The 60,229-nt window shown below is 36.0% G+C and overlaps 2 protein-coding genes across 2 annotated transcripts; one reads left to right on the top strand and one right to left on the bottom strand.

The window, feature by feature from the left end:
* Nucleotides 1–12,079: 12,079 nt before the first annotated feature.
* On the bottom strand, nucleotides 12,080–20,613 carry Prosalpha3 (proteasome alpha3 subunit). Its single transcript, XM_089638683.1, has 6 exons — nucleotides 20,488–20,613; nucleotides 20,362–20,404; nucleotides 19,615–19,944; nucleotides 18,285–18,415; nucleotides 16,191–16,314; nucleotides 12,080–12,309 (listed from the first exon to the last, which is right to left on the bottom strand). Exons 1-6 carry the CDS (start codon nucleotides 20,488–20,490, stop codon nucleotides 12,161–12,163), a joined length of 780 nt encoding a protein of 259 aa, XP_089494809.1. The 5' UTR covers nucleotides 20,491–20,613; the 3' UTR covers nucleotides 12,080–12,160.
* A 1,138-nt stretch (nucleotides 20,614–21,751) lies between these two features.
* LOC149418832 (endoplasmic reticulum metallopeptidase 1-like) lies at nucleotides 21,752–56,169 on the top strand. The gene is made up of 15 exons (XM_089638682.1): nucleotides 21,752–21,866; nucleotides 24,021–24,564; nucleotides 27,827–27,983; nucleotides 30,432–30,534; nucleotides 33,035–33,155; nucleotides 38,684–38,803; nucleotides 40,528–40,710; nucleotides 43,040–43,269; nucleotides 43,549–43,732; nucleotides 44,141–44,271; nucleotides 44,531–44,623; nucleotides 51,417–51,642; nucleotides 52,700–52,915; nucleotides 54,195–54,376; nucleotides 55,262–56,169. The coding sequence occupies exons 1-15, from the start codon at nucleotides 21,849–21,851 to the stop codon at nucleotides 55,427–55,429; spliced, it is 2,676 nt and encodes an 891-aa protein (XP_089494808.1). The 5' UTR covers nucleotides 21,752–21,848; the 3' UTR covers nucleotides 55,430–56,169.
* Nucleotides 56,170–60,229: the final 4,060 nt, after the last annotated feature.

Raw genomic sequence — 60,229 nt, 5'->3', positions numbered from 1 at the left:
CTTTTAGTAATAATTTAATAATATAACTAAATTCAAGTATTAATTCAAAGTAATCATTCCATATTTACCGTGAAGCGGAATTCGTAACCTTTACCAAAAAACCTTTCCATAATACGTTAATTTTAATAAATATTTTTTTATTTACAATATTTTTTTGTATAAATAAATTAACACATCATTTAAAAAAAATGTTTTTCATTGTCTATGATATAAAAAACCATTTTGCCATATAAATTTTAAAAACTATCCGATTGTGTTTTTTAATTGTTATGTTGGCAGTGCCCTACACTACGTATAACAAACGCGAAGTATGCGAGAACTAGGTATGTCAAAATAGTGTCTCGTACGGAATATTTTCTCAAACGGTAGTCGTAGGTAAATATTTACCAAAAACACAATTACTTACGTTTATTTGTTGAATTAATTGATTAATCCGGTTTTAAGCTAATGCCCACTCAAAAACCGACCGTTAAACACAAGCTGGTGAGAAATCAGAGAAATGAGAAAATGACGCCGGCTTGTCATAGATAAATTAATATTTAAACGAACAGAGTAGCTAGAATCGTGAACTAAAAAGCAAATGCTAGTCCGTAATTGGCGCAAGCGATTCTGACCTTTTATTTTACACAAATTCTATATACATAAGTGTTAAAATCGCATTTTTAAAAAAAAACCGCCGGTTTTCAAAAAAGCCTGCCGGCTGTCGCAACCGACATTTTGTACTTGACTTCATTTCACTGTAGGAATAATTTTAAGAACATAACCACTAACATTAAATTACAGTTTTTAAGTTTGTTAGGCCCTGTCCGCACAGCGTTTTAAATTCGCGCGTTTTAAATTCGCGCGAATTATATTCCGCGATCGGAATTACAACTAGTACGCACTGCGAATAAAATTTCGTGCAGTGTTGCCAATTCAGCTCCTTTAGAGCTAGATCTGGCTCTAAATCGACGTCGTCAGCTCCAAAAAAAGTCATTTAGCTTCTTAGCTCGTTTTTCAGATTTTTCAGCTCTTATTCACGTGAAATAATATTTTAAAAAAATTATATTTGCAATAATATTCCAAAATAACGAGGACTTCCCAAAAAAAGAGTTTCCCCGAACTCCTGCACAAGTAAACAGTTACTAAAAATAGCGCCGTTTACACGCACACTTCGGAGCGAACGAGTCCCGCGACACTTCAGGCCGCCGCGCAAGTCTCACAGTGAACTGCGCTGTAAACCTATCGATCAAATCAGCTCTTTCGCAGTTTCGGTACTTGCTCTGCCGTGGTCAAACGGAGAAGTTGAACGAGTTTTTAGTTTTTTATAGTCAAAAATAAAACTTGAAATAGACTTGGCAATGACATTGTTAATTCGATTTTAAAAATTCTATCGGGGCTCAGGCGACACAACAAATGTTGCGAGGATTATGAACTTCCCCCAGACGTTAAAAAAAATTGGAACAATGGCTGTATATGAAAAAAATCCTGATGAAGCCGGTCCTAGCAGTGCGATGGTACAGGAACTGGAACCGGATGACTGCTTAGATTTTTAGATTTTTTAGAGGACTAGTCGCTGCCTAACAAAAAAAATAAATAACAAAAAAACAATAAAAATATCCTGAAGACTTCGATATTATCAAAAATAATTGTGTTTTGAAAGTCCGCCCCCGAATTTTTCTTCTCTGAAATTCTCTAACAACCCCCCCCCCCCATGCTTTATGTCACTTTCAAAATTTTAGCTCCTTTTTGGGTTTCGCCTAGCTCTACTTTAAAATTCGTGTTGGCAACACTGATTTCGTGCGATTTTTGACAGTATAATATAGTTCTCGGCTAAGACGCACGTGTAAATGGATAACAGAACTAAAATTTTAATGTATCTAATTCTACGGCGGCGGCGTAACAGAAAAAGATGTCACGAACATTGGATTCACCCATTTACAGCATTGAGACCTATGAAAGGATTTTTCTTTATAAAACATCAAGAGCTGCGAAAATACAATAAAAAGTTTTTTGGGTATTACAGAATAACAAAAAAATCATTTGATAATTTACTACTACTAGTTGGTCCGGCTATTACCCATCAAGATTCGAATTGGAGAAAAGCAATTTCAGCTGAAGAGAGACTCTCGATAACTCTAAGGTAAGATATTCATATTACGTACAGTCAACAGCACATCAGGCTACCAAAAAATGACAATTTTTCTCAATCGACTATGTGCCTTACTACAAACAAGTTAATACAATCGATTGAAGACATTCGGTTGAAGACGTTTTGACAGTTTTGGGTAGTCTGAAGTGCCGTTGACCGTACCTATATTTCTGTAACATTCCAATGAATATTTAATAACCGACAGAGGTTAATAAAACAATAATGAGTCATATAGCATCATTTTTTTTATTTTATTTATTTTTTTTAACCAATACATTTTAACCAATATGATATTAACCAATATCTAAGAACCCATTTTCCACACTACTTGGGAGCGGTGCACAGTGTGTCGAATCCCAATCTAGCTCCCCTTTATTCATTCCCATACTCTAAAATCATTTGTTTACAAGATACCAAACTTACAGAATTACAAAATACGTCATTTTAAAGGTAATTAAATAAGTAACAGTTTACAAAAATCACATAATTTAAAAAATATATTTACGTAGAAAGGCTTCAATTTTAATACTGAACAAATTAATACGTATTGGAGTGCGTTGATGTCTCTTTCACAACTTCTAAAGAATTATGATTTTTAAATAAGATATCATTAATACTACTTTGCATTTTAGATCATTTTGAAGATTATTAAATACAAAAGTATTTAAAAAATAAAACGTATATAAACATTAATTTTCAAGCTTTTCGCATGAATAAGAAGAGATTAAATTTTTCTTGTCTTTTCAATAAAAAATCTTCCCAATACTCCAATTTCAATTGAACAACATAAGATACTTATAGCCTTAAAACCTCTGTCATTTTGAAGGTAATTAAATATGAAAGTGTTTAAGAAAAAAAATTACTTAAAATATTATATAGGTAGGCAGTGTAGGCACCGCTTTAAGTACTTTACTAATATTAATACACGTTAGAATATTTTTGTCCTTTCAATAATTTACCCTTCTACTCCATTGTCGTTTTTGTGAACAAGTTAGCATGTTTCGAGTCTTACGTCATTTTAAAGGTAGTTTAAAAAGAAAGAGTTTTGTGTAATAATATATTTCTAATTATTTTTTACACTGGCAGGCATCAATTTAAATATTGTTTGTACCTTCAAAAACTTAATTGTTTTAGTATAATATTTATACGATCAAAGGCAGAACTTGATTTGCCGTCAATGTTGCTTGTGTGGAATAAGGTATATTATTTTTTTTAATTTTTGTGGCATATCGCGGCGATGATGAAAATAATTTGCCCACCATTGAAGCAGCATCTTTTTTACCAGAAACCCGTAGAGATGCTTGAGCCACCATGGATATTTGTGTTTTGTTGGAGAACTGAAGGATTTTTTTCACTTCTTTTGCTTTGGTTTTTTCGCAGCAATCCGCCAAAAGTTTTTTTGGGCGACCGCGTCTGGAAGCACTTGTAACGTTTAACGTCGTATTGTAACTATAAGAAGGTATTGCACCATAAAAAATATCACTAAAATTAATGTCTTTGTTGAGTCAAACGGAATAATTATTCACAAATTTATGAGCACGTCTTTCACTTTTCTTCCAACGCATGTGAATTCCAATGGTCACTACACTAATCGAATGTTTAAGTGATTTCAAAATATCGTCAGTAGGATCTACAAAACCAAAATGTCGAATAAAATGACGTAATATCTTGTTTGCTCGGTCTTCCTTCGGGTTTCGTAACCAAATATCGAATATCGTTCGGTTAGAAATTGATGGCTGTATCACTGGAATATGAAGAAATGGCATGAAAACGCAAACAGATGCAGAAAAATTTCAGCCAAATGACATAAAGATGAGTCAACCTTACGACTAATTTTTCAATGGAATCATAGAAATGCATAGAAATAAACTTTCAGACCATGTAAACTTTTGAAACCAGATAAATGAATAAATATTGCTTTATGTTATTTTTGATTAAATATTACATGCAATCTGGAAAATATAAATGGTCTAACACGATGAAAAAAATTAATGCATACCTTGATTTGTTGCCTCCATTTCACAGAAAAATAATAAAATTTCACACAAATAAACCACAACCATTCAGCGCAGACGTTCAAAACAGACTGTTTATTGGGGTACAGCGCCGCGGCTCAAGTACAATGGACTTTAAATGTGATCAAACCTACCCCAAAGGCAATAAAAATAAAAATATTTTGCAGTTTTATCTACCTGGGATATTTAACAACTCAATGCTGAATATTTAAAAAATATTTGAAATACACCAATTTTGTATTAAAGGGGAGCTAGATTGGGATTTGGCACACCGTGCGGTGGATGGAAAGCATATAAGGTGCGAAAAGCCTAACGGCGCGGGTTCTGAATTTTATAATTACAAAAAATATCATTCCTTAGTTTTGATGGCGGTTGCTGATGCAAATTATAGTTTTATCAGTGTTGACATAGGTGCTTACGGCAGCGGTAGTGACTCTACGATTTTTAAAAATTCTGCATTTGGGAAGAAGCTTGAAGGTGATAGTTATTACTTCCATCACCAAATTGCCTGCCAAATGATGAAAATGGGAAAAAATGCCTTATGTCTTTGTTGGAGACGAAGCGTTCGCTCTCTCAGAACACATATTGAGACCATACCCTAGAAGAAACCTGTCTGTAAATCAAAGAGTTTTTATCCCTTTCAATACCAGACTTTTTCCAGCCAACGAAAAAAATGTTTGTCTACATTATTGAGTTCTGTGATTTTTTTCAATATTTTTACAAAAATTTTTCATACGGTTTTTGAAATATTTCATGTTCCTGAGGAAGAACATTGGGGCTTAGGGGGTGTAAGTCAAAGAACGGGTAGTACAAGGAGCATACATAATTTTAAAGTGTTTTTAATTGTTTAAATAGAAAATAAATACACAAAAATCAATTCTTATAATCTTTAAGGGCAAGCATATTAAATTGCAATTTAATATTATGCTTAAATAATTTTAGTAAAAAAGAAAAAATTAAAATATATATATTTTTTTAAAAACGGACCATTACCCTAAATTAACGTAAGAAAAACAAATAGAACATAAAATATTAGTGGTGAAATAAAACAAAACAATTTCTTTCTCTTTGAAGACACACACCGACATTCGTGCTTTTGCACGTGTAAATTTCAAAATCATAGACGAGCTCACTGGCTCCCGCTCGGGAGAAGACTTTGAGAAGACCCAACTTGTGTGGCTTGTTTTTAATATATTGTTTCAAATTACATCTCCTTTCGAACGATATCATGAGCTCGTCTACAGAATTGAATTCCTCAGGTTCGATCTTGGCCATATTTCCAAGGAGGGCATTTACCATCGGCCTTATTTTAAATAATTTACCATAACCCTCTTGTCCTCTTGGAATCAACGAGCTATTTTCATTTAAATGAAGACACTAGCGTAACTCAGTGAAACGATTTCTAGGCATGACATCAACAATGAGAGAGAGCCTCGTATCATTGGCCCAGTAAAGGTGGAATGCCGGATACTTAAGGATACCCATCATGATGTGGTATTGACGCTGGTGCTATTTTCTTGAACTGAATACAAATTTGTCTGCTCAACAATATTTTTTATAATATTTTCATCTATGAAACATAAAAAATATTGTAGAGCAGACATAACCAGTGGTGATTTTGAGAAAGTAACATCACAGTAGGAGTCTACATGATCGACATCTTTCTTGATCCACCGTAGATCGGTTCTCCGTCCATGGGAAGCTGAGGCTTCACTGGGCTGTCCTTGCGGCACGGTGCAGGACTCTGGCTCGTCTTCCACTGGCTGCTGCCTCTCTTCCAAAGTCTATAATTAAAAATATATACTTGGTTTCATTTAAAACCCAAATTTGTTCATACTTAAATCAACATCAAATGCAATAATTGCTGTAACATAACAATAAGAAATAATGACAAAAGTACTTACATGGACTTCCACATCCATTCCAAAAACTTGACTCAATGCCTCCACATTGGTTTCTTCTGCAGCATCCTGGAAATATTCAACTGACCAGCCCTCTACAACTTCATCTTCCAACTCCAACTCCACGTCGGAAATATCTCCTTCCAGCATCACGGTGATCTCCTCATGTGTCAAACCACGATGCTCCATCAATTAAAATGAATAAAATAAGTTAAAGTCTACCGGAAAATAATAAAATAAATTAATATGTCTTGAAAGAATCAAATAAAAACAAGTAAAATAATATTAAAGGCCAAAGAAAGATTTCTATGAAAAACATCCACGAACGACCAAAGTGCCAGCTCAGGAACATGAATGTTATTACCGAAAACCAAATGAAAAACCAATGTTTTTTAATGGAAATCATATTTACATATCAGATTAGACATGTATAGACAATATAATAATTATTTTCAACAGAAATATGCGATATCTTACCTTTAAAATAATGTTGAAATCCGAGAAATGTCAAACCGTTAAAAGCTGCAAAACACGCGTTTTTAATTCAAAATAACATTAATATTATGTGTTTCCAGTACGACATTTGTTCTATTCCTTATAAGCAATATCTTCCACAAGCGATATGCAAAATACGAGGCTATTTGGTTCGTAAAATCAAGCGAAATAATTTTTTTTCCTTCGTGTTCCTCCAGAAGAACTCTGGTAAGGAAAGGGTTAATTACCGACTCACGCTAGCAAGAAGATTTGTAGAATGCACATTTGGCATACTTACTAATAAATGGAGAATTTTACATCGAGCTTTAGATGTAAAACTTACAACTTGTGACCAAATAATTAAAGCGTGTTGCATTTTACATAATTACGTTCGCAAACATGATGGAATTCGGTTTAGCGACAGATTGTATGGGACAGAGTTACAAAGTTTGCGCCCTAGTCCTGTGAGATCTAGAATATCCAGCATTGAAAACAGACAATATTTTGCAGAATATTTTGATTCATCGAAAGGGTCAATTTCATGGCAATATGAAAGAATATAAATATCTAAACATCTACCCTATACCTACACAAAGACCGAGAAAAATTAACGATACTTATTTTCAAAAAATATGGATGACGCCGTATCCCCGCATATCGCACTTCGATTGAAGCCGGCCATTTTAATTCTACTTACATGCCGCATACGTACTATATACTTTACCTAAAGATGTGTAAATAAATAAATAAAGTATTTCGACTACCATAACACGGGCATGTGCCTAGCATGGTGGTCGAAAAATCCCACAATGCATGTAACAAAAATCCAATGAATAAAGAAAACTTAAAAAAAAAAAAAAAAAAAAAAAAAAAATTTACTTACCTTTTTGTTTTCTTTCGGCATTGCTGCAGTGTTCCCAATTAAAATATAAGTTTTGATATATTTCCTCCCACAATCTCGCCTTTAATATTCTGTCGTGGTACTTTTGATCAAACTTGTCCCACAGGGGAGGCCTCCTGTGCATCAGCGAGATTAATTGCTCCACATCAATTTCGTCATTTTCTGGTAATTCCTCTGCGCTCGCCGATCGGGTGGGAGAAGAAGCGCGAGACATCCTGTCAGTAGCAGCGACGTAGCACAACTGATGTGAAACGCGCGAATTTTATTCCGCAGTGCGGCCATGGCACCGCACCGCACCGCATCGCGTTCAATTTGCAGCAAACCACAGAATTTTTATCCGCGCGTTTTTTTTACCGCCAGTGCGGATAGCCCTATAAGATCCCATGTGTCACAGAATTTGAAAAAAAAAACGCGCGGTGAAAAACCGCTGTGCGGACAGGCCCTTACAGTAAAGCGCACTTGAAATGATATGACACTAAACTGCGCTATATAAATGCTATGTTATTATTATTTCATGTTGCTAATAGTCACGCAAACCATAAATCAACTATCTATAGATTGATAACACCGCCCTCTTTCCATACGTTTGCTTTGGTCAAGTTTTAACCATAGATCTGGCAAATTTGAATACACCACGCATCGCCGACGTCACACCACATCATCGACAAAGGATAGAGGAAATTAAAAAAAAAAGGCGCAACTATAGACAATTTAATTCTGCTTCGGAACCTACCTAAAACCCAATTCATTAGCCTAAAACATAAGTAAAATGTCACCCAAGATCACAAGGTCCCATCTGACAAAGCCCTGTCCTAAGAAAGAAACGACCTTTAAAGTATCTTCCTTTACAGCTCATTTTCTCAGGACAGCGTTTTATCAGAAGGAAGCTGAAAAACAAACTCAATTACATGTACAATAATTTTATTTCTTAAATATAAACATGTAATACAATAATATAAGCACAAAACACATTTAGAAGGTGAAATTACTGTATCAATATAAAACTAGCTGTTGGAAATGATAGTTATTTTCTTTCAACATCCAACGGCTATTGAAAAAAATATTGTCAATAAGGCAGTCAACGATTCAACCTACTGTTTTAGCTGTATTAGCGTCTAATTACATTATTATTATTTTTGTTTCCCTCGTACTTATCTTATTACTTAAATATTTATACCTTTCATATATAAATAGTAAGTATATAATACTTTTTAGTTTTAAAAACTTTATATGCCTTTTAGATATTTTTAACTTAGGAATAGTACACAACATAAAGAATGTAACAGTGTAAACAGAAAAGTAAATTTAACAATAGGTTATTGTTTTAACAATACATATTGGCACCTGATAAATAAATAGGGTATAATAATAACAAATAAAAACACCAAATACAAGAGTAAAATTTAAAGAAGGTGTTGAGAGAATATTCATTATGATGTCAAGTATGTAATAAAAAAGTAGAACTATACATAAACTAGACATATAAAATAAACTAATTCGACTATTTTTTTTATTAACACTAGTCGGTGACTGAAAATGGGCTGCAGACTAATACAGCCAAACTGAATAATGTAAACTCCGCATCAGAGAATATTTGGCTTAACATTACAAACGATAACAATATTTGAATTGTATATTTATTTTTTCGTTATTATTCTACTACTCATATAGAGATGTCAATAGAAAATGAATTGGCAAGGATACACCACAACCATACAATGGACCTGATTTAATGAGGAGCATGGCAGTACTACGATATTTAAAAGACGCTTACAGGAACAAATTGTGGTCCTAATTGGTTTTAACTTATTAAAATAAATTAGTTATGACAACCATTTCTTCCTATATTTAGCATATTTTAAATGTCGCAGTACTGCCATTTTCTTCATGGAGTCAGGTCCATTGTATGGTAGTGTATCCTTGCCAATTAATTTTCTATTGACATTGGTACACCATGCATTGATTATAAATGGTACAGTAATTTTGATAATGAATTGAATTTTTTTTTTTATGTTCGTTACAATTAAGCCAATCAAAACATATATATTTGGCAATGGTTTCTTCAATAACGGGCACAAGATATAAATTTTCGCAATTATAATTCAGTACATACTCGACGACATAATGAATTTCAAGAGCGTTGATAGCAAATTTCTTAGTGGGATAATTTAAGCAAAACCTCTCTGTGGGACGGTACTCGCTTGCTAGGATTGATGAATTTATGGGATCATATGGGCTATGCAAGATATTTTACATCTATGTTCTGCCATCCTCTGTGCAGCAAGAGCAACGCTGCTGGTTGCAGAGAAGACATGACTGGGTCCTGCACTCATTTCTGGAAAAAAAATATATCATAGTTCTTGAAGAAATTGAAGTAAAGATTGACATATTAGAGGAACAAAACTAACAATACTATTCCCTTTTAAGTAATATAAAACAGATATGTACCTCCATGTTCTACTGCCATCCCCTGTGCAGCAAGAGCAACACTTCTGGTTGCAAAGAAGACATGACTGGGTCCTGCACTTATTTATGGAAAAAAATATATCATAGTTCTTGAGAAATTGAAGTAAAGATTGATATATTACGCGAACAAAACTATTCCCTTTTAAGTAATATAAAACAGATATGTACCTTCATTTTCTACTAGCATCCCCTGTGCAGCAACTGGTACGCTGCTGGTTGAGATGTTACGTTCTGAAATAAATATAATTATTACATTAACCGAATTAACAAAACATATTATTATTATTATAGGCTGATGCAGTATAGAATACCTTTTAGGATGTAGTCATGATACGTGCTGAACACCATTCTCGAAATGGACTCTCAGAGGTTATGGTTGGAAACTTGTGTCGAATAGTCTCTCTCCGTACATCCTTTCACACAACACGTTTTAAGGACTTTATCGGTAGGCATTTTCCACAGACATAGGAATTAATAGAAGAGAAGATAATGGCGAGGGGTAAAATCAACTGTTGAAGAACGAAGGGAGTGAAGCTGACTGTGATTCGTCAATAAATCAATCTGACAGTAAATAGGCATCTCGCATTATAATATCACCATTTACTTCTTAAAAGTAAAATCTGCTTTTGAATGAATAGACATTTTTACACGGGAGCGCAAATTACTCGCCACGTTATGAACAAATTTGCGAAGTCCAAATTCGGCAAAAAAATTCGGTTCTATTTTCAGAGTCGAATATTTCGTTTAAGTATTTAGTTAAGACACTTTTATAAATGTTCATAATTTACTTCCCAGCAACCAACCAGCTTTGTGTTTCGCGTCCAGACGTTTCTCGATGTGATAGTAACAACTGATTCATATTATACGATGTAAATATGCTTAAAATAAAGTAAAATAATGCTTATATATGGAATGTAATACGACAATTGGGTTTATTCTCTTTTTCACATCTATTTTTACAAGTTTTCATAGTACAAGTCAACATTTTGCCGTGTTATTTCGTAAAATGAACCGATGATGCCTCGACCATAGTTCGCACAAGAATGATGATGTCACGTTTTCAAATTTCACTTGAGGCCATACGCGAGCACAGCCGGCTCCAATGGAACCGGTATGGGGAGTGGGGATAATAAGCTTTTAATCACTTAGGGCAGGTCTACTAATATTCATATGTCTATGGCATTTTCACACATAAATCAACTGTTTCACACCACCAGATATTTAAAAATGTTTGACAATGTTATGATGACAAACAACGGCGTCTGTCAAACTTTTCTTACAGTTTTTTAGAGGAAGTGAAATGGCGGGAAGCATGAGTCGGCCACCTAGCGGCGAGAACACGCATTACACCGTTTGCGAACCCTCTCTTTCAGGCGCACGAGTCTTATGGTAAAGTGAGCGAAAAACAAAAAAAATAAGCATTGCCTACGTCACAAACATAGATTTTCAAAATGGCTACAGTTTGTGTTGACGTTTTGAAGCGGAGTTATACCCCCCTGACGCAAACTAAAACTATCTTTCAATGCAACAATAACATAAATAAACCACTCACTAGATTGATATCTTCGGGCTTTTTGTATGAAACAAATTGTTCCTAAAAAACCATAGATATGCCAATATATAGACAGTAAAATTCTCGGAGCCTACTTATTATAATATACACCAATGAAAAACTCTGAAAGTTTATTCCATAGAATTTCATTTGTGGATATAGTTAGGCAACAATATGACATCACAATATTCACGTTTTCAATTTTCGATCAGTTATATCCCCCTGAACAATAATGTCAATACCAATTTGCTTATAAACTCCCTTGTACCACCCATACCCAGCTTAGGTAACCATTATGCAGAAGTAGCAGATATTTTTAATAGCACCGAAATAACTTACAAAAATCATTTCTCATATTTTTTGAAAATAGTTATTGGTTAACATTTTCTTTCCTACAACCTGATTGTAAATTTTAGTTATCATATTATTACATTGTATAATTGTAATTTTCTTTTTGTAAAAAATGCTTTATTCTGTATAAAGTTACTTGTACTGTAAATAAATAAATTCTATTTAGTTCTGCATTCTGAATTTTGGACCTTATCAGAAGATTTTTTTTGGGGCATCACGTCACTGCTCTCATTCACTCAAGGGACGTTACTATGGAAAAAGTGGCAACACCAAAATAAAAAGAAAAAATATTTAAAAAAAATTTAATACCAGATTATGAACAATGCTTTTTATTTTTATAAAAATTCTTAATGATAAATGAGGACATCATTACTGCTGCTTCTGTTGTTGCTGCTTCTTGGCTGCCTCGGCCAGCGCCTCCCCCTTCTCAAACTCCGTGATGAGCGCACTCACCTCCGCGTTGGACAAGATCCGGATCCTGGTCTTGCCGTCTTCCCGGGTCAGTGTGGCCATTTCAACTGTGGACAGATTAAATCAACTTATTATTGTGTGTATTCGGGAACTACAAAAACTAACTAACAGGGATGGACAGAGAGGACGGACCGCCAAACAATTCGGTCTTGGCACACACTCCTTGCCTCTTTCACATTCATACATACTCTTCTGTTATTCTGACTCAGCCCGACTAAAGTATCTGATTCATTTGATCGTTCCATGTCTTCCTCAGGCGTCCCTGACATCAACCATTTACATTTGCGTCATATGAGTCGTGTAATTTCTATACCCGCTATATCAACTTTCATTGATTTGGAGAAAACCGCAAAAAACTGTCACATCTCTAGCGTACATAAGTAAAAGCATTACAATTTTTTATATAATGAATTGGAGTAATAAAATTTCGAAAAGCATTTATTTTTCTATATATGTCTAGCAATAATTAAGTAATCTCAAGTCTTTTAATATCTTTTGAGAATCAAGTATATAATCTAATTATCACTACTTTCCTGGCAACTTTTTATATGAGTCATAGCAATAATAATTATATGTGTACTCAATATAAATTCTTACACTCCGAACTAGATTCCTCTGCTTCTATCATAATAACCTTAAAAAATGTCTTATTTCATATTGTATTGCTCAATATTATCACCATACAAAAAAATAAGAAAACAATTTTTGTCATAAAAAATGAGTGATATAGTGAATAAACAACTATGTACAAGTAGGCATGTGTATATGTGTGTATGTATGTATGCATACATATATATATATATATGTATATGTATGTATGTATACATATATATTTGTATATCTTTGTATGAATATGTATGCATCTATAAATATGAATAAGTGTGTGTGTGGATGTATGCGTGTACACGCGTATTTAAGCGCTCATACATGCATGTACACTTACACAACCAGAAAAGAGAGTTATGTATTTGATCTTTTCCTGCATAATAGCATGTCTTAGACTTCTAAATTTTTTATTTTTTTGTTTTTCTTTTATTTTTATTTCTTCTTTATTCTTTTTATTTTCCTTTTTTTTGTCTTCTGCTTTCTACTTTAACATTTTTATATTTTCTATTTCCATTATAATTCATTCTAATATAATCTTTCATACTTTAAACATGTATAAATATTTAATTCATATGTTAACACTAGACCTCACATACTAACTATATACCATTGGTCGCCACGAGACAGGCAGTCGCCTAGTGTGGTGATTTAATGTATCACATGTAAGAAAATGTATTATTGTATTATCATGTATTCTATAAATAAATAAAAAAAATAAAATTTCGATAAATAAAATGGATATAGCGGATTTTGATACTCACTTCGTGATTTTGAAAGTCAACTGAGCCGACATGGCGGGTTTAGAAACTCACGCGTAGATCATTTTGACACACGAGCGTGGCGTCAGAGCGGCGGCCATATTGTATTTTGGCAAAATAACTGCTTGCGATTCGTTGAATCCGATATAGCGGGTTTTGATAGTAACTTTCTGTATGATATAGCGGATTTGGTTTCTCACTCGCAGTTTTAACATGGTTTTTGGTCGCGATAAGGAGGGTTTTGAAACTCAATTTTAGGCTCCTCTTGTTGCTCGCAAAAATGTGAACAAGATGTCATACTCAGATCATTTTGTCAAAAAATCGGATATAGCGGGTATAGAAATTATAGGATTCATATATTCTTCTTACACTCCTTTCTTTGTTAATTTGCTTTAGCTGACCAAACCACATGAGCATCCCTTTCTTAATCTTACTCATTACGCTTACATCAAAATTCCATTATTTTGCATATCTGCGCATTTCTCACACGAACATACACGATTTTACCATGCATACACCTCAGGGATATATTGCCACAGCATTCAGTCTACTTTCATCCTTCCTGTGCCATTTCCATGCTTCACTGCCATACATCAGGGTAGGTACCAGCACTCCACCGTGGACTGCTAGCTTCACTTCTTTAGACAATATTTCGTTAGCGCCACTGCGTTCAGTTCTCCATTAAGCTGAATTACACAATTTGTCCAGAGAAAAATCATCATCTCAATGACATTTCTTATTCAAACTTTTTTCAGGTAGGTACCATAATATTTAAAGTTCAGTCAAAGTTAGCCACCTATAAACGTAAAGTTTTGAATAATAAAGTGGAGGCAGCTAATTTTTGAATACGCAAATGAGTCGACTATCTAGTTATCAAAGTTAGCCATCTAGTAAAAGTAAGGCTAGCTTTAATAATAAAGTGGATGTGGCAGATTTTAGAAACCGAAAACGGAGCGTATAAACAAATTTACAGATAAATAAAATACCAAACGGTTTATAGAGGACTTCGCTAGGCTCATTCAACCAGACCGTAATACAGTAGAACCCCGTTAATTCGAACCCCGATAATTCGAAAAAACGCGTAATTCGAAATTTTCGCCAAAAAAATTTCCGCAGAAAAATTTTTTCATACAAAAATTTTTTTAATTCGAAATTCGTTAATTCGTAATTCGAAATGTATTTTTGTCCGCGCACGAAAATTTGTTCGTGTAATTCGAAAAAATTTGATTTTTGCGAAAATAAATCATAATATTTCGTAAATCTGAATCTAAAAGTCAGCCGTGGCGGTAAAACGCCGAAAAATGTATTTTTACGTGGTTATACATCGTCCTAATTAGTATTATTATCTTGTAAATCTGAATCGATTTACACTGGAATGTCATACTTTTTCAAATTTATTTCGAATATCCGAGTTTGAAGGGCCGAGAAAATACGTTTTACGCGGAAACATGTCGTAGTTTTACGAGTTTACACCAAATATCTGAATTTAAAGGGTCGGCTGCGACGAAACTCGGCCGCGAAATTTCGATTTACGCGTAAATGTATCGTATATTTACGAATTTATTTCGAATATTTGAATTTAAATAGCCCGCTGCGACGGAAATCGGCCGCGAAATCTCGATTTACGCGTAAATATATCGTATTTTTACGAATTTATTTCGAATATCTGAATTTTAAAGGACCCGCCGCGACGGAAATCGGACGCGAAATTTCAATTTACGCGGAAATATATCGTATTTTTACTAACTTTACTTCGAATATCAGAGTTAAAAAATACGGCGCGACGGAAATCGGCCGAAAAAATTCGATTCACGCCGAAATATGACATATTTTTACGAATTTACTTCAAATATCTGAACTTGAAAGGCCGGCCGCGACGAAAAACTGCCAATAAAATTGGATTTACGCGGAAATATATCATATTTTTACGAATTGACATCAAATATCTGAATTTAAAGGGTCGGCCGCGACAGAAATCGGCCGCGCATTTTCGATTTACACGGAAATATATCGTATTATTGCGAATTTATTTCGAATATCTGAATTTAAAAAGCCGGCCGCGATGGAATATGGCAGCGAATTCTCGTTTTACGCGGAAATATGTCGTATTTTTACCAATTTAAATGCGGATATTTGAAATAAAGGGCCGGACGCGACGGAAAATTACCGCGAAATCTAGATTTACGCGGAAATATATCGTATTTTTACGAATATCTCAATTTAAAGGGTAGGCCGCGACCGTAATCGGCAGCGAAATCTCGATTTTCGCGTAAATATATAGCATTTCTACGAATTTATTGCGAACATCTGAATTTAAAGGGCCCGCCGCTACGGTAATCGGCCGCGAAAATAAAGAAATAATTGGTATTAATACGAATTTACAACTAAAATTCCACCTGGATTTGAAGAGGCGGCCGAGAAAATCGATTTTCGGCTTTTTTTTTTTTTTTTTTCTTCATAAAATTTCGAATTACGTGGGAATTCGTTAATTCGAAATTTGATTTTTGATGTCCGGTGGATTTCGAATTAACGAGGTTCTACTGTATAGGTAAGTTGGAAATTACCTTTTTCAGATGTAATTTTGGTCATGTCCAATGTTTTACTAAGAACCTTGACGGCGAGCGCCTGGGCCTGCGCCAGGTTGGTCTCATTTTCCTTGTATTCTTGCTTCAAGCTGGATACTGCTGCCTACAACAAATAAACAGAACCTTTCAAATAATATACATTGTCTGAGAAGCTGATTGTTATGAGCCGGCCAAGAAATCAAGACAGATGACAAAACACTGAAAATGATGACCAAGTGGGCGTCTAGAAGGGCGTTTTCATACCAATCCCTATATGGAAATTATATTGGGACTCACATGAAAAATCTTTGCTTTAGATCAGTCTTTCTTTAAGTGGGTGATAAACACCCCTTGTGGCGCTTTCAGGGAGGCAGAAGAAGGCTAAAAAAAATTTAGGAGGTGTTAAGGAAATCTAGAGGGGCGATGGCAGACAATTTAGGAGGTGTTAAGGAAATCTAGAGGGGCGATGGCAGACAATTTAGGAGGTGTTAAGGAAATCTAGAGGGGCGATGGCAGACAATTTAGGAGGTGTTAAGGAAATCTAGAGGGGCGATGGCAGACAATTTAGGAGGTGTTAAGGAAATCTAGAGGGGCGATGGCAGACAATTTAGGAGGTGTTAAGGAAATCTAGAGGGGCGATGGCAGACAATTTAGGAGGTGTTAAGGAAATCTAGAGGGGCGATGGCAGACAATTTAGGAGGTGTTAAGGAAATCTAGAGGGGCGATGGCAGACAATTTAGGAGGTGTTAAGGAAATCTAGAGGGGCGATGGCAGACAATTTAGGAGGTGTTAAGGAAATCTAGAGGGGCGATGGCAGACAATTTAGGAGGTGTTAAGGAAATCTAGAGGGGCGATGGCAGACAATTTAGGAGGTGTTAAGGAAATCTAGAGGGGCGAACGGCAAACAATTTAGGAGGTGTTAAGGAAATCTAGAGGGGCGACGGCAGACAATTTAGGAGGTGTTAAGGAAATCTAGAGGGGCGACGGCAGACAATTTCTATCTGCAAAAATCCAACAGAATCTTTATAAATAAAAATGTAAATGTTCGTTTGTTCAAAAATAATAAATCTCGGAAAGTTCTTTACCGATTGCTTTGAAATTTTGACACAACGTTGCGTTCGAAGGTAAAAATATGTTTTTTTTTTTAAGTAGCGCATGTTTTAAATATATCTGTTGGACGTAAAAGCAACACGCGCTACTGTTTCTTTATTTGCACAGACAGATTAAGCCACAGCAATGCGAGGCGGGGTACAGCTAGTTGAATAATAACAGTTTGTTTTGCTTCCTTATAACAAAACTAGGTATTCACCTTTGTGTTAAGTTAATTTTTTAATTAAATAAAACACTAATAATGGAATTATGCATATTTTTTCTATCACCGTCATTGGTTCCTCAAAGTTTGTACGGAAAACGGTACGATTTTTGATGATGAGTTGAATGAATGAATTGTCATGATTGAGCTGAGGCCACCTCCATGAACTCTTCCCTTGTGGGGCCTTCAGGGAACCAAAGGGGAGTGGAGAGATGAGGTTTTCTTCTCTTGTGGGGTCTTCAGGGAACCAAAGGGGATTGGAGAGGAGAGATGAGACCTGGAATGACACATTGTGGAACCAGAAGACATAGCCACATATCCAATGACAACCCTGGTGAACTTTATAAAAGGGACCAGGTGACTGTTAAAGAAATGAGGTACAATGGGCCTATGGCCTAAGTGCTCACTGGAACTATATGTAAACCGTCTCCGCAATATAAATAAATATATAGATGTCACCTGTGACAGGTAAAACCGTTTTTTTAAACAGCGACATCTGTTGCAAAGCAAAGCATGGCAGGGTACAGCTAGTATATTATTTATATATAAGTAGGAAGGATGGATTTGTACATACGTCACTCCTGGATACAGTGACCTCCAGACCCCTATTTTTCCTTTCCTTAAAAATACCCTCCACACAGCATCCCTAAAGGGAAAATATGCCTCCTATGTGGAATTGATTTAAAAAAAAAAAAACAAAAAAGATTGACAGGAATGGAGGCATTTCATTTTAGAGTCTCCGATGATGCAGGAGAGGAAGGATATAACGGAAGGCGACTTACCGAGCTATTGTTGCCGATGCAAGTGGCTTTCCATCCTCCGTAGTTACCGCTGGGGTCGGACTGGTAGAGTTGGTATCCGTAGTGCTTGTCCCAGCCCATATAGAGGATGGACACTCCGAACGGGCGTTTGCCTGACAAACAAACACGCAAACAGTATTAATCTCAGCGAAGCCTGCGCAGTGTGCAACCTGTCTACTTGAAAGACTGAAAGTTTGAGGTAATAAAGGCCATGACTAGTTTAGGATACATTTAGGATTCATAGATCTGTCCTTTTTGCATCACATCAGCTCCTACTCATATATTTTAACATTATAATATACACGGCGTCCGGAAACACAAGCGGGAAACTGGTGAATCTAGTCACAATTGTCGATTTTAAGGTATACACTTTAGTTTTCAAGTAAATCAAGTCTAAAGTTTGAAAAAAATCGGTCGCTAGAGGGTTCATATCAGCTGTATAATGACGTTTAAAATGCGTTTCCCACTTGTACTACAAGTTTAAGGACACCGTGTATATTCCCCTATCACCACTGACTCTTTGTTTATTCGCTGCACAATCGCGTCATTAGGTTTTACAGCAGTACCGTATTATATTAACTCCCCTCAAGGTCATCTCTGGGCATGCTGTGTGAAATGGATTTTTATAGAAGGAGTGAACCTAAGCCTTGCGAAGAACCATGTTGTAGGAAACAGGAAAATTATTCTCCCAGTGCACTGGCGTCAAAGAAACATTAATTATAATTTTTTTGGACAGCCTTACATAAGTTGATCTTGAACTACCCGTTCACAAACCACCAATGAGCTATTGGGTTACCTTTTCAAAAAAGATTTGATCTTCAGAACCAGTGTCCCGTGATGGATATAGTGTGGCGAACAATCATATATGTAAGAATTTTGTAGACTGGGCACCTCGAATCTACCTAATACCTACCTACGTCAAAACCAAAGTACCCGCTCAAAGATTGAGTGACGGTTTCTTGGGTTTCGGATACTTTCGTTTGACGGCAGTCGGAGGCGCCTGCATCAATGTCTCTTCTCTACTCCATGGCATTTTTTCCGTGTGTAAAAGTAACCGATCAAAGAGCAGGTACACTTGACACGACCACTTCGCTAGTGGGTTGTGTAAAATGATCGATCGACCCGACTCTACCTCTTATTGCAGAAGAGAAATGACAGCATTCCCACCTGATATTATGGAATAAATATTGAAGAGAGTTAATATACATTTTTTCAGATTTCCAGGTGTGCGATAGATACCTATACGAGAAAAGCAAAGTTATCACAACAGCCCTGGCACTAAAAAAATAATCCAAATAGTGATAATTATTACCTCCATACTGGGTGTAGGCTTGTTTCACATCACACAACCACGAGACCAGCTGTTCACAGGGGATGGACTCTCCATGTTGCAGCAGATACCTCTGTGCGATCAGTCTCAGTTCATTAGTCAGGACATTGGCATCTGACGTGATGCCCGCCACACTGCACACCATATCCTCGTTGAGTTTGTAGATCTTCTCGGAGAAGCACACCTCATCTAGGAGCTTGTTTGTGTTACGTCTTTCGGCAGCCAATAGAATTCCGTCAGTTGCCAGGATGCCCAGACTGGTACCCGCGTGGCTGATAGCTTCCATGGCATATTCCACTTGGTACAGGCGGCCTAGTAAAATAAAAAAAATGAGTACTCGTTTTGAAACACCGATACATTTTTAAACTTGCTGTCCTAGATCAGCATCATGACACAGTGATCACGAATCAGAGAGGACAATATATTATATTATAAAATATTTGCAAGACATAATACTAATGGCATTTCTACCATTCCCTGCAAATGGCATTGCATTATATACAGGTAAAATAGTACACATTTTGGTATTGTTATTAGCTTAGACGGGATACATCAAAATGAGAAAGATATCACATCACCTGTTTCAAGACTTTTTGTGTCAGATGATTGTGCAAAATTGTTAGAGGTTATAAACAATGCATTTAATAATTTCTTAGAATGAAAGTTGTTGAAATTTCATTAGAATCATTGTTCAATCAGGTAAAACATTAAATTAAGAAGTAATTGTACCTTCGGGGGAGAATATTGTCGTTCTTGTATCATATCGGCGAGCCTGAAAAAATGTATAGCACTCTCATTAGTTTACACACATTATGCCTAGCGGAAAGTAAATTACGATAACAAACGTTTAATTACCATTTTTACTAATTACGAAAAGTAACAATTTTAAAATTAAAACTTAGTTTAAACGCTTGACAAACAACCTAACCAATACAAGAAAAAGCTACAGAAGATGACAGCGCCGGATTTGTAATATTATCTTCTTTTTACTTTTTGGCTATAAGGCATGCGATTAGCCAGCCAATAATAAATACTTTACATGTGTCTACATTTATATTATTTCTGTGGGGAAGGCGTACTCGGCCGTGCTATTTTTTTTATAGTAGGTAAGTAATAACCAATAAAAAAACATTCAGTAATTTTTGTAAAACGTGCGGAAAGTATTTTTTTGTAAATGGTCTGGCCTTAAATTTGTTTTCTTCTATCTTAATCGAGGAAACGATCTAGCCCATGTTTTTTTGTCTACTGCGAAAAATTATTATAGTATAATTGAATAATAAAGAAATTCCTTTCCCCACAAACACTAAGAACTTTCTTTCTAGAAAAATAAATTTTTCTGAAATACCGTGCTTGATATTATATCTTTTTGCATCTAATAAGAAAAGTTTACTGATTATACATATTTATTTCTTCAATAATAGCAAAATGACATTTTAGTTGAATAAAATAACAAACTTTGTTTACACAAATATTTAATAAAAATTGTCTACATGTTTAAGCAAATGGTTTCTTCATCAGGATTCAAAGTTCCTATTCTTATGATTACATTATATGTTTCAAATAATAGTTTTTGAAGTAAATGAAAGCCGAAATATGATTGTGAATGAAAGAGACAAAAAGTGTGGTATATCCGCTCTGCCTACATTTGAGAGAAAATGGTCGTTAGTTGAAATATCACATAAACATACAGCTTAACACTTTTACAGCTGTCGGTGGCGTCGCTATTATAGATTTCATGGATGCAAAAGAATAGTAGGAAGGTAAGTATGCATGTAAAAAATTGTTCGTTCATTCGTTAGTTCCTGCTGGTCGCCTGCAAAGTTAACCATATCAAGGTGTACGATAACTTGACACTGGAAAACAAAACTTTAAATTTTTTTGTTCTTAGATAAAACTCCATTTGCGGTTGGAGAAAAGCATAAAATAGTTTTAATGGTGTTCCAAGCGTAGAAATTAAATTTAGATATTTAAAAGTGGCAACCAGCAACCAGGTTTATTTATGCTAGCAACCCACCCGGCCACTGTCAGTCTGTCATGGTCTGTCATTTCGTGTTTTTCAGTCCCGGCACTTTGAAATAAACTATTTAAAATTAATTAATTAGCATGCTGGATTGATGTATAAATATTTAGTATAATTAAAGCCGTCAGGTAATTTGCCCGGCTCTCTTGCAACAGTTTTATCGTGTTTTAATGTGCCTTTAATTACGATTTGCACAATGTCGGAGTGGTCGCAGGTAAAATCATTTATCCATTCCTGATCGAGTTTATTAAGCTGAAATTCTATTATCCACTGTATTGTTTGGCCGTTTTATAAATGAAAACGTTAAACTAAATATGTTGCCTTCCTATTTATACGTATAAAATTGCAATAATAAGTTCTGGAGGAGTTTTCTAAATATTTAATGAAGTAATCATTTTTCATATAGATATTGATTGATATGCAATTTAACGTGCTGTAAAGTTTTAAAATCTGATTTTTCTTTGATAACAGAGATATAAATCTATAAAAAATCTTAATGTAAAATAGAAAATTCAGTGTATTTATGTTGCATTATAGGTATCTATTTAATTTGATTTTATTGCGGCTATTAATATTATAATCCTCCGCTCCATCAAATAAATCCCTTGATAAGCTTTAAGTGGCCTCATTAGCTTATAATTGCACATAGATTGTCACACATATTAGTAAAATCACAATCTTATCAGCAAATCTGAAAACTAAAGATAAGGTTTTTTTTGGATGAAACTATTCAAATGGTACTTACTGTGAACTGAATAAAATTAAAATGTTTTAATAGTATGTATATTTGTACATAATTATTATTTACTTGATTAAAAAAATTCATTATGCCAAAATAAGGAACTCCAGTCCATTTTTTTATTTATCATTAGAGACCTTCTAACTTAAATAACTGTATATTTTTTACTGTTTGGATAATTTTAATAGTGAAAATAATTTTGATGATAATTTTGATTAAGATGCAAAAATGCATCCATGACCGCACCTGATGAACAATTTAGCAGTTTTAGCAGTTAAACCTGAATTACAACATTTTTATCGATTCAAATGTGAATGTGGACGAGGGTTTCCTGTGCATATGTTCTAAAATACCCAAAAGAGATGAAGGGATGTAAAAATTCCCCACAAAGTCCTCACAAGTTCTTCTACCTCCAAAATGGAATTAGCATTTATTTTTTGTAATCTAGACATTTTCGGATTTTCTCTTACAAAAGGCAAAAGGCTTTAAAAATAGACTTTTTTAAAAACTTTGTTGCGAAGAAAAACAAAATATAGTACATTCTCACATCTATTTATTTTGTTTATTTATTTATTTGTAAGTTACATAATAGGCCAAATAATGATACATGTATATTGAATATATGCACTTGTCAATAGACAAGTAACATGTATGGCGAGGAAAAGCTGCAATACAGGCGTGAATACATTATGGCCCAGTTAACAAAACAATCAACATGTAAACATTATTTTTCAATATGGTTGGTTAATCAAGAAATGCCTAGAATCCCTGCATTTTCCCCAAAAAAATGTTCTCCCCGCAAAAAACTCAATTCTTGAAAAATCTTCAAAAATCCCCGTAATTTGGGCTATTCTCCACGAATTGGCAACCCTGATGTGGATGTTGTAGACCATGGATATATTACTCACATAGATGGTTCCTTATTCTGATTGATTATTCTTTTGACAATCTCCGGACAGAGCAATAAGCTAATTGGATTTGGTCACAAAGGCTGCATGCTCAAATTCCATCATGAGAAAATACAAAACAATTATTTTATTTAATTGTTTACATGAGTTTTTCAAATTTCAAATAAACAACAAGCGTTTGCTTCTATAGAATGCTCCACTATTGAGAGGAATGACAATGTCAACATGCTACACTAGGGCTTCTAGTGGCCAGCGTTGTTGATCCTGCCAGTATTTTACTGGAGTTAGGTTTGGAATATGTACTTTAGTGGAAGCTAGGTACTCTAAGTTTCTCCCTGGTGAGAGACCACGATTCGGAATCAAAATTATCCTCCCCACTTCCTTGTTGGGCATACCATACTCTCACTGGATCTGGGCAGTCCAGACAGGGACTAAATAATATATATTTTTAGTATAATTATTGTTGTATCTTCGAGGTGTTTCACAAACTCTCTGATTAAATAAGAATCCGGCTTCAACAAAACAGTTGGACTTTTAATGATATAGATTTACAGGGGGTTGGACCCCTGACCTTGAGGTTCTCACCTTATTTATTATCCTTTTATTCTCGACAGCTAACGCCATCTATGAGTAACCTAATAGACTAATCAAGTGCCATCTATGGGTGAGGTCATACACTAATATCAAGGATATTAACTTTATTTTCTTATATTTCTTACAGGTTCGTCAGAGAGGAGGTTACCAAGACAATTCAAGTGATTTTTCCGTGTACCAGGCCCCCTCAAATAAAAAAAACGCAAATGCCATCAAACAACCCATTACATTCTTCAATCTCGTGGGGGTTTTCACATTCGTAATATGCATCATGGTGTCCGTCGTCGTAATCGAGAGAATTCTCCCGGCAGATTTAAAAAGATCCGACGAACCGAACAACCCAAACAGGTTCATAGCTCAAAGGGCAATGGAAGATTTAGTGGAACTTACAAGCCTCGGTCCACGAGTTAGTGGAAGCCACGAATGTGAAGTGGAAGCCGTCAATCTGTTGAAGGGAAAGATAGAGAAGATAGTAAAGGAGGCGCGAGATATCCACGTGGTTCAGATGGACGTTCAGAAGGCAAGCGGCGCCTTTCCGCTAGAGTTCCTCGACGGGCTGACCAGCGTGTACCGCAACGTTCAGAACATAGTAGTGAGGATTGGATCTCGTATCAATTCAGAGCACTCTCTGCTACTCAACTGCCATTTTGACTCTGTGAGTGACAGCCCAGGTTTGTATAAGCATATTTATATTATTTATAGTGCTAGTTTTACTACCCTTTTCTTACTAAACGATTAAAAGATAATGTAATGAATTTTAAGATGTCTTCAATGAATATTTCGGTAAAGTTCCATACTTCGCTTATTTTTAAATACGTCCAAATTGTTGAAGTAATACTTCGTTTCAACTTAATCAAAACAAGAAAAACTATTTAGGTTGGGTGAGATGGAAAAAACATGCTCAAAATAGATTATTAGGTTCTTGGTTTTGGGTTATTTAAATAGTTTGTGCGTATTTAGATTGAAGAGGAATTTTTGGCAAACGTCACATCGTACTAACAAGATTAAACATGGCGACGAAACATTGGAAATATCACATAGTTGTATTAATTTTAACTTTAATGCATGTTTTCCAATCTCTCTTGATGTAAATATGTACTACATTGAGAACATGACGAATATCATGCCGTTATTTGAATTCCTCCTATTCCCGTCATTGTAGTGTAAAATGTTGCTTGTGCAATGATGAAGATCTTAGCTAGTAAAGGATTGAACCTGTGGTGCTGGACCTGAATCTGCACCTGTGCTGAGTGGCCATTTGATGACAATGTTACATTAGAAAGAGAAAAAAAAAATGCCTTTGCTGGGTACCCGACTCTTGGAGCCACTCGCCACTAATTATTAGATTATTAGGTTAAATTGTGACAACAAATAATACTAACCGAACTATTGATATAGAATTCCACAATAATTTTGCCATAAATAATATATACAGTTGTTTATTTTATTTTTGCGACTATATATTGTACATCTCTAAATAGTATGAAATAAAGTCGCTATCTGTCTTTATATTATATTTATAGAAATATATAGAGAAAAGTTGATGTTTTGTAATCAAGTCGTAAAAATAATATTTTTGGGCGCTTACATTGCTAACGCTGGCTAAACCTTATGAGATACATCAAAATAATATACTAGGGAATTATATATCTTTAAAAGGCCTACAGAAAAGTCTCCAACGGTATATGTCTATCTCTTAAGGATAACCCCCAGCAACGCTGGGTACATGTCAGCTAGTACAAAATATTATGGTGAATTTAACGGCCGCTGTTCCCAATCCTAATAATCAAATTCTAAGCGAATCACCACTGCACTACGTAATTCCAACACACAATAATTGCTTAAGCAAGCCGCCCAGTCTAAGCCAGCCGGACAGTTGGATTAGCCATAAGCAATATGTAAGGAAAAAACTAGTTACAAAAAGTGTCGACAGAGTGAAAAAATACCGCGAATCAATGTTCAAATGTCACTCTGACAATCGACAGTCACAGTTTCAGTTTTTTGTGTTGCATTTGTCATTATCATTTTGTGTGAAGTTCTTCGCACGCTTTGCTTTGATCTCCATTTTAAGGTTTGTTTGGGTTTGTTTTGCTGTCGCACGGAGAAAAAACTTACGTCGATCTGCCAAATCAAATGGGAAGTCCCGATTGTGGCATCACGTTCAAGTCACTTTATTTTTAATATATTATATACGTTAGTTTAAAAAATATGAAATACCAGTTTATGAATTACGGTATTTAAAAGAAGTAATGTGTATTAATAAGAGCTACAATAATTAACTCTTTAATATTAATTTAACATAGAAAGTTTTTAATTTGATGTCATTTTATTGTCTATGGTAATGTGCGGTAGTGTGTGGGGCTACTTAAGATTTTCAAAGATAAAATGATTGGGAACAACGCAAATCGAACGTTCCCTACAAAATGCTTAAAAATCGCTTGGCTGAGCAAAAACAAAGATTTGAACTTAGATAACGATTAAAAAGTTGGGAACAGCGGCCGTAAGTATGGTAATTTCTTAATCCTCCTCACCAGGGTTTCCTGTGCTGAGGCGGATTAAAGTTATTTAATTCTATTTTATTTGTCGTTATGTCAATTTTAGTGTTTTTTATAGTTTTTTCACTGACCTCTTTCAGCCAGATTTTTATTCTTGATTTGAACTCACTAAACTTGGGGGAAGGATGCTGTGGAGTTTTGTTGCAAAATAAATGTAGTTTCTTTGTCCGAATGTGGTTTTATAACTTGGAATTTTTTTATATATCATTTTACTTAGATCCAGTGAGATGGATGCGCGGTCTAGTAGAGGATTCCGTATTTTTTAATAGTTTCAATAGTATGTTTTTAGCATATATTTGTCAAAACTAATTGAAAATTTCAATTTATATTCGCATTCAAATTTTATTATTAGAAATAAACATCATTTTTTTAAATATTAAAATTTGAAATGCAAACATTAAAGAAGTTAAAAAAATACAGTGTGTGGCAAGCCTACACACGACGGAAGTGAAACTTTTAGTATTCTTCTCTCTCTCTTTTCATTTCATTCTCTCTTTTTTTTCTGTCTATTGACATATTTATAAGTAGCATGTGATAAAAAAAAATTAAAAGTTATAAAAATATGGGATTCGAACCCGGGTCCTGAATAACGAGTGTCGAACGCTCTGCCTCTAGACCGCGGTTATTACGTATTCGACTAAAATATCATATAGTCAAAATATCTTAAAGTCGCAGCACGAGAGCATTTTATCACTTTAAAAAAAAATTATTATTAAAAAAATCACAAAAAGAAAATACAAATCGTTGATAAAAAAAAATTAAAAGTTATAAAAATATGGGATTCGAACCCGGGTCCTGCATAACGAGTGTCGAACGCTCTGCCTCTAGACCACGGTTATTACGCATTCGACCAAAATATCATATAGTCAAAATATCTAAAAGTCTTTTATCACTTTTAAAAAACGCATTTTATCACTTTAAAAAAAATCATAATTAAAAAAATCACAAAAAGAAAAAAAAAATAGTTTAAGCGGGGATCGAACCTCGGTTCTTCACGACGAGAGTCGCGCGCTCTGCCTCTAGACCGCGAAGCTGAGTTTGGAGAGTGACCTAAAAAAGGTATATAATATTGGCTAGGCTCCTATAGCGAAATGATCACGGTTTTTCATGACAGTCATGAGTTGGTTTTACTCCTGTCCTCGAAATTGCATAACGCGCATAAAGAAGTTTCACTTAAAAAAAAACCTTACGTTTTTTCGTCTAAACACTATATTATTAACTCATAATGAAAAAATACATGAATCTAATTTATATAATTAATCTCATTTACAACACAATACAATAAGAAATAAAAGTGAATTAAGTTTAAAACACAATCGCAGTTTACAACATAATGTTAAAATCAGAATATAAGTAATTCAATTATAATGATAATTAGGTGCCAGCGATGATGGCGCGGGATGCGCCGTGATGCTGGAGATCCTGCGCGTGATGTCACGCTCGGAGCGAATCCTGCGCCACAATGTCATCTTCCTGTTCAACGGCGCCGAGGAGAACCTCATGCAGGCCTCGCACGGCTTCATCACGCAGCACAAGTGAGCAACAGTCAACCTAAGTTTTTTTCATTATCGCATTGCAATTGGAACAGGGTCAGCAGATGTGATTTTGTATAGATTGGCCATACCTCTTGGCGTGCCACTGCTAAAGAATAAAGCATGATATGATTCTACTTTCAGAGGTGTTTGAGCAAGTTTAGGACATCGGAATCTACATGTGGACCTCATCAATCTTACTTATTCTTTACCGGGCTTTGAATGGAGTGGGTTATCATACAATTTGGTAGACAAAATCATAAAAACTCACTCAAATGACGATTAATTTAAAGAGAAGCTATAGATATAACTGATACATAATATAATTAGCCCAATAATTTTGTTATGTATTTTTGAGCAATAACAGGGCATTCTTTCTGAAAATTTAAACTTTTGACGAAAATGTCTACTTCAGCACACTCTATCTTATTACATAGTCAACATACTTATGCTTCAATAATTGAAATATAAACATATGTAATAGGAGTTTGTTGTTGGCGTGTCTGTGTGCCTGAATTAAGCTCAAATTTACTTTACTTCAGGTGAATTGATCAATCATTTTAAAACATCGAAATTCTTTCTTGAATAGATAATCATTTTTATTGGCTGTCTGGTGCATGGGAGTCAAACGGTCAAGCGGCGAGTTTTTCTTTTAAATTGGTATAGATCCCACTTCTAGCAATTTTCTGTTCACTGGTTTTAGTGATGCAATCATTCAATAATAATTTGTAGCTTGTTTGCTAATATATAAAAATATATTAAAGTTTTGTTTAAAATTTGTGTTGCATAAAGAGATATTTAAACTTTTGTTCAACTCAATGAGCTTGTTTTCTGCTCGCAAGTAAATGCATTCAAGGAGTTCCGGATGATCAATGATTTACATTGTAGTATTTTTAAAAGACTGTAGTTAATTAATTACCTAGCTTGTCTAACTAAAAAAGGTCTGATTATGAAGCTTGTGCTGTGTTAAAATATTATTAATGTTTATTGTTTCTTTGTTTACAAAATACTAAAAAATAACACAAAGATTATATATTGAGAGAACAATGCTGTAACATTAATGTTTCTACGAATTGGGTACCTACATGGTACCTATTAAGAGGAAGCTACAAGCCAAAATTGTGTATATTCTTGGTATACCTTATACAGGGTGTCCGGAAACTCGTAGTACAAGCGGGAAACTGGTGAATCTACATCACATTTGGAGTCGATTTTGTAGTATATTTTTTTTTTATTTGAGCTTTCGTTATCGAGTAAATCGAGTTTGAAGTTGATTTTTTTTTTTTTTTTTTTTTTTTAATCAAATTCTTATAAATTATTACTGAAGATCAAAGAACCCAACTAATTAAAACTATTTGAAAGTAAAACAAATGAAGAAACTCGGATTTGAAGCATTATTTTGAAATCACCCTTCATTTAACCCGGTGTAATCATAAAATATTTCTGCTCTGCAGGGTTAAAACATCTGTTATTCAACCCTAAACACCAGAAAAAACTTTAACCCTAAAATAGCCAAAAAATATTTTTTTTTGGTTTTTTTTTTTTTTTTTTTGAAAATGCTCAAATCAAAAAACTTTATGTTTTTTTGGGTTCCCCATGTGGTGTAGATTCTCCAGTTTCCCGCTTGTACTACGAGTTTCCGGACACCGTGTATTGTAGGTAATAGGCATTAAAATCGCTTGACAAACGAAGTCTAGAAACGTTCAATTTAAAGCACAAAACTGGTTTTTATTTATTTTGTAAATAATTTTATAAGAAAGCAAAAAATTTAATCAAGTGAAACTATCACAGATAATCTTAGCTATAATACTGTATTTTTAAAAAGCAGTTTCCTTTACGCGTTCATACATTTCAACTGAAAAAATATTTGTTTTAGTTGTTTATATTTATATATTTTATTGATTAATTAATTTTTTTGTTTGTATTACTCAAGCAAAACGATAGGAAAACCTTCAATTTATCTAAAGCATATTTTTTGGTCTTCATAATGTACACCAATTCGTTATAAAGATTAATCAAAATAGTGATTTAGCATTAAGCTTCGCCTTAAGTTAATTTCAGCCAATTCATTACAATATAAAGTAGTAAGCATGTAGTGTGACCATTATGGTGATATTTAATTGCAAGAAAAAATATAATAGCCCATGATATACATTATAAAAGGACAAGGATGAAAAAATATACAAATAATAATTGGCAATCCTCGGCTAGCACAAATTATTTAACATTGTTTTTAAAAGTACACAATGAATTAGACAACTTAATGTGTTCTGGAAGGCTATTAAATATAAATGGAGCCTGATACAAATAATTTATTTGACCAAATGACAATTTTGTGTGAATTGCGATAAAGATCAGACCAGAGACAATTTTTGAAGTACGAATTTGCTTCGTTCTTTTCGCAATAGTAATATTATTAAAAACTGACAATGTATTTTTGTTTGACGTCAGGTGGGCCCCCGAAGTTCGTGCCTTCATCAACCTGGAGGCTTGCGGGGCCGGGGGGCGGGAGGTGCTCTTCCAGGCGGGGCCCAATAATCCCTGGATCATGGAGGTGAATTATTAATTTACGAACGCATCCAGCCACCGTGGTTGAGGAGTAAGGCTCTCGACTAGCAATCCGAAGGTTGCGGGTCCAAATCCCTCCGTGCGCAAGTAAATTTTATTTCATGGATTTGTATTATTTCATGATTTATTCATTTAAAACAGAGGTTCCCAAAGTGGTCTATATAGACCCCCAGGGGTCGATATCGGCTTGCTTGGGGTCTATATCAGCGAGAAAAAAATTTGGGGGACCACGAGATTCAAATGGGGGTACATACGAGCGGTCCCCCATTTACCTTAAGTCAACGTTTCAAGAGTTCCGTATATGACACAATACACCTAACACAAATAACACAGTTTACGTAATACTAATAATAGACTGAGAAATTACTTATTTGATATTTGTATTTTGTAAAGTTGTTTATTGAGGTATATAAATTAAATTATACGTTCCTTTTCTCGTCAGTATTAATATATTTAAGCAAACATTGCACATCGGAAGCCGCGAATATTCCTAGATTCCCAACTTATTTTTGAAAAATGTCCAGGGTAATAATGACATTCAACATTTAAATGTACTTCATACAGACTTCAAAATTAAGTTTTTAAGAGGAAATTTTGGCTGTGGAAGTGGAATGTTGAAGAATCGGATATCATATGACAAGAAGAACTGATCGGAATAAGCGCTAATACAGAACTTAAGGGGCAGTTCAGTAGGGCCAGCTACAGAAAGAAATTCCCATTGCTTATCCTGCTCCATTTTCATTTGATGTAATACCTCACAAGGGCGCCCCTGTCTGCACAACGTAAAGACAGAGGAACTATATCGTCACCCGGTTGTTGGACAGGTAAGGGAAGGGAATCTTCTTACAAAAAAAGAGAAATGATTATCACATGGGACGTTAATATTTTTAGGAAAATTCAATATTCGGCAGGGAGGGGGTCTATGGAAAAAAATATATTTGGAAAGTGGTCTACGGTGCAAAAAAGTTTGGGAACCTCTGATTTAAAATAATATATAGTGTACTTGCGGCACATTCCAGAGTGGAAGATACTCTCAGCAACGCCCTGATGTAAGACCACCATTCATAATTGCTTGAAATGGCTTTGGCTGTGTTTGGTGATTAGATCTGAATAGCCAGGTACTCCCCCACCTTCCTCTTATCCATCTCATTCCCCTCCCCACAACCTTCAGCCTCAAAACATACCCCAATTGGGGATGCGATAGTCTCACTAGTCTAACTGACGGTTGGGACCAGTTGGGACTCTTGTGTGGTATTTACACAAAAAAAATTAAAGGAATGTACCACGAACGGTGGCGATTCCCAATTCACAATTGCAGTGGTTTGGCTCGTGATTCAGCTCGCAATTATATATGCACCTTTACGGATTGCACTGTTTTTTTTTTCTTACAAGCTTGTGTTGAATGTAATGCTTATCGGATTTTAAGAATGTGACATCTGAGCCACTCACGTGACAAGTCTGAGCATAAATGACTTTATCACAAGTTACTTGCCAGTATTATTATTGTTCAGTAACTTGTTTTCTTGCCAGTACTAATCCATTAAACCAATTGAGAAATTCTTTGAATTCTTTAGGCCTTGTAATTGAAATATCCATTACAATGGAGCTCTCAACAGCACCATTATTTGTGGTTACCTCTGCATAGATAAATTTGTAAACCTGTAGTAACTAGTTAACATGATGCTTTTCATTGAAATGCAGATAATATTTAAAAAAATAAATAATTGGTGTCTTTTGAACATGAATACAATGAATGTTGTTAAAGTTGCCGAATTCTGCCTCACGCTCGCAATAAAAAAAGAATAACACTTGATTTAAACTTAATTACTAATCTAAACATCCATAAAATAGGTTTTTAGGTTGTTATTTTAATAATTTATGTATATTTCGTAACCTTCAACCTTACAAAAAATGGAATTTTAACCTGTAAGACCGGTGACCTCATAACGAAAATCTTCATTTTTCTCCCATAGCTCCATGACGGTCACCGGTGACCGCAGTTAATTTTCTTGATTTTCATGGAAAATTTTGGTCAAAAAAAAAAAGGAATACGTTTTGATGGTCGCCGATGCCATCTGAGTATTTTTTTTTCAAATTTAAAATGGTAATGTTTCTTCATTTCTACAATGGCGTTCAACGTGCTAAGGGCAAACATGTAGACAATATCACACTGGCAAATATCCATATCCAAAGGCAAAATGAATGCATTAGGTCGACAATGTAATTGCAGTGCTTCGAGACATGCGTGGCCACAATTCTTCAACTGCATTTGAAGGGCTCCAGGTCCTAGGTGTAAATGCATCTTTTACCATCTCCCCCAACATAAATAGTTGTTAATTAATTTTTTTTTTGCGAATTAAGTGTGAGGCGGAATTTAACAAGTTTATCGAATATTGCTTAAATAATAACTGTCATTTATGCAGTGCGAGTTTAGTGACATTTGTCAACAGCAAATAAAGAGTTTGTATCATATTGTTTTTTTGCAGATTTATTCCCAAACGGTGCCTTATCCGTACGCCTCGTCGCTGGCGCAGGAAATATTTGAGAGTGGCTTCATTCCCGGAGATACCGATTTCAGGATATTCAGAGACTTCGGACAGATATCAGGTAACAAACAACCATCAAAATAACAATTATAAATATATTCAATACATCTAATCAAGTGTCACAGGCATCAGCTGTGTTTGGATTAATCGAGGCCACGATATTATTATTATTAAATTTCGATTGTTGAAAAATTGGATTATTTTTGTTATTCTTACAAAACTTTTTAATACGAAATGTGAATTCCGACGAAAATCACTTTTATTTTGTTTATCCGCGTTTGAAAATGTATTATGCCCTTTTTTAATAGCATTAACTTCCGATTAAATAAATCTATTTCCTCTGTAATTCTCCAATAATTTCATCGAAAGTCAGCTTTAATTTGCGAGGCGGGTATTGGTAACGCCGCCCCGGAAACCATTTATTATATAACCAACACCTCTGCCATAGGCCACCCCAAGTGGTTCGCTACATTTGGTGACTTAGCAGGGGTGTCCGGGTTCATCGGATGAGGTGTGTTCAGATTTTGGTTGCGGATGTGCCTACCCACCAGTTGTGTGGCGGGCCGGTTTGGGAAGACCCTTTGACCTCTCTAGCTGGTCACTATCGTCTTGCACCGCAGCGGGAGGGATGGATTCATACATCCATCACTCCTGGACACATTGACCTGTAGATTCCTACCCACCCCTCATACCCTATTCCTTCCCAGAACTTCGTCTTCTTCCTTTCCTTCAAAGGCCCACAGGGAAATTATTTTCCTCAGGGCCTCCGTGTGTGGGGTTAATGTAAAAGAAAAAAAAAACTCTTTAAGATCTTTTCCTTGGCTTTTCCCAGTAATAAGCCAATAGCAAACATCGTCGCCGTAATAACAGTTTTTCACTCATTATATTACCAACCAACTTAATTAAACATATATAGTACATAAACTAAGTAATTACCAATAGTTACCACACCCTCTCTTATTTCGCATAAAGTCATTTTGTTTCTCATTTAGTGACTACGCAAAAAAATCACTAATATATATATTTTTTTTTATTGTGGAAAACAGTTTACATATATAACCAATTACATTTCACAATTTGTAGTTAATAGCTTAATTATATAATATAATAGGTACATTAATAATGACAGGTGCTAAAGAATACCATTATTTCGCTCTTGAAATGATTGAGATTCGATTGAAAAATGTCAATTTCGGAAGAAAGGTTTAATAGTGAGGTCATTCTTCCCAGAGGCATGATCATTGGTAGGTTGGTCCTGCATCTAGGAAAAATAAACAGCCTGTGTTGCCTCGCTCTGGTGAAGTTATCGGGGACATAAAGTGACAATTTTTTCAGAACATCAGGATTGCAAATCTGCCCGTTTAGCAGCTTGTGTGCTACCAATAATTGCAATTTAAACTTTTTAAGAAACTGGTATTGTCAAAAAAACACTAAATGTATTTTTTGGCGTACCTTAAAGATTAACAGAGACAATTTAAAGATTTGATTGCGCAATTATTAAACTTAAAGAGACTCGGACACGGTCAAGCGGCTTGATCGCAAGCACGTAGTTTTTTTGTCTATTGTTGTCTATTGTTGTCTATTATTGTCTATGCTTAGCGGCTTGACAGCCCGCATCAAGCCTCTCCGTCAAGCATGGCCACGCCTTCCTGTGATTTCGTGGTGGTCTATGTATTGTACTTCTATGCCTTCCTGTCATTTCGTGACTCGCGGCAAAATGGAATCTGTCAAAGACAAAGCGTTCTTGGCTCTTACATTAGCTTTATGTTTGAATAAAATAATAAAAAGAAACGAATTTGGTGTCAAGAATGGTACAAGTTAAGGTACCGCTTTACCCATGAGCATTTGCAAAGTGTATTACAGGCTACAGCTATTTTTTGTATGAATATCTTGTGCGGTATTCATACAAAAAATATGTTTTCTCCATTGAAAATTCAGAAAATTATTTATTCTACAGTTTGATTATTAATGACCTTGAAAACCGCTGTAATTATTATTACAAAATACTAAAATACTTCCAGAATTTTTAAATTAGATGGATTTCTACAAATTGAACACAAAAACAATAACTAAGTACCTATTTTATAACAATTTTATTCAATTTATATCATTGTTTATGATACGTGATATTTATTTGTCTATTGTCGTTTGTCTATTCCCACAAAAATATAAATTCGCATCAAGCCTCGCCGCAAGCACGTAGAATTGCGCAATGCTTGCAAGCCAGCTTCGGTACACGGTCAAAATGCTTGACACAAAGTGCCATAGACAATAAACTACGTGCTTGCGATCAAGCCGCTTGACCGTGTCCACGTCCCTTTATAATAATAAATAAACGATAATTATTAAAAAAATCTTTTATTATTGCCCTTAAATAGACATTACAAATTGCAATCATAAAATACCCACTATCTCAAAACTGTCAATTTGTTGATGACTTTTCTGTCTACAGCAACGATTTATTTAGTAGATTCTATTCTAATCTTGATTCGAATTCACAATACGTACTTTTTCCTCTTAATCTCACTGCAAATTCTCTAAACGATTCCCCCTGTGATTGTTTAGCTGTAAAAAAAAACAATTTGCGCTCTTTAAATATCGATTGAGACCGCGCACAATGTTGATCTAACATCGTAGTTATTTTCTCATATGTGACCTCCGTCACCTTGGAATAGGTTTGAGTGTCGGAATCTGATAAATTTAACAGAGTTGCACGTTTCTTATGCAACAACAGGAACAAAGAATTAAATACAATCCTCCAAAAAAGATCAAGAGTAATGCTTTCAGCCGCTTCCACCAATTCACACGCCGCAGTAATGATGGGCTCCACTTCTTCCTTCCTTGATACTCGTGGATGAATTTCTATTGAGCCTCAATGATGGACTTTCAATGATTGTGACACGCCCTTTCACGGAGACCTAGCTCGATCGCGCCTATAGTTTTTGTCACAAGGAAGTCCGTGTGACAAAATATTCTTTTTTGTAATTTCCTGTATTCTAGTATGTGGATTCATACTGGTGTGTGGATTATATTGTGTTCTCTTCTGTGTATGATAAGGTTCATCTCTTCAAGAAAACCCATAGATTATTTGATTACATTTATAGGTTACGATTACAATTACACTTACACTTACAATTACAATTTTACAATTACGATTACACTTTCTGACGTACTGCTTCTTCACAAAATTATACATGCATCAGTTGATACACCAAACATTTTATCCCAAATTAATATCAATATACCATCAAGAAAATCAACAAGGAGGATGAAAGACATTTTCTATATTAAAGCCTACCACACAAATTCAGGATATTTTTCCCCTGTACCGCGAACATTAAGAAATTATAACATTATACATGGCTCTAATAATGAAATAGACATATTTAATGACCATTTTAAACACTTAAAAAAAAAACGTATTAACTTTAATCATATTAAGCTGATATTGTGATGAAGCCCTTTATTTAAAGAGAAGTTACATTGTACCTACCTAATCAGTGTCTCACCAGTACAGGTGTGACAATAATAAATTGTTTATGAATATATTTGTATTTACCTTTTACCCATTCTTATTTGTCATTTACTTCCGCATATTTAGCTTATTCATTTTGATATTATCATTTTGTTATTATTATGTATTGTAATATATGTATTGTATTATAATATGTATGTAAATTTTTGGGCACCATGCCTGTTTTATGTACTTAAATAAAAATAAATAAATACAAGTATGAATATCTCATAGCCACAATATAGCCGTCCTTGCTTAGTGCTAGAATTCGTCTGGGCGGCTCTGCGGCCGATCTTCCTAACTTAGCTCTTACTCGGAGGCATTCGTGAAACCTGAATACAAATACCTGGCGACAAACACTACACAAAGATACAAATATTATACTAAATTACATTAACTAAAATACATTGTCCCACTCTACAGCTGATGAGGTTGGTGTCTATTGAACTCTGTGAAGATTGTGTCAGCTATAATAGAGTTTTATTTAAAGTTCCATCGCCCTCTGTTGAACTCGACTGCTTCGTCAGTAATTTTGAAAAATTCCTTCATTCCGACCATAGACATATGAATATTAGTAGACCTGCCCTAAGTGATTTAAAGCATATTATTCCCCACTCCCCATACCGGTTCCATTGGAGCCGGCTGGGCTCGCGTATGGCCTCAAGTGAATTTAGAAAACGTGACATCATCATTCTTGTGCGAACTATGGTCGAGGCATCATCGGTTCATTTTACGAAATAACACGGCAAAATGGTAGCTTGTGCTATGAAAACTTGTAAAAATAGATGTGAAAAAGAGAATAAACCCAATTGTCATATTACATTCCATATATGAGCATTATTTTACTTTATTTTAAGCATATTCACATCGTATAATATGGATCAGTTGTAGAAACATATACTATCACATCGAGATACGTCTGGACGCGAAACACAAAGCTGGTTGGTTGCTGGGAAGTAAATTATGAACATTTATAAAAGTGTCTTAACTAAATACGTAAACGAAATATTCGACTCTGAAAATAGAAGATATTTATTTTGCCGAATTTGGACTTCGCAAATTTGTTCATAACGTGGCGAGTAATTTGCGCTCCCATGTAAAAATGTCTATTCATTCAAAAGCAGATTTTACTTTTAAGAACTAAATGGTGATATTATAATGCGAGATGCCTATTTACTGTCAGATTGATTTATTGACGAATCACAGTCAGCTTTCCTCTCTGCGTCCCGCAACTCTTGTTTTAACCCCTCGTCCTTAACTTCTCGTCTATTAATATTCATATGTCTGTGATTCCGACATTGATTTTTTGAGCTCAGTGCAGTCTTATTTAGGGCCCATGCACTTATAATGGTTTATTGACCTCCTCACACCTATATATATATATATATTTTTTTTTTTTGTATTAGGCAATTCACCCTAAAAACACCTATATAAACTTCCTCTATCCTCATAATGTTATAGATCCATTGGGTCCATATATTTTGTAGTCTTACCCGCTTATAACATGATGTAATATTTTTTTATTCATTACTAGCTGACGTGTTCCGTACTTTCAATAAATATAATATCCATGTATTATATATATAAACCTTTCGGAAGAAATTGACTAAATGATAGTGAAAACCCTATAGAACTTTATTGAATAGTTTAGAAGAACTAAGCGCACAAACAGACAGGTGCTGATAATGACTTTGTTTTATAGTATTTAGAGATTTCAATGTATTGTCACGACCTCGAATTTATTAAAAGATTATCAGGAAACGGCCTGTAATCCCGTTTTTAGTTCATTATGATCTGGGATGTTCCCGAACGTTCCAGACTATTCTCGAACATTCCACAACATTCCAGAATGTTCCGGGATGTTCTGGAATGTTGTGGAAATTTCTAGAGGGCGAAACTTCCAGCCCTTATATCTTCAAAAGCACGCCCTTCAGGTAAAAACGGGAACCTTCTTCATGGATGGGGGATAGAGGGCTACCACACCGCTTAACTCCCTTGATCGTATCGTTACTCGTTTCTGAGTTTTAGCTGTACATACATTGTAAACATACTTTTATAATATATATTGATTTTAGGTCTGGATTTTGCCTGGAGCACCAATGGATATGTGTACCACACCAAGTTCGACCAGGTTAACCAAATTCCACTGGGAACCCTCCAGAGAACTGGAGACAACATCTTGGCACTGTCGTTAGGTGAGTTTGTCTCACAACACCTACATTATGTTAAAAGTTCATAATACTTTTTTTACTTTAGTATATTTTACTATTTATGTATTATGCTAGTGGTTTACTCAACCGAAGTAGTAATAAAAAAGTCACGTTTAAAAAAAAAAAATTTATACAGCATTCATTGCTTAAGACACTGTATTTATTTAAATACTAGATGACGGGTATCCGGCGTTTTTAGGGGACTTAAATGGTTTGGGGTAAAGTTTTGAGGCATGCAATTCCGAAGAACATTATTTGGATGTATCTCATAAGGTTTAGCCAGCATTAGTAATGTAAGCACCTGAAAATACTTTTTTACAACTTGATTATAAAATATTGACTTTTCTCTAATTTTTATAAATATAATATGCATGTATTATGTATATAAACCTTCCAGAAGAAATTCTCTAAATGATAGTGAAAACCATAGAATCTTAATCTTCCTCATTACTCTTACATCAGCCTTGCATTTTTTGCGAATCTCCACATTTCTCACACAGTCATAGATGGTTTTACCACTTAAAAAAAATGGTTAAAGAAATTAGGTAAGAATATATGAAATAGGATTTACATCAGTTTTCTACATATTATGATATTTTAATATTACACTTCCATATCAATAGCATCGGAGCAATCATATATTTCCCATTTGAATTCGTATAATATTAAAGACTCTTGGCTTTGTTTTGAGAGCTGCAAAAGATTTCAATAATTTAGGAACATTTATTATGTTATATAAAACCCTTGTCAGATTCCAACTTGAGTATAACTCTACGTTATTGTCTCCATTTTCAATATTCATTCAGATAACACTGAAAAGATTCAACGGAAGTTTATAAGGTTTATAAATTGCATATTCCTATACAAAACATAAACTACAATTACCTCTTGGATAAAATGTCTCTATTGAAACTTTCAGAAAGAAGAATAAGCACAGATTTAATACTGTTACAAAGAATACTACATTTTAAAATTGACTCCCGAATTACTTCAATGTATCAATATCCATGTTCCCAAAAAATCATGCCGACATTTCTTACCTTTTTACTTCAATAACACCAGGACGCTAGCTTACCAAAATTCTCCGATTCCGAGACTTCACAATCTCGGAAACAAATATTCTGATCTGGGTGATATATTTCATTTGAAAACTAATCAGTATAAATGTTGTATATTCTATCACTTTTATTCTTCTAGACACAAATAGACCTATGTACCCATATAACTTCTCCGCTTCTAATACTATTTTGTTTTGTTGAATAATTTAAACTCAATTATATGCGTGAGGATTAATTTTTGCCATTATGTTTACATTCTTCTTTATTGTATTAATTTTTAAATGTTTACTCTGATACAAAATGCTTGTATTTTTTACAAAGAAAAGCCCACTAGGGCGTGTAATAAATAAATAAATAAATAATATTACAACGTTGTACGAGAGAGGAAACACAGAGGCCGGCAAATCGATCCACAGCCGAGCTGTTGAACTCACAAATGAGTCATAGAAGTGACCCGTTATCATGTGACAAATGTCAACCGTGTACAAATATTGGACGCGTGTTTGGCGTGTTTCCCGATTATGCACTAAGTGATCAATGACGATAGTTGCTAGGAGCTACTTCCCTTGTAATACCATGTTGTTCTGTTGTTTGCAAATGTATGTCCAAATTCAGAAAGATTACTTTAATTCTTCTCTCTTTTTGCTGCAGGAATCTCGAATGGCTACCAGCTGTCTATGTCCCCCTCCATGGACGGGCAGCCGGTGTTCTTTGACATCCTGGGTGCTTTCGTGGTGCGCCTGCCCATCGCCGTAGCGGGCCTGCTAGGTTTCATCGGCATTACCACCATGGCTGCCAACATATACTTCAATGTGGCGGCTGCTAAAATAAAAGGTATCATTTCACTGATTGAGACAGCTGTCAATGGGTTCTCATTCTTAAAACTGTATTTATATATCTATTGGTTTTATACCAGGCTTTATCCATGAATTTATTGTCTATGCAGACCGACAATAATCTTTTCTTCTTCGTATGGTGGAGGGGAGTTATTCAAGTGGGATGCTGAAATTATTCAGCCAATCCACGACATCTATATTTATTGTGAAAAACAGTGATTCCAGTAAAATTTACAACTACATATATAATAACATACATATGATTACATTAATCAATTACATACATGATGCAGCCTCATGTTACAAAAAATACTTATTCTAATCTTGAATTCACTGAGTTGACTGAAAAATGTCTATCATGGAAGAAAGGTGGTTTAGTAGCGTAGTCATCCTCCCCAGAGTCATGACCCCAGGTTGGTCCTGGCTCTTGGAAAAATAAAAAGCCTGTATTGCCTAGCTCTGATGAAGTTGTCGAGGACATAAAATGTAATACGTTCCAGAACATCAGGGTTGCAAATTTTTCCATTGAGCAGCTTATGTGCTACAAACACCATTGCAATTTTTCTCCTAATGTCTAGACGATCTAGTCTTAGCATTCCAGCGAGAAAGTCAGAGGGTTACAATACACATGTAGACACTTGATTCAGCACAGATGTGCCTCCGGAAAGAGGACATTCTTTTCCAAACTGTTGTGATGTTTGATTTTCACATTTAATCAATATTCAGAATCCTTCAGGCCCAATTTCATGCATCACATAATCACAGCGACTGTGACGACACCGGTTGCGGTTTAGTAACGTCCACATCTTCAGATCGATAGGCGTAACTACCGATGATTTTATACCGATTTCCTGAGTACGGTTGCGGTGATTGGTGTCCAGACCGTTGTAGATAACGCAATAAATCAGAATCGATATACACTGTCAACACTGGCCCATCTCTCTATGAATTGATATTGGCAGTCCGCATCTACTTTTTGACACTAAAATGGGATTAACTCTTTGCACGCGGCCGTATCAACTGTTGTTACGGCAAAAAGTCTATACTCACACGCGGCTGTATCAACAGTTGATACGGCAACTTTGACGGCCGATATTCCCGCTCTCTTTCGTCATAAATGTATTTCTTGCTCACTTGGACATTTGTAGAACTATCACGATGCTGACATCTACAAGAATTTCTCAAAAATAAAATTGTATTTCATAAAAAAAGATCGATAACCAAGTGCGCCTCTTCGCGCCTTTTAGTCCTTTAGTTTACATTTTTGTCAACGGATGGCGTTAGTACTAGTTTGTCATTCACAACTTTTCATAACTAAGAATGATAAGTGATCATGGTGTCCCACTTGTGTCTATAAACACAGTGGCCTAAGTACACACACACCGAGAGTGGTTTATTTATGACGCCGAGTGAATGGCGGGACCACATTCAAAAGATACGGTACGTCTTTGTATGAAATTTTATGTTTTTGTTTTTATAAACATCTAAGAGTGTTGACACACGAGGATTTGTTTTCATATTGTGGAGAATAATCTGTTCTGTCTATATGGTCCAATAAATCATGCCAGAATGCTATAATTTGACATTTAATTGCATGCATAGGTATTTGAAAATATGTACCGCGTACGGGTATAGATAAAACGGAGCAAATTAACGCGTTCAAAAGGTTAAATTAGTTCGTGAGGTTATTAGTCATATCTAACAACTTTTGTTTTTCCAAGTGGGAACGGAATCAATTGATCTCATCCCAGATGAACTAATTAAGTCTATGGAACGTGGGGTTCCATGATAAATCAACACATCGCCAATTCAACACACCTTTAAAAAGTGATATAAAGTCATAAGAAACAATGAAAAAAATTAAATTTAAACCTAACCGAACCTACTTAACCAAGTTAATAAAGTTTTTGTTTCATCACTTTCCATGACTTTATATAACTTTTCAAAGATGTGATGAATTATAATTTTGATGATTTATCCGGTCACCGGAACGTGGATATGATTTATTTCAGTTCTAAGAGCTTAGTTAGTTCACCCCCATTCATTAATAAGCCAGTTATTTTGCATAACAAACAACATTTCCAAAAAGTTGTGCATATTGATAGCTTATCCGACACCTTGGAGGCCTTGCTAAAAGTAGCGCCTCTTGTCACCCGACTGTCAGAATCATATTCTGGCCGTGCTCGCAAATAACGCTAGCTGACCATAGATGACGGATTTCGTCAATATCGTATTGACATAAGGCTATATCGATCGTCCGTGCTAGACATCCAGAGGTCTGGCTCTTAGTTTGGTAATTCACTTCTCATCAAAAATAATTTTTCTAGGAATCGATTCATCTGTGTACATGTCCAACCTTCGCTGGGCGTGCTTGGTGCTGTCGGTGTCTTGGGTGGTGACGGTGGGCTCGTGCCTTGGCCTGGCCGCGCTGCTGACAGCGTTGGGTCGCGCGATGGCATGGTTTGCCCGCCCCACCTGGCTGTACGCGCTCTACGTCACGCAGACCATCTGTGTACCTGTCATCTGCCTTCTGGCCGTCACCGCCAAACAGAGAGCCGTAAGTTGTTGTTGAATTGCGTTAACTTAAATCTAAATTGATGAGTTGTAATATGTATTATTGAGACATACAAACGGTTCATAGTCCGATTGAATACAAATACATATTTGAGCGAGACTCTATTTTTTCAGCATCTTAGTTAAGTTAAGTGTGCTATCCTATATGTTGCTTTTGAGACGTTTGCTTTTGCCTCTTTGGATTTCTTGAAGGAGGGGGGAGCTTAAGAATGGGAGAGATTAAGAATGTTATGTGATTGAATAATGACTTCTCTGTTTCTAGAACCCTGTGCTGTGGGGCTGGACTCTGGTGCAGGTGTACACGGACGCCCTGGCCCTGCTGTGGGGTTGTGTGCTGCTGCTATGCATGGCTCTGCGTGTGCGCTCGGGCTTTGTGGCGCTGCTCTGGGTGCTCTGCCCCTCCACTGCGGGCCTGTTGCGACACCTAGTGGGGGCCAACTGGAATGGTAACACTACAACTATCCCATATTCAACTTTCTTTCTTCATTATAATTTTCCTCCAATTTTCCTTTTCACTATATCAGATTTACATCATTGTATAATTTTGGTGGCGATACCTTTATTATAAACTAGCTGTACCCTTCCACACGTTGCTGTAGCTCAGTCTGTCTGTTCAGATAGAGAAACAATAGCGTGTGTTGCTTTTACCTCCAACAGATGGCGCTGTTTTTAAAAAAGCGAATGAACAAAGTAAGGAGTGTATGGAGAATATATGATGCAAATGTGAATGGTAGAAGAGGTCAGGGACGCCCAAGGAAGACATGGCACTATCAAGTGAATCAGATACTTGGTTTGATTGACTGATTGATTGATTGATTGATTGATTGATTAATTGATTGATTAATTGATTGCAGATTGGCGCCGGCTGTTTGTGTACCTGGGTGGGATGGTGCTCCCCTTCATCCAGACCTACTACCTGGTGTTGGGAGCTGTATACATGGCCATCCCCATCATGGGCAGATCCGGCAGTAACCTCTACCCGGAGGTAAGAACAACACAACAATACTGTTACTCATTTCAATCAATCAATGTTATGTAATTAATTAACGATAAACTGACAATAATTTTCATTGTCTGCTTTCAGATCCCATCCCCAATGTTGTTTCTAGTTAACCTGTTGTACGCAGATGTCACAACAGTTGTCTTATCAAACACTTATCAATGTAAAAATGCTGCGTACGGGGGCACCTAGCATCGAAACGTTGCACGTTTAAAGAGTTGATACTGTATGTTTTATTTTGCAGCTTGTGGTGGGTGGACTCATCAGTGTGCTGTTCCTGTGCGTGCTGGGCTGGGTGGGCCCCCTCGTGCTAGGGGCTGAGTCTCCGTGGAAGTTGGTAAGTTCTATCTTTTTAATACATTATCAATATTAGCCATTTTACATGGCTGATACAGTCTCTTTTGACTGTGGAGATCGGTAATGTCTGATTGCGCCAATGTCCTCGCCATTGCCCAGGGTTGGAAATCGTGGACCTTTTGATGATAATTTTCTTAATCAAAGATAATAAGGAAGTTGAGTGAAAAATATTTTGACTTATAAAAAATATGTTCATGTAGATAAAAAAATATCGATTCTAAAAATATAAATATATTTCTATATTATTATTCTTAGAATTAGTTAAACGTTCTTGAAAAAGCATTCAATAGCAATAGACTGTATACGCTCCACGATTGGTCGAAAGAATTCTGACGTCACATGTGTCGTGACTTGTACGTTCAACGGATCACCTATGGTGCATCTCTTTCTATTACATGAGAGATGGTCGGTTTAGATGAGAGAGGTGTATAGGCCAAAGGTTTATTTGGGTTTGTCAAATATATGTACGTATTTGTTGTTATTATTATATGAAATGGATTTCTAAAGATACATATTCGTATAGTGCTTTATAATAATATGTTGTTTATTGCATAACTTAGAAGTTTTTATTATTATACATGTCACATAGCATGTGATACACTTCAGGCCGCCGGCCGCCCAGAAAGGTCTCACAGTGAACTGGGCTGTAAACCGTTATTTTACTTTTGGTCTTTACTTTTCTGCGCGGTGGTCCTGAATTAGCGCGTGGAACGTCAACAAGTAGCGACGGCAATACCGTACAAGTATCGTAACGGGCGGGAAAAGCAAATATTCTAACTTAAAATATTAATTTAACTATGAAATCTTAATCAATTTTCTTTTTTTTTTAATAACATCAATTCTAATAGACGGTTAACATTGGTAAAAAAATTACTGGAATTCCTTGTTGAAGAATTAAAAATTTTTCCATACAAAATGCTTGAGCGTCGTGGTTTTCACAGTTCTAATGACGTCACACCACACCCCGCCTCTTACCGCTCGGATTCCGCTCGTTTTGGCGGGCTTAATAAAATTTAAACTTTGAGAATTAATTTAATTATGAAAATAAACTTTAAAAAAAAAAAAAAAATACCAGTATTTAAGTTTGAATGCGAACATTGATAAAAAAAAATAAAAAAAATGGACTCAACTTCCTTATTGACGCGGATGGAAGTCAAAGATAAAAACTGTGCTAATTAAAACTTTTATATTTTGATAAACACACCAATGTTCTCTAGCGAGTCTTAACTCTATTTACAGTAAATTAGACGGCTTGTTATTACAAGTAAATATCATAGAGAAGAAGGAAGAATAATGTGAGTAATTTTATTTAATATGTTGACAAAACCATGGAAAAGGTATAAAAACAATGGTTTGTATTATTTATATGTTTTCGCTTAAAATGAGTAAATTCTAATACAAAGGTGCAATCACATTTTGAATTACACAAAGGCAAAGTCCTTAACAAAGAATATCATTGAACTAAGTACTAATAGCAAAAATAAATACTAAATGTTCTTGAAATGAAATTAAACCGTGTCAGCAATCTTTTGTCTTCTAATACTGTTATTAGTCCTTCTATATCAGTGATAGATACCTAGTATCAGTATCGCCGTGCCGATAGACATAATTCAGAATCGAAACACTGCACGAAATGGCTTTAGCTGTGTTTAGTAACTATATCTGAATGGCCAGGTACTTCCTCATCTTCTTCCCCTCCTCACTACCTTCATCCTTCTTCTTCGATGGCGCTACAGCCCATATCGAGCTTTGGCCTCCTGCAACAGTCGCCTCCAACTCCTCCTGTCCTCAGCGGCTGACTTCCAGTTTGTCACCTGGAGAAGCTGTGCTGCATCCCCTCTTACCTCATCTTCCCACCTCAGTCTGGGTCTTCCCACTTTTCTCTTTCCACCTGGGTGACCAGTCAGAATTCTTTTTGGGACGCGTGTATCCGGCATTCTCTGTACATGCCCAGCCCATCTCAGCCTGAGGAGTCTCATGTGTGCAGAGATGCTAGGGGCCTTATATATATCGTACAATTCTATATTGTGCCGGATACGCCACTGTTCGCCCTCTTTCACGGGTCCACATATTCTTCTCAGCACCTTTCTTTCAAAAGTATCCAGCATTTCAGCCATCTTTACCGTCAGTGTCAGCGCCTCACATCCATATGCCAATACAGTTCTTACAATGGTCTTATATATGGTTATTTTGGTTTTTCTGTGGACACTACGTGACTTAAACACTGGCAGCAAAGAGAAGTATGTTTTGTTGGCTGCTGTGATTCTCCTTCTGATTTCTGCTGGATCCTCATTGTTCTCTGTCAGGCTGGAGCCCAGGTAGGTGAATTGATCGACCACTTCGTATGAGTAGTTGTCTTTAAATAGTGCACTACTTCTTCTTCTGTGTGAGGGGTTCCTGCTCTGTACCATCATTTTTGTTTTGTCAACATTAACTCGCAGTCCTACTTCCCGCGCCGCTGTTTCTAAAGGGTCGAAGACCTCCTTAATGGCTGAAATTGATCTTCCGACAATGTTGATGTCATCCGCATATCCGACAACTTGACTGCTCTTGAAACAAATATTGGAGCCAGTGTCTATTAGTGTTTTTCGTATTACATGTTCGAGCACAATGTTGAAGAGAGTGGGAGCCAGACTGTCCCCCTGTTTAAGTCCCTGTGATACTGTAAATTCTTCCGACAATTCTCCGTCTATTTTGACCTGACATCTTGAGTCTGACATTGTGGCTTTTATGAGCCTAACCAATTTAGGTGGAATCTGGAATTGTAGTAGTATGTCATATAGACACTCCCGATCTATGCTATCATATGCTTGCTTGAAATCAATGAATAGTTGGTGTATGTCTATGTCAAATTCCCAGCACTTTGCCAAGATCTGTCTGACGGTGAACAGTTGGTCTGTTGTGGATCTACCGGTGCGGAAGCCTGCCTGATACTCTCCCAGTAGGTTTTCTGCATATTTATCAATTCTTTGTTTCAATATCATGGTGTAGATTTTATATGCTGTGCATAGAAGTGATATTCCTCTATGATTTTCGCATTTTAATTTGTCACCTTTCTTGTGAATTGGGCATATTATGCTTATTTGCCATTCCTCTGGGATTTTTTCCAGTGTTCATATTTTAGTTATTAAATTGAGTAGCAGATTTCTCAGATGCTCATTTCCATATTTGAACAACTCTGCCGGGAGGTTGTCTTTCCCAGGTGATTTGTTGTTTTTAAGTTTCTTTAGTGCAGCATTTATTTCTTGCATTGTTGGTGGATTCGCTGATTCTTCATTACTTGATTCAGTGGGGATGTTGGTAGGGTGACTTCTCAGGTCGCTATTAGGGTTGAGAAGTTTATAGAAGTAGTTTTTCCACACTGTTTTTATTCGTTCTTTATCTGATATAATTGATCCATCAGCGTCTTTGCATAGTGTTGTATTCGGTTTGAAACCCTTCTTGAAGAAGTTTACTCCCCTATATGCTTCTCTAGGATTATTATTGACAAAGTCCTGTTCCATTTTTAGCAGTATATCATTCAAGAATTTTCTTTTCTTTCCCCGTATCAGCTTACTCGTTTCTTTTCTCGCTTGTTCGTACGCCTGTCTTTTGTTTCTTGTTGACGTTTCCAAGTACTTCTTTCTGAGTGTATTCTTATCAGCTATCTTTCTTTCACACTCTTCATCAAACCACGGGTTCCTGGGCTGTCTGGGCATGTTTCCGACACTTGATTCCACTGCTCTTACAATTGCTTCTTTTATATCATTCCAATCTTTTTCGAGTGATTCTTGGGAGTTCTGCTCAATGATCTGATTTGGTAGGCTATTTAAAAGGGCGTTGTGATACGATACTGCTCTTTGCCTTCTGGTGTTTTTAGAGCTTCCGTATTGATTTTTGGAATAGTTGGTGATTTTCGTGTCCTGTTGTTTGCAATTCGGCTCCTATAGGTGGCCACCACCATGTAGTGGTCTGAATCACAGTTGGCACCCCTATACGTCCTTACGTTTGTGATGCTCGTTGCCCCCCTTCTTTCTATCAGGACATGATCAATTTGGTTATGGTGTCTACCATCTGGCGACGTCCAGGTCCGTTTGTGTATGTCTTTTCTTGGGAATTGAGTCGAGGCCACTATTAGGTTTCTTGATTCTGCGAAATCAATCACTCGGGTTCCGTTATTATTAGCGTGCTTGTGTAGACTGTTCATTCCTGTAATGTGTTGGAGCAGAGGATCCTGTCCTATCTTGGCGTTAAAGTCCCCAATTACCATCTTAATGTCGTTCGATGGTAATGTGTCGTAGACCTGTTCGAGTTTCTGATAGTATGTATCTTTCATTATGTCCTCTTTATCTTCCGTTTCAGCATGTACGTTGATCAATGTTACATTGAAAAATTTCGTTTTTATGCGTAAGCTGCACATTCTTTCATTAATGGGTTTAAAGTCTAATATGCATTTTCCCATTTTCCGGTCCACAATGAAGGCCACTCCGAATTTATGATGTCTTTCATTTCCACTATGCAGTATCGTATGCGTTCTTGTGTCAAATGGCTCAGATCCTATCCATCTGGTTTCTTGCACCGCCATTATGTCTATTTTATATTTCGTCATCTCCCTAGTGATCTCTCCTAGGGCTCCACTTCTATACAGCGTCCTTGCGTTCCAGGTAGCTATTTTCAAGTCCTTATTTCGTTTGCCGGGTCTTTTCCTAAGTTCAGTTGTTGTCCGAGGCTCTGTGTTAGGATTCGTAATAGCGTTGCTTTTACAGGGAGAGGTTATTAGCCTCTCGCCCAACCCCCTACCAGGAGGGCCAGGGTTTTTCTGTAGGGGTTTCCATCCCTTAGCTGGGGGGTTCCGGTTTTATGGCGCCGGAGATTCGCCATTCATCCTCTCCTATCTGCTATGGCTGATGGTATTGCCATTGGCCACATTGCCCAGGGCTCGCGGGGCTTAAGAGACCACTCGTGGACGCTAGGAGTAGGACTATTGGTAGTGTTGCTGATGGAATGCAACAGTGGCGTTACACGGTATTTGATGAGTGACACATTTTTCCCAGCAAAAAATGCGTCTCCGTGACCCTACCAAACTTTGAGCCCCTTCATCCAATTGTGATAAAATAGTTCCACTTAATGAGACAGTTAATTATAATTCACATAAAAAAAATACAGTGTGTGGCAAGCCTACACACGACGGAAGTGAAACTTTTAGTATTCTTCTCTCTCTCTTTTCATTTCATTCTCTCTTTTTTTCTGTCTATTGACATATTTATAAGTAGCATGTGATAAAAAAAAATTAAAAGTTATAAAAATATGGGATTCGAACCCGGGTCCTGCATAACGAGTGTCGAACGCTCTGCCTCTAGACCTTGGAGGAAAGGTATCTCGCGCGACGAGAACCGCGTATACATCGTTTTCAAACACGGCAAATGAATAATATCACATAACGTCTCGTTAACGCTTTATATAGGGTCGAATCGAAGATATATCAGCAGTGTGAAGTCATATCTGTCGTTTTTCAAAATATTTCCGTATATTTGTCCGTTTTGGAAAAGATCTATCGTGTTTTAACAGTCATACCCGTATGGAGTCTGAATTTGAAAAACGTTTCTAAATTTTGAAAAACTCACTTACGGCTGTGTTTTTTACTAAAAAAACTCACGCACGTCTGCGAGGGTAATTAGTCGCGTTATCGGCCTTGATTAGTAATTTTAATGATTCAAAATAAAAATAATTAATCAAAATACCGAGCGACTCTACCGGCTCGATTTGTAAGCTATATTTCGACCAAAATATCATATAGTCAAAATATCTAAAAGTCGCAGCACGAGAGCATTTTATCACTTTTCCTCGTACTAAAAAAATCACAAAAAGAAAAAAAAAATTAGTTAAAGCGGGGATCGAACCTCGGTTCTTCACGACGACAGTCGGGCGCTCTGCCTCTAGACCGCGAAGCTGAGTTTGGAGAGTGACCTAAACTAGGTATATAATATTAGCTAGGCTCCTATAGCGAAATGATCACGGTTTTTCGTGACGGTCATCAGTCGGTTTTACTCCAGTCCTCGAAAATGCATAACGCGCGTAAAGAAGTTTCACTTCAAAAAGGAATTGTTAAGTATGTACCAGAAAATATCTACATAATTCATTTATGTAACATAAACAGCTTGAAATCTGTTATGAATGGATCTTAAAATAACACCTTCTAACAGAACACTTTGTCTTTATTTAGACTAGAAACTCTTATAATTGGGAATGAGTGTGTAGGATGTCCTGGAGGCCAATGTCCTCTCTCTCTTGTGCTCTCAAAATCTCTCTTTTGCTAAATACCTTACTGCTTCGGTTCTGAACTGGAGGGGCAAACCTATATACTAGAGACATCTCTTGGAGAACTCTATACATTTGTGAGTTACTAGCAGTAGAGCCATCTATGCTATGTAGCTCAAACTGTCACAAAACTTTATGAAATTCAACAATTTTTGTTTCAAAAAGTCATCTTCAAAGACAGGACTTTTTTTGTTGTTTGTTTTTGGGGTGTTATGCCGTGTTGCGCTAACTCCTTCTTTAGCCGACGTTTCGGACAGCGTTGCATGTTCACATCTTCGGATCTACCGGATCTGCCCTGATGATGGACACTAAAGAAGGAGTTAGCGCAAAACGGCATAACACCCCAAAAACAAACAACAAAAATGCTTTTGGCCGTGAGAATCTAAAAACTTACCTGACAGGACTTTTTCCTATTTTTGGCCCTTATCAGGAAGGGAGTTCTTTTCTCACCTCATCAATTTTCACACCCTTTCCAGGTGAACTGGCTGTTGGGTGTCATTCTGGTGTCTGTGGGGTTGATTATCCTGACCCCGTGGGGCTTCCCCTACTCGGGGGACGTGGCGCGCCCGGCCCCACAGCGCTTCATGGTCACGCACACACAGCGCACTTTCCTCGACCTGCACGGCAACATCACCGCCGAGAGCTCCGGATTCTGGATGATTGACCTGGATGCCAACAGTCCGCACTCTGTTGATGGATACGGTATTCTATTTTTCATTACAATATAGAGAAAACCCACATAATATAAAAGATTCCTGAGCTTTGAAAGGGATAATAAAGCAACAATAATTTGGAAAGCAATTATCACGTCATGTTTCGATAGCTCTTGGAAAGAACCGGATATATTTCTGGCCGCGAATTTCTTCCTTGAATATTGTATAGCGAAAGGGGAACGAACGGGATCTATAGAGGATGCCATCAGAATAATGAAAGTACTACCTTGGTTATGGTGTCGTCCTCAATGCTCCTCTTGGCCAGCACGTAATGAAACTCCACTACACTTTGAATGCAACCTTATAGAGGCGGTGTAGAAACTGCACTGTCGAACCTTTCGTCTCCTGGTGACAGGTTTACAAGGACGGAAAGGTAGGAAATAATTGTTGTAAATATCTATCGGTATATATGCCCGAACACGTCATATGTTTTTATTTATTTACTGTGTGAAAGTTGATTTATCCATGATTTGTATAGCGCCGCTTTTGTGCAAAATCACCTCAAGGGATTCTTAACATTTAGAAAGATAGTTTTATATCCACTGTTTTAGAAATTTCATTCACTAGCACCATTCCTTTTGTCATGCGAAGCTGTGCTATAACATCAGTTCTGCAGTGTGTTCAAGTCGTTGCGACGACTACCGCTGAAGCATACGAGTATAGGATATTAGGTATTATAACGTCTTTGTGTTTTGTGTGATCACCTTTTACATTTAAAATTATTGGGTTGTTACTACTGATCTTGGATTGGTGGAATAATAGTCAATAGACTGTAATCAACACAATGTACTGACCGGTTAGTGGCTGAGTTGAATTCGCAACAACTTCTGCTTAAAATGATGGTGTTTTTCGTGACCCGGGTATGTTTGTCTTTCTTCTTGGATGAAAGGTGTTGACGAAGAGACACTGAACAACCTCACAAGCTCTTATCTACATTGTTGTCCCTCTTTCATGCCATCGCTCTCATACAAGACATGACACGCACATTCGTTATGCAGTAAAGATTTTTAACACAAAAGTGACTTATTTATCTATGTTTTGTTCAGTGCCATCAATGCGGCGAGCTTTGGAGATGGGCAGTCCCGAGTGCGAGGAGCTGCTGTTCTGCGGCCTGCCTTATCTGCTGCCCGTGCGCCGCCTCATCAGCCACACGCACTGGCTGGCCGGACCTGCTCCATCCCTGCCCCTGGCTGCAACGCTGACGCTTACCAGCCAGGAGATTGTCAACTCCACCACACAGAGATTCCACTTCAAAATGACAGGTTGGTCTCTTTCACCATGTACACCTTACCCGCATAAATTCTGCCTTCTTTGATTCATTACCAATTTTGCTAATCTACGTATTTGACTTATGTCAATAGATGGTAGTAATGTGTAAATTTTTAATTTTTGTCAAAAGATGTCACTCATTCAAGGGATCTACATCCCGACATTTTATAACATTCTCCGCTTTAACTACGTTGAGCAATTCTTTTTTATGATGGAAAGTTGAATGACTCAGGCAAGTTTCTGCATTCGGAACGCTGCAACTGTGCAAGCCTTTCTGTGGCCTGAAGATCGACAATTATCAGGTCGTTTTGTGGGTCGACAATCAACGTGATTTGTCAAAAAACTAGAGATATCATTTAGCAGCTTCCTAGGGGCTTTCTCTTGTCATTGAAGCTAATTTTTTTTTTTTTTTTTTTTTTTTTTTCTTTATTCATGAAATATTAATGTGTACAGTTTTTACATGCTTTTCGACTACCACACTAGACACACGCCCGTATTATGAATAAAGTATTTGCAATACCAAATTTGTACAGTGTTCACGAAGTCGTCCACAATACAGTCCAGAGATACACATGTCCGATATTCGAAGATACAAGTATTTGGCGACTACCGCCATACATCTTAGTGGAGGTTCGTGCACAGACGCACATTTCTGACATTTTGTAAACTCGTCGGCGATACCAGTCTTGTACATAACATATGGAGTTTTCCATTGAGCCTGGTCACTGATGGAGTGGAAGTAAATGTTCTACTTCGAGGCTTTTTGTACTCACCCACTAATTGATCTACTAAAATATGGAGTTTTCTATTGAGCCTGGTCTCTGATGGAGTGGAAGTAGATGGTCTACTTCGAGGCTTTTTGTACTCACCCACTAATTGATCTACTAAAATATGGAGTTTTCCATTGAGCCTGGTCTCTGATGGAGTGGAAGTAAATGTTCTACTTCGAGGCTTTTTGTACTCACCCACTAATTGATCTACTAAAATTTTGATAAATTTCAATGGTATTTCATTGTTATTTTTTAATAAATTATTTATAAGAAATACCTATTGTTTATGTCGCCGCTGCGGCGCCATCGGAGTTGTTTAAATGTTTTCAGAAGCGACATGTACGGACCATGCACGACAAGTTGTTTGCGTCGTAAGTACACAACATGAGTATTGGAGACTTAAAGTTGTGAATTCACTAAAGAAATCGCATATTTAATGCGAAATCGAAACACCTGGTAAACTCGATATAACTAATAATAAATTTGTTTCCATTCTGTTTAGGTCCTGACCACATAGGAGTGATGATCTCGCCGGTGCTGGGTGCCTCGCTGAGGAGCTGGAGCATCCTGGCGGGCAGCAAGCCTCTGGCCAACCCGCCATGGAACGGGCGTGAGAACTATTTCATCTACTTCGCCGCCGGTTCCGATCACGAGATCCCCTGGCACTTTCATCTTGATATTGTGGTAAGATACTATATTTCATACATCATTTTTCAATAAATATATATTTGTAGGAGAGTGTTTGTCAACCAGTAAGTTATAAAACCCGACTCCCGAGAGATTGACCGTGGTGAAATCAGAAACTACAGTTTATTTGATACATAAAATACAACAATGTATGAATGAGAATGAGGGAAGGGATTTCTTTTTCTAATACGTGGAATACATTTCTGAGAAAATGGCGCATGTATACAATGATAATGGGTAGGAATATCATGCTTTTATTCTTGTATTTAAATAGTTTGTATATTTGGGAGGCAGGTTTGGGTACCGCTGCCCCGGGAACCATTTATTGTGTAACCAAACGCCAAGGCCGAGTTGTTTGACAGTCCGTCCTCTCTGCCTACTCTTGCGGAGAAAGAGCGTGATGGTTAGTTAGTCAATTGTACGCATTACTTCAGTTTGATATTTCTGATGGTCATTGTTTAGAATATCGTTATTAAGAAATTGTGTCATACTGCGCACATATAACGGGGAATTGGGGAATTATTCCAGTTTAATATGTTTGAGTGCCATACCCTGAGTGGTTGATACTAGAAGTATCCTGGTGCAAGATCACCATTCAGAATCGATACACTGCTTTAGTTGTGTTTGGGGATCAGATCCAAATATCCAAATTTTTCTCAACCTTCCCCTTTCTATCTCCTCCTTTCCTTTCCCACACCCTTCAGCCTCACAATACAACCCAATTGGGGATGACATAGTCCCACTGGCTCCGGGAAGTTTGATGTTTATGCAGTAACACTTCAAAGTTCTCAGTTCTATATAATATTTTGACATACGGCAGTCTAGCTGCTGGAGTGTCGTAAGTTTGTTTTATTGTATTTAATATTTATTATTCTCCTTTAGCATTCCTTCTCGTCACCTCCGTACCACTGGCTGGACATCAACGTGGTAGGGCACTACCTGCACGGGCCCCACAAGGCCAACTCCGTGCTCAAGTCCTTCGTCAACAACTTCCCCTCCTGGACAGCCGTCAATGCTTGGAGTGCCAGTTTCACCAGCTACATCTTCTAGTCTTTCCTAGGCACTACCTGGAAGTCAACTCCGTGCTCAATTCTATATTTTCTCCAATTATTGATTGGATCCTTCGATATGGCAACACTGGTTACTGTAGATGTCCGGGTAATCGTTCAAGACCGCTACTCCCTAAAATTAAAAGTGCACAATTGTTGTGTATGTAATAGTCATCTTTCTGAAAACAGGGGGTAAAATAATGTCATCTGGGGTCAGGGGTGGCCCTGAGCCACACGACTCCTAGCACTAGTAAAAAACCTCAAGGGAGCCACGTTAGATGTTAGGTATTATCAGCGCCTTGGCAAGTCGGCACCCGGAGAGAACTGCTCCAATTACTCCTGCACAGGGCCGGCCCTGTCTGGGATCTAAATCTGTCTTTTAATGCGTTTTACCGTGGCTATTTACATAACGATGAAAATAAATTGTAAATGTACATGTTCGTGACAACATTTACAGCAAATTCAGCGAAACATATTTGAGACTGCTTACTATAACAACTACAACAATTCATTTACATTTATAGTGATGTGCATTGCTGTGGAGTATAAGGTAAGCGTATCACTATAAATGCATATTTTTGTTATTTGTCTCTTGGTAACAGTTGTAAAGGGTGACTTGGGTCCCAGGACTAATAGTTATGGAGGACTTACCGGAGGAGTGGTTTTTGGAATATGGATCTGGAAATTGGATTTAATCGAGCTACGAGTATCCAAAATCTTTTATGGAATTTTGGCCATTTACTTTTGAACTGTTTTTGATTGGAATCAATCTCTGGAATAACTGCCACCATTTACGTTAGACTTTGTTATTTCAGATTAAAATCATATCTAATTATTTTACAGGAGATTTATTTAGCTTTCTGTTAAAATTTCTGCTTATGCCAAATAAAAAAAAATAGTATGCTACATCAGCGTGTAAGTTATCTAAAAATGCCATTAATTTGATGGTGGCAATAGTCCTAAATCAGAATAGAATTTCACAATGTATGTTAATGGTTCTGCAACAATAATAGTGTCACCGCAAATAACCAATACATAAAATCACCACTGGTTTTTGCGTCTCCTAAAATATTACTTACGCATAGATGAATTTTCACCGATTTGATGACTTTTAAATTAATATGCCCTAAAAAGGTTTAAATAACAAAATTAATTTGTTTAAATAGAAAGTAATGCTTTGATATATAAATCTTAGCTAGTCTTATTCGAATTTTTCACCTACAGTCCTAAGTAAATTATTTAATATATCCCTGTAGTGAATTTGGTTAAAAATAATCAATATTTCATAATGCCTTACAATTAGAATTAACATTTTCGTAATTCAAAAGTTTTTCACCAATTACTGCCTAAACCTTGCACATTAAATTAGAGATTTTTATGTTGCAAATAATTAATTGCATGGAAATCATTTTTGCAAACGTTTATTTTACACTCTCACGAATTTATTTGCCGACGAACCATTGGCAATAATGTACGGCTACGGTGTACGGGTGCAGTGAGCGTACGGGAAAAAGAGATTAAAATTAGCTCTGACGAATTGATTACACTCATCCATTTGACATATTCTTTAATGAAATTCTATATTATTTAATATTTAAACCAATTTATTTTTTTCCTTACAAGATAGATAACATGTAACTAAGGAACAACTTTGCATACTTGTAAATTAATAGTGAGGTTAATTTATTTACATATTTGTTTCGGCAGCTCCTATGAAAATTATATTAATAACATATTGATGTATACATACTCTGTAGTTCACATGTCCAAAGTATTTGTGGATTAATTAGATTAATTTATAAGTCAATTTAGAACATTTTTTAGTAAGTTAGCCATTGTACGTGAACGTCACAACAATTTGGTTGCGAACAGCCGTGCCCTGTGCGGACGTCATGTCTTGTGAACATGTATCAATTAAAAAGTGCCGCATACGGCACCTAGTATTGAACCGTCAAGCGTTTAAAAAGTTGCCTTTAATTAAAAGGAAACATAGTATATTTTATTGTTGTTCTTTCTTCCAATTCAAATTATAATCTACTTTGATGATTATTCTTTGTATGTGATAAAATACAAAAAGTAGGGCTAATAATTGTAGTTGATAACATCAAGTTATCTGTTTTTTTTTTTACTAGAACAATGGTGAGGGAGCATTCTTTATTAATTTTGTTTTTTAGTTTGTAGGCTGTTAAATTATATAATTGTGTCTTCAAACCAAATAAGGGCGCCCACAGACGATAGACTTTAGTTGCGTAGACAGTTGCGGGGATAAAAATCAATTACAGTATATGGAGGTGCACACACGAGATACTTTTTAGTTGCGGCCGCCAGCAATCGTAACTTTCTCCGTGGTTGAACGATTGTATCTCAAGTCTTCGGAGACTGTTCCGAATTCAAATTTTTCACATTTTACTACCATAGTTCCTCAAACTACTTAATACATTACTACTTACCCATACATAAGAATAATTAGACATTACTAATAATACTAATAGCTCCAATCCTCCAATAAATACTGCAGTGAAATAGTTGCCGCAGCTAAAGTCTCTCGTCTGTGAGCTGCCTTAAAGATTGCTTTTCATATGGCATATTTCAATTCGACTCGAATATGAAAATATAATAGTTGCTAGGAAAAATGCTCAATGGATGTACATACATATAAGTATGTTTGTTTAAATTTTCTCTAAATAGTATTGTAATGTATTTTTTTCAATTATTCCTGTATTCCTCCAGCAATAATGATTTGAATGGACTATTGGCATTAATAAAAAACTCCTTTTTCTTTGTGTAACTCTCTATATATATTTAGAAAATCAAATACACATATTTCAACTTTCGATAGCCAGTGTGAGTAATGTTTGGGGTGTTTCAAAGTTTGAGAAATAGCACCATTTCGAAGCATTATGGTCATGCTGTTACGCTTGACAGCTGATCTAAATTTGATCAAAAGCTGAATGGGCCGAGAATCGACATTCAACGAGCATCATTAAAATGTCACAAAATTCAAAATGGCGTTGATCTTTTATTTGATCGTCAATCAAATGTGACGAACTTTCAAACACCCCAAACTAAGGACGGATTGTCTTGTAGAATTTGAACAATTCATGAAATTTCAACGTTAATTTGCGAGTTCTGTAAATGTCTTATTCAATTTCTGTTATTATATCATTATAGGCCAGTTACTTGACAGAACTGAAATAATAACAGAGCTCGTAAAGAACTTTCACAGAACTTGAAAATTAACTTTGAAATTTGAAGAATTGTTCAAATTCTCCGAAACAACCCGTCCTAAGTCATTTTATTTTTGAAGGTGTACAACATTACTTCTGGAAATATAATATAATACTAGTTGGCTTTAGGAATAATTTGTGAAATTATATTATGACATGTAATAGAGGAGTGAATAGAGTTTGAATAATGTCGTGTTAATGTTTAGTCAATAAACTAACAATGCTTGTACAGCTTGACATGAATAACTTTGCAGGTGGCCAGAAGAGGAACTAAAGATCCCTTTTTGTTATTTGGCCGTCAAAAGATTTTTAATTTTCTTCAACTAATTGCTTTTTTTATGATGCTAAGTGAAACAAATGGGAAAAGCATTATTCTCAAAGTTTTGGCAATTATGGTCTCTGAAAACATAACGATGTACAGTTAATTTCACTATTAGGACGAGCTGCAGTCAGTTTATGCTGTACTGTCAGCCAAGAGTGCAAGATACTTGATACTAATTTCGCCCTGGTGATAGGCAAACATTGAGAATTGAAAAGTTTCTTGAAATGACTTTAGCCTTGTTTACTGACCAGATCTGAATAGCCAGGTACTTCCCCACCTTTCTCTTACTCATTTCGTTCCCCCCCCCATAACTTCTCCCTCACAACATACCCCAATATTATAATCGGGGTGCCATAGTCTCACTGGCTTCAATTAGCATGGATTAGTTGAAATTCTTGTGCAGTATTCACATTTAAAAAAAACTTTAAGCTTTGCAGAAAATAATATTATTTTATCTTTTTTAAAATCTGTGAACATTATTCTCTTTTGATTAGTGACTAAGGCCCAGTTGTTTTGCAGAAATTCAATTGTAACATTTTCATCAAATGGCCATTCAGCCCCATTTTGTTTTTTGTTTGTTTTACATTTGAAAGGTCCCCGTTCAATGCCGATTCTAGGTTCGTTATTGTAATCATCGCTATTAAAATGTAATAGGCTGACAAGCTTAACAACATGATAGTTGTCCCCTTCTGCTGATCACAATTTGTTCAAAAGCTGAAACGAACTTAGAATCTGCATTTAACAGGGAACTTTCGACTGACAAAAAAAAAATGGAGCTGAATGGCCATTTGATGACTTTATCATACATGAATTTCTGCGAAACAACTGGGCCTTAAAGATAAATTTTCATTATAATTATTTTTTAAACTACATAATATAGAATATTTATATAATAGTTAACTGTCCCAAATAAAGCCAATGTTTAGGGACTTATCTTGCATCGGTATTCCTTACCACTGCAAAGTTATCCATGTTAAGCTGTACGTAATGAGAGGATGCCAAACTATGCGAAACACCAACAATTAGTTGTTTAAAATGTTTTTACTTTTAGGTTAGGATGGTTTTAGAATCATTCCGTAGGATTTACATCGCACATTATAATATATATATATATATATTATCTACAAATAATATTATAGGATATTTATGTGTGTACATAATCAAAAAGTGTCCTGTCAAGTTAAACTCTTGTGATATCAAAATTTGTGATATGAATGTCGGACATTATTTAGTTCATGCTGTCCATTGTTTT

This window comes from Hesperophylax consimilis, chromosome 13, assembly GCF_061612785.1.
Source record: "Hesperophylax consimilis isolate HC1 chromosome 13, BYU_Hcon_1.0, whole genome shotgun sequence".
NCBI lineage: Eukaryota > Metazoa > Arthropoda > Insecta > Trichoptera > Limnephilidae > Hesperophylax > Hesperophylax consimilis.
Note: the sequence above shows the minus strand (reverse complement) of the source record. Positions and strands in the feature narration are given on the sequence as shown.

Excerpts from the sequence above, each read along its gene's own strand:
- Prosalpha3 (XM_089638683.1), bottom strand. Across the intron at positions 18,416-19,614 it reads AGCCTACACCCAGTATGGAG|GCAAACGCCCGTTCGGAGTG; the intron begins GTAATAATTATC and ends TTTGTTTGTCAG. Across the intron at positions 12,310-16,190 it reads CAAAATTACATCTGAAAAAG|TTGAAATGGCCACACTGACC; the intron begins GTAATTTCCAAC and ends ATCTGTCCACAG.
- LOC149418832 (XM_089638682.1), top strand. Across the intron at positions 43,270-43,548 it reads TCACCGCCAAACAGAGAGCC|AACCCTGTGCTGTGGGGCTG; the intron begins GTAAGTTGTTGT and ends CTCTGTTTCTAG. Across the intron at positions 51,643-52,699 it reads GCACTCTGTTGATGGATACG|TGCCATCAATGCGGCGAGCT; the intron begins GTATTCTATTTT and ends TGTTTTGTTCAG.